At 61.8% G+C, this 57,789-nt stretch overlaps 3 protein-coding genes across 4 annotated transcripts; 1 reads left to right on the top strand and 2 right to left on the bottom strand.

Moving 5' to 3' along the window:
- Positions 1-2,845: 2,845 nt before the first annotated feature.
- POLRMT (RNA polymerase mitochondrial) lies at positions 2,846-15,270 on the top strand. 2 transcript variants are annotated; one of them, XM_056112834.1, is made up of 21 exons: positions 2,849-3,004; positions 3,584-3,685; positions 5,024-5,625; positions 6,635-6,765; positions 6,849-7,038; positions 9,634-9,783; positions 10,137-10,301; positions 10,762-10,932; positions 11,017-11,244; positions 11,359-12,147; positions 12,325-12,447; positions 12,625-12,747; positions 13,079-13,258; positions 13,386-13,472; positions 13,574-13,687; positions 13,790-13,842; positions 13,933-14,031; positions 14,590-14,662; positions 14,767-14,858; positions 14,946-15,019; positions 15,111-15,270. In XM_056112834.1, exons 1-21 carry the CDS (start codon positions 2,917-2,919, stop codon positions 15,158-15,160), a joined length of 3,684 nt encoding a protein of 1,227 aa, XP_055968809.1. In that variant the 5' UTR covers positions 2,849-2,916; the 3' UTR covers positions 15,161-15,270. The 2 variants fall into 2 exon arrangements, with proteins under 2 accessions (XP_055968810.1, XP_055968809.1); XM_056112835.1 differs by lacking the exon at positions 13,933-14,031 and having other exon boundaries at positions 2,846-3,004.
- A 12-nt stretch (positions 15,271-15,282) lies between these two features.
- On the bottom strand, positions 15,283-41,905 carry HCN2 (hyperpolarization activated cyclic nucleotide gated potassium and sodium channel 2). The gene is made up of 8 exons (XM_056112837.1): positions 41,229-41,905; positions 30,406-30,829; positions 29,055-29,216; positions 26,789-27,007; positions 22,407-22,553; positions 18,002-18,242; positions 17,703-17,867; positions 15,283-16,698 (listed from the first exon to the last, which is right to left on the bottom strand). Exons 1-8 carry the CDS (start codon positions 41,903-41,905, stop codon positions 15,986-15,988), a joined length of 2,748 nt encoding a protein of 915 aa, XP_055968812.1. The 3' UTR covers positions 15,283-15,985.
- Positions 41,906-49,875: 7,970 nt separating this feature from the next.
- On the bottom strand, positions 49,876-56,186 carry BSG (basigin (Ok blood group)). Its single transcript, XM_056112874.1, is given in 9 exon segments — positions 49,876-50,402; positions 50,488-50,559; positions 50,643-50,667; positions 50,855-51,137; positions 51,317-51,406; positions 51,408-51,454; positions 51,594-51,676; positions 51,766-51,919; positions 56,076-56,186. Coding segments are annotated over 8 exon segments (810 nt in total). The 5' UTR covers positions 56,137-56,186; the 3' UTR covers positions 49,876-50,402; positions 50,488-50,492.
- Positions 56,187-57,789: the final 1,603 nt, after the last annotated feature.

Below are 57,789 nucleotides of genomic sequence, written 5' to 3'. Positions count from 1 at the left end.
CGCGTGCAAGGCAAATCCCATATCAGCTGTGCTATTGCTCCAGCCCCTGAAAATACTTTTTTTTTGGGAGGGGGGCAGGGGGTTTTGGGTCACAATTGGCAGTACTCAGGGCTGTGTCCTGGCTCTGCACTCAGGAATGACTCCAGGCAGCATTGGAGGCCCCTATGGGGTGCTGTAGATCGAACCCAGGCAAGCCGCTTGTGCAAGCCTCCAAATATAAGTTTTGAACACTTAATCTCCAAATTTACCAGGAACAAACCACCTCCTCCAAGAATTCATTTGTTATTCATGCGAGTCCTTGAATCTCTTCCGGGAATGGCTAAAGCCCTGAGCAAAACTGGATGCAAACCCCTACCAGGGGCCAGGGCTGTTTTGTTTTTTTTTTCTCCCCAGAACAAAGGTCGGCCATCTTCTGAGGTTAAAGAGGAAATCTGTTTTGCCTACAGGGTTGTGGAGAGAGGTTTCATTTTATTATTTTTTATTTTAGCTGCCCTCAGGAATTACTCCTAGTGGTGATCGGGGGACATATGGGATTGAACCCGGGTCGATCGGGTGCAAGGCAAGGCCCTCCCCGCTGCACAACCGATCAGGGTGTGATTATTATTTATTATTATTTTAAGTTCTTTTCTCTTTTTTTACACCTGCCAGTGCTGAGGGTACCTTATGGGATGCTGGGGATCAAACTCCCGTCTGCCGCTGTGTATGCAAGATAAGCACCGTTACTGTTATACTTTGCTTGCAGGAAACTTGGGTTCAGGAGTTGAAGAGATAGTACAGCGGGGAGGGTGCTGGCCTTACACGGGAGGGGGTGGGGGGGAGGTCGAGCCAGGTTCGATTCCGGGCACCCCAGAGGGTCTCCGGAACCCTGCCAGGGAGTGATCCCTGAACTCAAAGCCAGCAATAAAGTCCTAAGCATCACCGAGCGTGACCCCCAAAAGCAAAAGCCAAAACAAACTAGTTAAGCAAAGACACGGGATGCGGGGGACTCATCCGAACAGTTAATTTCCAAGACTTGCGGGATCTATCCTCTAGCTCCGTCAAGATAAAGACCCATTTTTTTGGGGGGGGTGGGGGGTGTCATTTTGCTGCGGGAACCCGCCCCCCTCCCACCCTTCCAGAGAAAGAGATTGTAAGTTCCAAGCTCTCGGACTCGGGTGCAATAAAGAAACTTACCAGGCAGGCTTTCCCCCAGGGGCGCGCCAAAACTAAAGAGGCAGAAGAAGCAGGAAAACCACAGAAAAAACAAGATGGATGGTTTTTAAGGGGCAGAAGTCGGAGCAACGTGGGTGTGTGCGATTGTCGTGTCCAATCCAGTGCGGCCAATTGTCCTGCAGGCGCCTTGGGGCCCCAATCAGCGCGAGTTAGTTGCCCCAGCTTTGGGTAAAGATCCGACGGCGGGTGGGGGTGGGGAAGGGGACACATCCCGCGAGGCTCAGGGGTTACCCCTGGCCCTGCATCCAGGAATCAGTCCTTGAACGAGCGCTCCGGACCCCCGGGGTGGGGCTGGGGTGGGGGTCATTGCCACTGAGTTCCAACTGAGACACTTGGAACAAAGCTTTTTACCTCGGGAGCTGCAGGGGCCCGATTCTAAAAACGATGCAAGTTCTCTTAAAAAAAAAAAAGTGAAAATCGCAAAAGCGACCTTGAAATTGCAGAATGTGGTCAGAGGGTGGGGGGTGGCGGAGCGATAGGACCAACCCGCGCTCGAGCCCCGGACACCCCCCCTCCCCCCCCATAGGGTTCCCTTGAGCCCCACCAGGATGAATTCCTCACTGCAGAGCCTGGAGTCAGCCCTGAGCACTGCGGGTGTGGCCCCAAACAAAAATGAATAAGTGACTTGGCGCTCCACGCTGCCGACTCCGTTTCGAGCCCCAGAGGGTGCCCCGAGCCCCGCCAGGAGTGATCGATCCCTGAGCGCAGAGCTAGGAGGAGTCAGCCCTGTGAACCTCAAACTTGAAAGCAAAACAGAACAAAACAAAATTGCAGAACTGTCCAAAAATTAAATAAATAAAAAGACAAAAATCCGAGTGATCTTGCAAAGCGGAGACTAAAAGGGAGGTTTTCTCTTTTTTTTTTATTTAGAAATTTATTTATTTATTTTTAGCTGATTTCACTAAGTACACTGAACTTCCCCGAAGGTCCTGAAAGTTCGTCACAGATTGTGAACAGCAACAATGGACTGGTGTTTTAAAGCGACTGTTTGCTTCACGGAACCCTGCTGTAACCGCTTTTTCTGGCTTCTCTAACAATGCTTGCTCCGCTGCGTTTGCCTGAATTTGCCGAGCAACAGGATGTGAGCTGGGGGACGGCTCAAACAAATTATGAACATGCCTACGAAAGTGCTCGGGCACCAGAATGTGGTTTTTTTTTTTTTTTGGTAATAAAAGACCTGGGGGTCTGGAGCGATATAGTACAGCGGGCAAGGTGTTTTGCCTTGCACGTGGCCGACCTGGGTTCGATTCCCAGCATCCCATAGGGTCCCCCGAGCACCGCCAGGAGTAATTCCTGAGTGCATGTGACCCCCCCCCAAAAAGACCTGTGCTTCTGTTCTGAGGGGGCTGCTCTTGCCTAGCAGGACATCCCGCCAGTTGGTGTCAATAAAGACTCCTCCAAATTCTACTGTTTTGTCTCTGGTAGTCTTCTGATGGCGAACCGCACGACAATCCCTTCAACAAATTTAGATTTATTTTCCCGCGAGCAGGACCCGTGACTTTATCCCGCCTCTTCACGGGGATGAGCCAATCAGGAGGCTCCCAGGGCGCATGCCCCGAACCAGCCCGCTCCGACCTACCAGGTGTGCAGATTCGCGCTTTGAGGCTTCTTGTCCCTCCGCCGCTGCCGTCGCCCCGGGGAACTACGACTCCCGGCAGGCAGCGCTCGCGCAGGCGCGGCTCGGGCGGCGGGTCCGCGTGTGGCATGTCGGCGCTGCGTTGGGGCTGGGGCGCTGCGGGGCTGGGGCGGGTCCTGCGGCCCCTGGGCCGCCCCGGGCCCCCAGCCCACGAAGGTAAAGCGGGAGCTCCGGGGGGTTCGCGGCGGCGGAGCGCGCCCTAGGTCTCGCGGCCTCGCCGCCACCCCAACCTCCGCCGTGACCTTTGGCTTTTCGGGACCCCCGGGACTCCAGCTCTCCCTGTCCGGACCCTTGCCCAGTGCCCTGTAGGGTTCTGGGGAACCCACAGATTCCGCCTCGTTTTCCCTCGCCCTTCACCCACCCGCTGTCCAAACGGCGCGCTTGGGGCACACTGACCTTTGACTCATGTTTTCTTCCGGAGTCTCCTGACCCCCTAAATTGCTTTTTTTTTTTTTAGGGTTCTTGGCCATCGAACTCTGAAACTTTCCTCCTAGGACCCCCTTTATGCTCACGCCCCAATAGTCTAAGCTGGCGGGGGTTCCCGTTCACCTTTGACCTCTTGGTTTGTTTATTTTTTCCCCCACCGCATTCGGAGCCAGATTGAATCCTGACAGTGTCCGCTGAATTCGGGGCTCCTGTGCCTGTAGGCTCAGCGATTGTGTCCAGAGGACGATCCATCCCCCCAAACCCAGTATGTTGCCGCTCCCCCATTTCTTTCTCCTTCCCTCCGTGCAGGGGCTCTGGATGGAAGCTTCTGGGGCTGCAGGAGACAGTCGACGGCCACCCGCTGTGTGCAGGAGCCCCGCAAAGACTGGGGCCACGCGGAGCTGTTAGAGGGTGAGCGGCACCCCAGGGCTGGCGCCCCAGTTTCCACCCTCAGTTATAGTGTTGGCCCTGGTTCATCTCCTGATTCCTGTAAAGCGTTTACAAGAAGGCTGTCAGGGGGCGTTTACCTTGCTGGCGTCTGTCTCTGAGCCCGGGTTGCATCCCAGAGGGTCCCCTGAACGCAGCCAGAACTGATTCCTGAGTGCAGAGATAGGAGTCAGTCTTGAGCATCGCTAGGTGTGACCCCCCCCCCCCACAAACAAAAACAAAATAATAGGGGGCTGGAGCGATAGCACAGCGGGTAGGGCGTTTGCCCTTGCATGTGGCTGACCTGGGTTCAATTCCCGGCATCCCGTGTGGTTCCCTGAGCACCGCCAGGAGTAATTCCTGAGTGCATGAGCCAAGAGTAACCCCTGTGCATTGCTGGGTGTGACCCAAAAAGAAAACTAATAATAATAAATAGACTTATATAAAAGAAGCAGTAAAATGAGGTAGTTAAGGGCTGGAACAGTAGGTAGTGAGTAGGGCGTTTGCTTTACATGCAGCCAATCTTGGTTCAATCCCTGGCACCCATATGCTTTCCGGAGCACCATGAGGAGTAATCCCAGAGCTAGAAGCCAGAATTAAGACCTCAGTACAGCTGGATGTGGCCCAAAACAAAACCAGCCAACCAAAGTTTCTTTTTTTTTTTTTTTAATTTTTTTTTTTGCTTTTTGGTCACACCTGGCGATGCACAGGGGTTGCTCCTGGCTCTGCACTCAGGAGTTACTCCTGGCAGTGCTCAGGGGACCCTATGGGATGCAGGGAATCGAACCCGGGTCGGCCGCATGCAAGGCAAACCCCCTACCCGCTTTGCTATCTCTCCAGCCCCTAATGTTTGTTTTTTAAGCTTCTGGGTCACACCAGGTGATATTCAGGAACCACTCCTGGCTTTACCTGGCTTTCAGAAACTACTCCTGGTGGTGCTTGGGGGACCATAGGGCATGCTGGGGATCAACCCAGATCGGTGGGTGCAAGGCAAACATCTTACCCACTGTACTATGTGTCGCCCCAATGCTCCTGTTTTTTGTGGCTCAAATCATTATTCAAGGCTCCTCCCACCTGAGGACAGGCCCCGCCTTCGCGCTCTACCTTCTGATATGACAGCTGACAGTCCCTAATTAAGCCTCCGTTCTTAGTTTGAGGGGGGCTCTGTATCCCCTCCCGCTCCCATCTCAGTGCTGAGGTGCAGCTGGTGGTCCCAGGCACATGAAGGCCATCAGCCCCCGCCCCCAATGTATGGATCCGGAGAAGTCAGCAAAGGCCCCCCCCATCCCTGAAAGTTAGTGACCCCTGCTCCCCCCACCCCAGTGCTGGAGGCGCGGGTGCGGCAGCTGCAGGCCGAGAGTGTGTCCACCGTGACGGTGGCCAAGAAGGTGTCGGTGGCCAAGAAGGTGTCGGTGGCCAAGAAGGTGTCGGTGGCCAAGAAGGTGTCAGAGAAGAAGCTGGATGTCGCATGCCCCCCGCCCGAGGAGGAGACCGGGGACCCCTGGACGCAGGAACCCGAGGCAGAGGTGGAGAATCCGAACGTTGTGGTCCGGAAACCCGAGCGGCGCCGCCGCCCGCAGCTGCTCCTGGAGCCCCGGCTGCTGGACAAGGAGCTGCACCAGTGCCTGCGGCGCTGGACCACCGAGTCCCCGAGCAGCCCCTGGGAGGAGCAGCTGGCCGAGCTGCTGCGGGACGCGCCGCGGCGGCTGAGCCAGGAGCTGCAGCAGGTGCCCGCCAGCACCACCGCGCGGGCGCGCCTGGAAGCGCAGCAGCAGCGCCTGCTCTCCTTCCTGCAGAGCTGCCTGCTCTCGGGCCACCTGGCCCTGGCGCACCACGTGCTGGCCAGGCAGCACGCCAAGCTGCGGCCACCAATGCTGCTCACGCTGCCCATGTACAACACCGTGATGCTGGGCTGGGCGCGCCAGGTGAGTGCGCGGGACAGCGGGGCGGGCGCTTGGCTTGCGCCCAGCCGACCCAGGTTCGATCCTCGACGTCCCGTAGGGCCGTCGCAGCATCCCTTGGCGTGATCGCTGAGTGTAGAGCCAGGAGTAGCCCCAGAACATCATCGGGTGTGCACCCCCCAAAACAGTTGCAGGAGCTAGAGCGATAGGATAGCAGGCAGGGTGCTTGGCTTGCACACAGCTGACCCGGGTTCGATCCTCGACATCCCACAGGGTCGTCAGAGCATCCCCTGGCGTGATGAGTGTAGAGCCAGTAGTAACCCCTGAACGTCGTCGGGTGTGGCCCCCAAAACAAAATTGCAGGAGCTAGAGCGATAGGACAGTGGGTAGGCGCTTGCCTTGTACAAAGCTAACCCGGGTTCAATCTCTGGCATCCCATTGGGGTCCCTGGAGCCCGCCAGGAGTGAACCCTGTGCGCAGAGCCAGGAGTAAGTCCTGAGCACTGCCCTGTGTAGCACCAAAGCAAAACAAAAAAATTAAAACTTTCAGGGGCCAGAGTGATCATACAGTGCCTTGCACGCAGCCAACCCAGACTCCATCTCTGGCATCCCTTAGGGTCCCCCGTGCCCTGCCAGGAATGGTCCCTAAGGGCAAAGCCAGTAGTAACCCCTGAGCATCAATGGGTGTGGCCCCCAAACCAAAAAAAAATCGCAGTGGCTGGAGCCATAATACAGCAGGGAAGGTGCTTGCCTTGCATGACCCAACCCAGTTCCATCCCAGACACCCCATAAGGTCTCCTGAGCACTGCCAGGTGTGACGCTGGCAGTCCTTGTGGGTTTTTCTTGGGTGCTTCATTTTGGGGCCACACCTCGTGTTTAGGGCTTCCTCCTCTGGAATGTTGGGGATGAACCTTGGGGGTAGATGCTACGTGGGCGGGACCTCTCTCTGCTACATGGGCGGGACCTCTCTCTGCTACATGGGCGGGGCCTCAGGGGTACCCCGCACGTCACCTGCCCCATCCCTGTCCCCGCAGGGGTCGTTCAAGGAGCTGGTCTATATCTTCTACATGCTGAAGGACGCGGGCCTCGCCCCGGATCTGCTCTCCTACGCGGCCGCCCTGCAGTGCATGGGACGGCTGGACAAAGACGCACGGACGGTGCAAAGGTGTGAGAGCGGGCCCTGGAGGGTGGGCGGGGGTGGGGGTTGTGGGACCCCGCCGCTCATCGTGCCCCCCACCCCGTGTGCAGGTGCCTGGAGCAGATGGCCCGGGACGGGCTGAAGCTGCGGGAGCTGTTTGCGCAGCCGCTGAGCGCCAGCGAGCGCGAGGCCGTGCTGAGAGCCGTGCGCAAGGCCCAGCCCCAGTTCCAGCCGCCCGCCCCGGCCCCAGTCCCGCGCGTGCGCAGCACCTCCCCCCTGCTGGCTGAGGTCTATGCCAAGGTGAGGCCCGGCCGCGGGGGTACCTGGCCCCACTCCCCACTCCCCACACCTACATCCCTGATTTGGTTGGTTGGTTTTGGCTTTTTGGGTCTCACCTGGCATTGCTCAGGGCTTTCTCCTGGCTCTGCACTTAGGGAGACCCTATGGGATGCCGGGAATTGAACGTGGGTTGGCCGCCTGCAAGGCAAGCATCCTCTCCGCTGTCCTGTCCACACCCAGGTCTCTGGTTTCTTTTTTTTTTTTTTGCTTTTTGGGTCACATCCGGCAATGCACAGGGGTCATTCTTGGCTCTGTGCTCAGGAATTACTCCTGGTGGTGCTCGGGGATATGGGATGCTGGGAATCGAACCCGGGTGGACTGCGTGCAAGGCAAACGCCCTACCCGCTGTGCTATCGGTCCAGCCCCAGGTCTCTGGTTTCTAACTCTCATGCCCACAGCGGGCTGGAGGAGCGTCTTTGGCGGTGATCTCCGGTGCCCCCTTGTGGTACTCCCCATCATATGTAGGTGGTACCAGGGATCCAACTCGCTGCCTCTGGCCTGTTGTGAGCCGCTTTCTGCGGGGGAGCAAACCCAGGCCCCGTTATTTTTTTTTGGGGGGGGAGGGGGGGGGGATGCACCCCTGTGTGCTCAGGGCTGACTCTTGGCTCTGAGCTCAGGGATCATCCCTGACGAGGCTTGGGGGACCCTACGGGGTGCTGGGGATCGAACCTGGTCGGCCTGGTACAAGTCCTGTGGACTGTTCTATCATCCCGAAGGCCCTGTAATATGTATGTTTGTATTTACTGGTTTTGGGGGCCACACCCAGTCATTCTCGGGGGTGACTCCTGGCATGGAACTCAGGAATTACTCCCCGTGGTGCTTGGGGGACCAAATAAATGGATTTGGGCCAACCATAAGTGCTCAACCTGCTGTCCAGACTCAGGCCCTGTGTTTTATTTAATTTATTATTATTATTATTGGGCTGGAGCAATAGCACAGCGGTAGGGCGTTTGCCTTGCACGCAGCCAACATGGCCAACCCGAGTTCGATTCCTCCGCCCCTCTCGGAGAGCCCGGCAAGCTACCGAGAGTACTCGATATGCCAGACACAGTAACAACAAAGTCTCCAATGGAGATGTTACTGGGCCCGCTTGAGCAAATCGATGATCAACGGGAGGGCCTTTGCCTTTTATTATTATTATTATTATTATTTTATTATTATTATTTTGCTTTTTGGGTCACACCTGGCGATACACAGGGGTAACTCCTGGCTTTGCACTCAGGAATCACTCCTGGCGGTGCTCAGGGAACCATATGGGATGCTGGGAATCAAACCTGGGCAAATGTCCTACCCGCTGTACTATTGCTCCTTGCTCCAGCCCCAGGCCCTGGTTTTTTTTTGTTTTTGTTTTTGTTTTAGCAGTGAAGTAAATAGATTTTATTTGGAGGATTTTTAGGTATGGAGGGAGAGAGTAACGTACTCAGAGAACACGGGCTTCTCCAAGGGCGGAGAGAGCCCCTACACAGATCCTAGCATTAGACACGAAAGCCTGAAAGTACACATCTCAAGAGGGGAGATGCGGGCGACACATGTGCTCGGGCACTACATGTGCTCGGCCACGTGGGCGCAAGCAGCACATGGACTCGGGCAGCATATGCGTCCCAGGCCCTGTGTTTTAATAAGAGATTTTTTTCCCTTGCTTTGGGACTTCACCTGGAGGTGCTCAGGGAACCAGATCGTATGCTGGGGTGATTCAGTGTTGGTTGGTTAAGCCCAGAAAGCTTTGTTGCTCAGAGGGACCCCTCACCCCTCGGCTGCCAGGCCTCCTCCTCCCTCCAGCGACCACAGGCCCTGCCTACGATTTGTGGGGGCGCGGGCAGTGTGTCTGCTGCACACATGTCCATTTTGGGGCTCCTTCCCTGGGGAGTCTGGTTGAGTCTCTGAGCATCCTGGGCTCCCCAGGTCGTCTTTGTATGTGTGCGTGTGTGTGTTGGCGGGCGTGGGGGGGAGCGCCCCCATCCTCTTCCCAGCTGTGAGGGGGGGTACAGGTGTGTCTGGTCGCTGAGCGGGACCCTCGAGCCGTGCCGGCCTCGTGTCCACTGGACATCTGTGCCTGAGTTTTTCCGGCCGGCCTGTGGTTTTGACTCTGAATGCTAAGGTTTGGGCTGCTGCTATTTTTAATGCATCTATTTCGAGACGGGTCACACATTCACACCATTTCAAGTTTAAGAAGAAAACACATCCAGGGACTGAAAGAGCCTCCTGCCTGGGCTTGCTTCTCACCTCCCGTGGCCAGGAACCCTTTCGTGACCAGCATGATTTATTCATCTTGGTTTGTTTCTTTCGGGGTCACGCCGGCTACGCACAAGGCTCACTCCTGGCAGCCTTGCGGGACCCGTGGGGTGCCGCGCATGGGACCCGGGTTGGCGGTGTGCAGCGCAAGTTGCTCGGCCCGTTGTGGTGACGAGTGCTTGGTCTTAGGTGCAGCCTGGACGGTTGTCAGGGAGGTTTGGAGAAATGGATGTGACTGGCGGCAGGACGGGGCGGGGTCTGCTGTGCCCTTGGTGGGGAGGGGGGGATCAAGGTCAGCAGAGCCCACCCTTACCCGCCCCACAGAACCTGCCCGCGACCTACCCCAAGCTGCACCTGCCGCTGAAGACGCTGCAGGAGCTATTCCAGAAGCAGCTGCGCATGGAGATGGCCACCATCGTGCAGGTGCCGTCGGTGGACAAGGCCCCCCAGGAAACCAAGGAGCTGCTGCGGGCGGTGAGGCTCTCCGGGGGTCCCTTGTCTGTGCTCCAGCCCTGGCCCTGTTCATCTTCTCCCCTCCCCCCCTCGAATGTGGCCATGCGTCCTCAACTCTGAGGGAGGGCAGGCTTCCGACGCTGCCAGAGAGCATTCACAGCGCCCAGCTGACCAGGATTTCATCCCTGCCCCCAGCCTGGCAGGACACCCGGCGTGACCCCAGCGCGCAGTCAGGGATGAACCCTGAGCGCCGCCGGATCTGGCCCCCAAACGCAAACCCAACCCCAGCAGATGGTTCATGAAGCACCACCTCGGGGACAGTGAGCTGGGGCGAGGGCAGGCAGGTGACCCCCGCGTCCGTCCTTCCCCTGCAGCGGAAGACCCTGAAGAGGCTGCGCGCGCAGTGGGAGGAGGAGCTGCTGGATGCCCTGCGCGAGGCCAAGGATAACCATGCCAGACTGGCGCGGCAGGGCCACCCGTCCCTGCTGCCGTACCTGAGCCTCATCAACGAGCGGGACATCGTGCGGCTGCTGTTGCAGGTGGGCTTGGGTGGGGGTGGGGGGTCGGCTAGAATGGGCTGAGCCACGGTAGGTGGAGCTGGGGTGGGCGGGATTTAATTCTGACGAATAGGGTCAGGGTTTGTCGGACTGAGACCAGAGTGGGCGGGGCTGTGTTCTTGAGGGGTGGGGCCTGGGTAGACTGCTGGGCCCTGGTAGGAGACTGAGCCCCCTGGTGGGCGGGGCCAGGGTAGGCGGGACTGAGTCCTGATGAGTGGCGTGGTCCAGGGTTGGTGGGCTGAGCCCTGGTGGGCGGGGCCAGGATTGGGGCTGGGCCCTGGTGGGCGGGGCCAGGATTGAGGTTGAGCCCTGGTGGGCGGGGCCAGGACTGGGGCTGAGCCCCCTGGTGGGCGGGGCCAGGGCTGAGTCCTGAGTAGGGCCAGGGTTGCCCGGAACAAGCCCTTGGTAGGGGGCTGCGTGGACTTACAGTGCCACCTCACAGACCCTGCACGCCATTTCCCCGCATGGAGAGTCCCTGATGTCCATGGCCCAGGACCTGGGCCTGCGGGTGTTCAACCGCTACGCGGTACACAGGAAAGTCCTCAGCAACCAGATGCAGGGGCTGGAGCAGCGCTACCACCAGTACCTGCACCTGCTGGCTTCCGACTCGAAGGTGAGCGAGCCTGCCCAGGGTGAGGAATCGGGAGCCCTGGGGATGGGGATGGATGTCCCCCCTCACCTGACCTGTTGCCTGCAGGTGGCGGCCCCCTGCCTGCCCAGGCAGCACTGGGAGTCGCTGGGGCCGCCTGAACCGCCCCACGAGCAGCCGTGGCCCCTGCCGGTGCTGGTGGAGCTGGGCAAGCAGCTGGCCGAGATGCTGGTGCAGGCTGTCCACATGCCCAGCAGCCTGACCGCTGGTACCCAGGACCCTAAGCGGAGCATTCCAGTGCTGTACCACGCTTACTCCTTCCGGAGCTTCCGCCAGGTGTGCTGCCGCATCGATGATGGGCGGGAGGGAGGCCGTCTCCCCTGGGGGTGCCTGCCTTGAGTGCATCGAGCCCCTGACCCGAACCAGGATGTGCCCGCCGCCCCCTCACAGATCGGGATCCTGAAGCCGCACCCGGCCTTCACCGAGCTGCGGGAGGCGGCCGCCGAGCGCATGCTGACCTTCGAGGCCAACGAGGTGCCCATGCTGTGCCCGCCGCTGCCCTGGACGTCGCCGCACATGGGCGCCTTCCTGCTGAGCCCCACCAAGCTGATGCGCGCCATGGAGGGTGTGTCGCAGCACCTGCACCTGCTGGACAGCTGCCCGCCGCAGGACCTGCACGGCGCCCTGGACACCGTCACCCAGCTGGGCAACTGCGCCTGGCGCGTGCGCGGGCCCGTGCTCGACTTGGTGCTGGAGCTCTTCACCGCCAAGGGCTGCCCGCGCCTCGGCGTGCCCGCGCCCGCCTCCGAGGCGCCGCGCCCACCCTGCACCCGCCTGCCCCCCGGCACCCCGCCCGCCCGCAAGGCCGAGCTGCGGCGCGAGGTGGCGCGCTGCCTGAAGGTGACCCGCGAGATGCACAGCCTGCGGGCCGACGCGCTCTACCGCCTCTCGCTGGCCCAGCACCTGCGCCACCAGACCTTCTGGCTGCCTCACAACATGGACTTCCGCGGCCGCACCTACCCCTGCCCGCCCCACTTCAACCACCTGGGCAGCGACCTGGCCCGCGCCCTGCTGGAGTTCGCCGAGGGCCGCCCGCTCGGCCCCCAGGGCCTCGACTGGCTCAAGATCCACCTGGTCAACCTCACGGGCTTCCAAAAGCGAGCGTCCCTGCAGGGCCGCCGCGAGTTCGCCGACAAGGTCATGGACGACATCCTGGACTCGGCCGACCGGCCCATGACAGTACGGGCTGCCCCGGGCCTCTGCCTCCCGCCCCTTGGCTTCCGCTCCTGGCTGTTCGTTCCCAGGGCTCTGACCTTGCCTGGCCATGATGCCGCGTGAGCTGGGGCACCCCGGATCCTCTGCTGACCCCCCCACACCCCTGCACTCCGCGTTCATTCGGTCCTGCCTCTCCTCCAGGGCCGGAAATGGTGGATGGAAGCCGACGAGCCCTGGCAAGCCCTGGCCTGCTGCATGGAGATCGCCAAGGCCGTGCGCTCCCCTGACCCCGCGGCTTACGTGTCCCACTTTCCCGTGCACCAGGTGAGCCGCGGGGAGCCCAGGTCTGGGGCGCAGAGCCCAAGGGGGTCCCGTTCCTTGGGGGTGGGGGGTCTAAGCAGCTCCCTCCTGTGGGCTGCCGACCCCTCTGTGCCTTGGAGTTCAGGGAGCCCTTACTCACAGCGGGGTCCCACTCTCAGCCCTGCCCTGATGCCCCCGCAGGATGGCTCCTGTAACGGCCTGCAGCATTACGCAGCCCTGGGCCGCGACAGCGTGGGAGCCGCCGCTGTCAATCTGGTGCCATCAGACCTGCCCCAGGATGTGTACAGCGAGGTGGCTGCGCAGGTGGGCGCTGCACTCCCCCAGCCCCTCGCGGGTGCCCCAGAAAGAGTCTACCGGGGATTTCAGCCTTTTGGACACCCCGACACCCCCCCCCCACACACACACCAGGGGGTTTCAGCCTTCTAGACACCCTGCCCCCCACACACGTATACCAGGGGTTTCAGCCTTCCAGACTCCTACACACACACACACACACACTCACACGGGTTTCCAGCCTTCTAGACCCTTCCCCCCGCCCCGCCCCCCCCCACACACACGGGTCCGGGCCACTAAGGACCACGTGAGCTGGAGGTTCCCAGGGCACCGGGTGAAAGTGCGCCCCTGCCCCGCCCAGGTGGAAGTGTTCCGCTCGGAGGACGCCAAGCAGGGCGTGCGGGTGGCCCAGGTGCTGGACGGCTTCATCAGCCGCAAGGTGGTGAAGCAAACGGTCATGACCGTGGTCTACGGCGTCACGCGCTATGGGGGCCGCCTGCAGATCGAGAAGCGCCTCCGCGAGCTCGACGACTTCCCGCAGGTGCTCCCCCCGGCCTCGCCCCCTGCATCTAAGGGGGCGCCACGGTGGGCTTCGGGACCCTCCAGGGCCCCCCAGATCCCCTCCTCCCCGCGCGCCTGACCGCGCTCGCCCCCTGCCCGCCCGCCAGGAGTTCGTGTGGGAAGCGTCTCACTACCTCGTGCGCAAGGTCTTCAGCAGCCTCCAGGAGATGTTCTCGGGCTCCCGGGCCATCCAGGTGTGCACCCTGCCGCGCCCCTCTTCCCTGCCGCATGGGCGCCCCACCCCCAAGCCTCGTCCCTGGCCTGGCACCCCCTGAGCCTGTGCCCGTCCCCGCAGAACTGGCTGACGGAGACCGCGCGCCTCATCGCCAAGTCCGGCTCGGCGGTAGAGTGGGTCACGCCCCTGGGTATCCCCATCATCCAGCCCTACCACGTGGGCTGCAAGGTCCTGGTACGTGCCCGAGTGCGCAGGCGCCGCCTCACCCCCTGCCCGCGCGCGCAGGCGCAGCCCGCACTGCCCTAGGTTGCCCGAGTCTAACACCACTTCCCGCAGATCGGCGGCGGCCTCCAGAGTCTCACCATCAGCAACAGCGGCGACACCAACAGGTGGGCAGTGGGGTCGGGTGGGTCAGATCCGGGCCCGGCCCCCCAGCCCCTCGCCACCCCTCACCCCCGCCCTCCCCCCACCACCCCCAGGAGACCCAACACGCTGAAGCAAAGGAACGGCTTCCCCCCCAACTTCATCCACTCCCTGGACTCCTCGCACATGATGCTCACGGCCCTACACTGCTACAGGTGGGGTTTGCCCCTCCCAGGGACCCTCCGCCAGGGACACCCCCCTTCCCCACTCCTCCTGGGTCCGATGGGCCTGATGTCAGGAGGCACCTATGAGGAGCGGCAGGTGGCCCCAGCCAGGTGCTGTGGTAAGGGGGGGCCGGATGTAAGGAGGCGGGGTCACATCATGAGGTTCCTTTGAGCCCCTCTGGGTGCTGGGGCCCAGGGGACGGCTGGTAGCAGGGGCCACTAACGGGCTGGAGAGGTCGCACAGCGGGTAGAGCGCTTCGCTTGCCTTGCACGCGGCCCACCCGGGTTCCATCCCAGGGACCCAGGGACAGCCGGGAGTGATTTCTGTGTGCAGAGCCAGGGGTGAGATCCGCTCTCCCCTCCCAAAGAAAAGAATGACCACTAACTGGCCGGGAGATGGCTCAGGGGCTCGGGCATGTGATGTGGGGGTCCCTGAGTTTCAGGCCCTGGCACCAGGAGGCATCCCAAGCCCAAAAGCAAGCAGGTGGGCGGGGTGGCGTGGGCTGGTGGGCGTGGCCTTCCTCAGCCCTGCCCCTCCCTCGCCCCCAGGAAGGGTCTGACCTTCGTGTCTGTCCATGACTGTTTCTGGACCCACGCCGCGGACGTCCCCGTCATGAACCAGGTGCCACCTGAGCCCCTCGTTTCCACCCGGGTGTTGTGGGAGGCGCAGAGAGCGTGCCAGACCCCCCCACCTACTTCCCGCTGACACTCCCCCCACAACCCCAGGTGTGCCGGGAGCAGTTCTTCCGCCTGCACAGCCACCCCATCCTGCAGAACCTGTCGTCCTTCATGACCGAGCGCTTCTGCACTGGCCCCAGGTGAGCCTGCGCCCCCACCCCCACCCTACCCCTGCACGCGCCTCCCACAGCCCTGCCTGACCCCTGCACCTCCCCCTGCCCTTGCAGGGCCCAGCGCCAGCCCTCGAAGCTCGGCCAGCTGATCAAATTGCGCAAGACGCTGATGGCGGTGCCCAAGAGAGGTGAGGGGCAGGGCGGGTGCGCGCGGGGCGGTTGGCAGGGTCTCCGGGCCGCACCCCTGGCCTCACTCCAGCCTCTGACCCCTCTCTGCAGGGACTCTGAACCTGGCCAAGGTCAAAGGCTCCACTTACTTCTTCAGCTGATGCGGGCCCGCGTCCCTGGGGCGGTCCCCTTCCCGGATTGTATCATAGTGTAAATAAAGCCGTTGTCACCCCGGGGAGCCCCTGACCTCCGGGGGCCTCGGAGAATCACACGCGGTGCAGGCTGGGCGCCAATGCTGTCGTTTATTGCGCGGAATGGGGGGTGTCGGGGGTTAGTGGGGCCTGGGGGGGTGGCGCGGTGGGGAGGGGGCTGCTGCCTCAGCTCGTCAGTACATTCATCTCGACGGCGGGGACCCCCGGCCTTGCCCCCGCGCCCCTGGCTGTGGGCAGAGGCGCGGGGAGGGGGTAAGAGCCGAGGCGCCCGCTCGGGGGAGGTCACCGCGGACGGACGGACGCGCTGGGGCAGGGGCCGGGCCGGTTATTGCGTGAGCGTGGGGGGCAGCGGAAGCCGGCGGGCCACGTATTGCACTGACCAGGTCCTCCTCGGACGGGACGCGCGGCGGCCACCGCGGCCACCGCCTCTCGGGCCGGCCCGTCCCCCCGGCCGACGTCTGGGGGGAAACTCAGGCACCGAGGTGAAGGGAAGCCCCTCGCACGGGTCCGCGCGCGCACGAGGCCGCCGCCGGGCAGGGGCGATGTGGGTGGGCGCGGGGGCGATGAGGGGGGTCGGCGGGGCGCGGAGGGGGCCGCCCGCCGGGCGCCCGGGCCCGCCCGTCCGGCTACAACTACCTACGTCTCCTCTATGGCTTCTGGGGCGGGCGGCGGGCGGGCGGCCGGGCAGCGCAGTGGCATGGCTTTGGTCTGGGCGGCGCCCCCCGGCCCCCTGCCCGGGTCCCCTCCCCGCAGCCCGGGGCGGCGCGGCGAGGGTCACAAGTTGGACGAGAGGCGCGAGCGCGCGGAGTCCAGCGGGTCGAGGCCGCCGGCGGCGGCAGCAGCACCAGCGCCGGGCGAGGCCGAGTCCCTGCGGTCCGGGCTGGGGGCGGCGGTGCGGGGGGCCGCGGGGGGCGCGGGGCCCAGGCGCGGCGTGGAGCTGCTGGCCGGGCGCGCCGTGGCCGCGGGGCCCGGCCCGGGCGCGCCGTGGGGCAGCGACGGCTGCGAGGCGGACAGCGGGCGCGACGCGCGGCTCAGGCGGCGCGCGGGCAGCGCGGGGCCGGCGCGGGGCCCCGCGGGCGAGCCGGGCCCCCCGCCGCCGCCGTAGGGCGAGGTCCGCGGGGCCCGGGGGCTGACCGGGGCGCCCGGGGGGCTGGCGGCGGGCGGCCCCGGCGAGGCGGCAGTGGCGGCGCCCAGCGGCGGGCGGCGCAGGAGGCGTGGAGAGCCCAGCGCCAGCGGCCCGACGAGGGGCCGCGCCACCTGCGGGCAGAAGCTCATGGCCACGGCCTGCTGCAGCGTGGCGATGGCCGAGGTGACCTGCGGCGGCGGCGGCGGCGGGAAGAGTCCCACGCGCTGGCCCAGCTCGGCCTGCTGGACCATCTCGCGGTCGTACTTGACGATCTCCTGGATGATGGCGTTCTCCTGGTTGTTGAACACGCCCGAGTTGAGGTCGTGCTGGACCTTGTGCAGCAGGATCGAGTTCTTCTTGCCTGCGGACGGGACGGGGGTGCGGGGGTGGGGAAGGGTCCGGCAAGGGGGCGCGAGATCAGGGTATGCCGGCTGGCAAGCCAGCCAGATAATGAAGCAAGGGTGGGCGGCTGGCCCTGCACTCGGCAGTCCCCGGGTCCCGTACCCGGTACCCCAGAAGGGTATCCCCCACCGAGCCCCGCCAGGAGGGATCCCTGAGCTCAGAACCAGAGTACTGCCGGGTGAGGCCCCCCAAAATAAAGACACACCGAGTCCCACCTAGCACTTGGGTGCCCCCACTCTGTCCACGGAGCCAGGATCGAGCACCTACTGTCCACAGCTAGGTGGCACGGAGCCCCTCCGGCACACAGCAGGTGGGCACACTTGTGTGCGAGCCTGCCGAATACGGCACCTGGGGTCCGGAGCGGAACAGCGGAGCACCCACTGTGTGCAGCCAACCACACCCCTCAGTGCCTGCTGGAGGCAGTGTCTAGACTTGGATGGGTGCTGGGGGGGTGCAGTGTGGAGGGCACACCGAGTGTTGCTTGGGGCCTCCTCCGGCTCCATGCCCGGGGATCACCCCCGAGTGCTCTGGGGAAGTGCAGTGTGGGCATCACACCCCAAGGCCAGCTCTCCAGCTCCGGATTCGGTGTCACCGCCTGACATCAAACCCCACAGATCAGAGCACGGCCTTGGTCTACAGACACCTGTGTCAGCCTCTTGGCTGCGCCAGGCCACTGGCCAGCCTCCCCATCCTGCATGCACACAGAGCCCCAAGCCTCCTTCCTTCCCACTGGTAAGAGACCCTCCCAGAATGGGCCACCTTCCTTCTCCCCACCTAGCTTCTGTCACCACCGGACCTCAAGCCAGCCCGGGGTGCACCCTCCCCTGGCTCACTAGAAACCCCGCCATGATGGGTCACAGAGCAGAGGCTCCCCACACCCAACAACAACCCCATCTCCCGGGCAAACGGAGCTGGCAGAAAGGAAGTGTCAAAAGGGTGGCACACACCACCACGCCCACTCACCGATGCGGTCCAGGCGGTCGATGGCCACCGTCTCGAAGGCCCTCCGCATCATGGGGTACTCCTCCAGCACCTCGTTGAAGTTGTCCACGCTCAGTGAGTAGAGGCGGCAGTAGGTGTCGGCCCGCACACTGGCCGTGCGGCGGCCCCGGGTCAGCAGGCAAATCTCTGCAGGGTGGCCCGGGGGGGTCTCAGTTGGGAGCAGGCCACCCCACCCCACCCCACCCTCCACCTCCACCCATAGAGGTCTCTGCTGGAAAGTGCCCGCCCCCCACCCCGGGTGACCAGTCTGCTGGGCTCACCCCCGAAGTAGGAGCCGTCGGACAGTTTCATCTCCTTGCTGCCCTTGGTGAGCACGCTGACCACGCCGTGCTGGATGAAGTACATCTTCTTGCCAATGGTGCCCTCACGGATGATGTAGTCGCCTGGCTGGAACACCTCGAACTTGAGCTTGGTCAGCATGGCCGTGACGAAGTTGGGGTCGGCGTTGGCGAACAGAGGCATGGAGGCCACCAGCTTCCGGCAGTTGAAGTTGACGATCTCCTGGCGGGGGAGAAAAGGCAGGGTTGAGGCTGGGCTGGCATGACACACGTGTGCGCACACGTACACACATGCACACACATGTATGCACACATATACATACACGTGCACATGTATGCACAAAGACACATGCACACAGGCATGCCACACATACACTCGTGCACACGCGTGGACATGCACACACATGCACACGTACACACGTGCATGTACACAGACACACAAACGCGTACCCGCCATCTCCTACACACTCAGCTTGTACATCTAGGAAAGGAGATAAATGAATTTCCTTTTTTTTTTTTTTTTGGTTTCTTTTGGGGGGGCCACACCCAGGGATGCTCAGGGTTGACTCTTGGCTCTGTGGTGGGATCACCCCCTGGAGGGGTTTGGAGGAGCCTACGGGATGTTGAGGATCGAACCCAGGTTGGCTCTGTGCAAGGCAAATGCCCGCCCCCCTCACTGTACTGTCTCCAGCCCCTGACGAATGCATTTTCACCTCTAAGTCAGCCTCAAATTTGATGTCGCCTATCAGGGAAGGCGGTGCCCAGACTGGTGCAGGATGGGCCCGTTCTGCAATGTGACAGTGTGATAAGGCCAGAAAAACACGATGAAAGGGGGCCGGAGTGACAGGGTTCAATTCCCAGCACCACAGAGGGTCCCTTGGGGATGGCCAGGAGTAACCCCTGAGTACTCCTGGGAGAGGCCCAAAAACAAAATCACAGTGAAAAACCAGGACCAGGGAAAGAGCTCAGTGTTCGGGACACACCCTTTGCCAGGGAACACACGCACTGTGTTACTGTTGTATACAGCAGGCCAGGGCCTGCCCTACAGTGATCATGCATTGTGAGGAGGCGGGGGGAGGGGGCTTAGGGATGGGGGGGGACAACCAGCGGCGCTCAGGGCTTACTCATGGCTCTGTGCTCAGGGATCACTCCTGGTGAGTTCGGGACCATATAAGGTGCCGGTAGATATTGAACCCAAGTCTGCCACGTTTCAGGCAAATGCCCTCCCCACGGTCTCATCACTCTGGTCCCAGTGAGTATGCATTATGCACCTGCTATATACAGCAGGCAGGGATAGGAGCCTGCTGTGCAGTGAACATGCATTGTGCACCTATTGTATGCAGCAAGGTTCAGGTCTGCCCTACACTGAGCACATATTATGCACCTGCTGCATACAACAGACAGGGTGGAACCTGCCCAACCGTAAGCACACATTATGCACCTGCTGTATACAGCAGGCAGGGAAGGGATCTGCCCTGCAGTGAGCATGCATTATGTACCTGCTGCATACAGGAAACATGGCACTCCAGAAAATACTGAACACTGCATACCTGCTCTGTGGGGCACCCACGTCCTCAGCACCTACTGAGCACGGCCTGCACTGAGGAAGCCCCCCGCCGTACAAAGCACAGAACACGCCCCCACACCCGCACCCCAGGACAAACGCACACAAGAAACAAAACTGAAAGGCAAAGAGGGGGCCTGGGATTCTGCCTCTGCTTGGAACACCAGGCAGGCGGGCTTGAGGCCGTGAATTCAATCCCCGGCACCACCTCAACGTGCCTTGTCTGAGCCCTGGCGTAACAACCAAGTGAGACTGTGACCCCCAAACAGCACCCCCCAAATGTCTGCACTGCACCACCCCACCCCCACCCCCACCCCTCAAAACAATGACAACAACAGACTTTAACTCCTGAGCCAAGACCAGCTAATAATGAATGAGATCAGAGAGGGTGTGGACGCGGCTCCAAGGGCGCGCTGCGCTTGGCATGCAGGAGGCCTGGGGTTCGATTTCTGGCACCGTCTGCTCCCTCGAGCACCACCAGGAGGGACCCCTTGACCCCAAGCATCCAGCCAGGAGAAGTCCTCAAGCACCGCCAGGTGTGGCTCCCAAAACCAAAACCCGAGAGGAAGAAAGAGAAGCCCCGGAGCCCCAGGGAGAGAGAAGGGCGGCGCGAGCAGCTCGTGGGGAACTGGAGCGGGCCAGCACCCGGCAGGCGACAGCCACCCGCACTCCCAGGGGCCCGTCCCCAGCGAGGCGACACAGCGTTCCACAGCACAGAGCAGGACTCACGGGCATCGCTGCCTGGCCCAGGAGGCCCCGGGAGCCCGGCCCTCTCCCAGGCCTCGTGTGCCAGATCCCAGAGCCTCAAAGCCGAGGGGAGGTGGGGGAGGAAAGCAGCGGGTGGGAGCGGGTCCGCAATGTCTATTTTGGGGCTGGATAGCACAGCGGGTAGAGCGTCTGCCTTGCACACGGCCAACCCGGGCTCGATCCCCAGCATCCCATAGGGTCCCCTGAGCACCACTAGAAGTAATTCCTGAGTGCAGAGCCAGGAGTAACCCCTGTGCATCTAGATGTGACCCAAAAAGCAAAAAAAAAAAAAAAAAGAAAGAAAGAAAGAAAAAAAGAAAAGAAATGTCTATTTTGTTTCTGTTCTTGGGCCACACCCAGTGGTGCTCAGGGCCGACTCCTGGCAGGGCTCAGGGGACCCTATGGGTGCCAGGTATCAAATCCAGGTCGACCGGGGCTGGAGTGATAGTACGGCAGGTAGGGTGCTTGCCTTGCATGAAGCCAATCCCGCCGGGAATAATTCTTGAGTGCAGAGCTAGGAGTAACCCCTGAGCATCCCCAGATCAGCAGCGAAAAACAAACAAAAAACTGGGTCGGCCTCCTACCAGGCGAGCGCCTTCCCCACTGAACTACTCTCTATCTCTTTTGTCACTGGGGACCAGTAACCATGTGAACATTGTCAAATACCAGTGGCCAGGGGTTAGGGGACGGCACCAGGATCCTTTGGAGGGGCTGCGGAGGGCAAGGAGACTGCGGGGCTGGCTGCTCGCAGGGAAGCGGCTGATAATCGCTCCCTTTGCTGCATTTTGTGGTCTGGGAGGTGCATCTCAGGAAAGCAGCTCATGAGAGGAAGGAAGCAATTATCAGACACAACTGAATGTTTCCAGAGGAGTTAACCAGAGTGCTGGTCGCCAGGGAGAGGATGTGCCGTGTGTGCGTCTGAGCCCCACCCCCAGGAAGTCCGAGCAGTCCTGCTACCCGCTCCAGACCTGAGGGCAGGCCTGCCCCCACCCCCAACACGGCCCTTCCCTCCGCAGAGCCCTAGAGCTGGCAGAGTCCCCTGGGACTCCCGCCTGGCTCAGACATTGCCTCCCATACAGACATACACACACACACACCACTGTGGGTTCATCTGGTGGGGGCAGAGCATAGTGAATACCCCTGCAGTGAATGCATGGTGACCCCATGAGCTAACCCCCCCCCACCGTGGATCCCCAAGGTCAAGGACACGTACCAACCGTGACACTGAATATCTCTGGAAGTCTCGTACACACACACACACACACACACACACACACACACAAATCATGGCTTGTCTTTCTGGAGTCCACCCTGTCCCCCCGCCCCCGGCCTCCCAGACCCCACCTACCTCACACATACCTGTCTAGTTCTATGTGCCTCGTCCACCTGGAGACCCCACCCACCACCACAAGACACGCCCACCCTTTCCAGCCCCGCCCCTGGCCTCCCGGGCCCCACGTACCTTCACACACAACTAATTCTCTGTGCCTGGCCCACCTGGAGACCCCGCCCACCACAAGACACGCCCACCCTGTCCGGCCCCGCCCCTGGCCTTCCAGGTCCCGCCCACCTTCCTCAAATCACGCCCACCCAGTCCAGCCCCGCCCCTGGCCTCCCAGGCCCCGCCTACCTCACACATAGCCAGTTCTATGTGCCTTAGTCACATGGAGACCCCGCCCACCACAAGACACGCCCACCCTGTCCAGCCCCGCCCCTGGCCTTCCAGGTCTCGCCCACCTTCACACGAGGTTGTCTAGTTATCTGAGCCTCGCTCACCTGCACACCCCACCCACCTCCCTCAAACCACGCCCACCCAGTCCAGCCCCGCCCCTGGCCTCCCAGGCCCCGCCTACCTCACACACAGCCAGTTCTATGTGCCTTATTCACCTGGAGGCCCCGTCCACCACAAGACACGCCCACCCTGTCCGGCCCCGCCCCTGGCCTTCCAGGTCCCGCCCACCTTCACACGAGGTTGTCTAGTTATCTGAGCCTCGCTCACCTGCACATCCCACCCACCTCCCTTAAACCACGCCCACCCAGTCCAGCCCCGCCCCTGGCCTCCCAGGCCCCGCCTACCTCCCGCAGGGGCCCGTTGAGCTCGCCCAGGATACTGTCCTCGTCGAACATCTTGCCCTGGTAGCGATGCTCGTAGTAGTCGTGGATCTTCTGGCGGAAGTCTGCGGGCAGCTTGTGGAAGGACATGTACTGCTCCACTTGCTTGTACTGTGGCAGGGGGAGAGAGGGTCAGTGACGGCCAGCCCAGGACAGCACTTCCACACATGCAACCCCCCAGTTAAATTTCGTCCTGTGGTGGGGGCTGGGCAAAGACCGATCTTGGGGTAGAACAACGATAGGACAACGGGGAGGCGTTGTCCTTGCACGCGGCCGACCCGGCTTTCATTCCCTGGCATCTCATTAGTGTCCCCCTAGTCCCCCTAGGGGTAATCCCTGAGTGTAGAGCACCCCAGGTGTGGCCCCACAACAAAATCAAAATGAAACAAAACAAAACAAAACAAATAAATACGTAAAGGGCCAGAGCAAAAGAACAGCGGGTAAGGCGCTTGCCTTGCAGGCAGCCGACCCAGGTTGAATCCCCGGCATCCAATTTGGTCCCCTGAGCCCCACTGGGAGTGATCCCTGAGCACAGAGCCAGGAGTCACTGTCACTGTCCTCCCGCTGTTCATCAATTTGCTCGAGTGGGCCCAATAACGTCTCCATCGTGAGACTTATTGTTACTGTGTTTGGCATATTGAATACGTCACGGGTAGCTTGTCAGGCTTTGCCGTGAGGGCGAGAAACTCTCGGTAGCTTGCCGGGCTCTCCGAGAGGGGCGGAGGAATCGAACCTGGCTCAGCCAGGCCAGAGCCAGGAGTAACTACCCCTGAGAATCACCCCCCTCCAAAGAAATAATAATAATAAGGCCCATCTCGGCCCTGGCCCTCCCTGAGTAGGACCGGACTCCAAGTGATTCCAGATATGAGACCCTCCCCTGGTTCCCCCTCACCCCGCCCCCGGGTCTCTGGCTCAGGCCCTTCCGCAGCAGCCGAAGGGGCATGGGGGGGGAGGGCGGGGAGGGTGCCAGGCCCTGCCGTCTCCAGGATGACACCCCCAGGGGTGCCCCGGCCCTCACTTCCACCCCAGCTGCCCTGAGCTCAGCAGAACCCGTGACTGCCAGGCGAGTGGGCGGCGGCACCCGCTCATGTTTGGGTGTGAGGCCGGCGGCTTCCGGACAGCCGGGTGGCCTGGCATGAGGCCCAGCTGACCCGGCTGACCCGCCTGGCACTGCGGGGGCCGTGGGGGGACCTGCAGCTGGCCTGCCGGGCCAGACAGGGGCCGTGGTGGAGGATGCGCTGGAGGAAGTCTGGGGAACTCAGTGTGCACCCATGGCCACAGTCGGGGACACTGAGGCACGGAGCAGGGTCAACCTGCAGAGCTGGCTGGTTTGCAGGGTCCCAGCGGCTCTCCCGGAGCACCCCCAGCTAACCCCGTGGAGGTTCCCCTGCTCGAAGGCCGGTGCTTGTGGTGAGACTGCCCTGCTCCCCCAGAGCTGCCTGCTTGTCCTTGAGTGACCCATGCTCCACCCAGCACTACCCCCCAGTCCAGGGCAGCCCCGAGAGCCCCACTCTTTGAGGGGTCCCCAGAGCCCCTGCTGCTCCCTGATGCTCTGTGGGGGGCCCTGCGCTGTCTAACTCCTGGGCTCCAGCCCCCCTCCTCAGCCTGTGCCCCCCAACCCTTCCTGCCTGGTTACCCACCAGAGTCAGACACCTCTGGAAGCTGGCCCTGCCTCAGGGGTCCCCATGCCTAACATGGCCAACAGACCCCTCAAGAATCCCCAGTCCTGGGGCTGGAGCAATAGCACAGCGGGTAGGGCGTTTGCCTTGCACGCGGCCGACCCGGGTTCGATTCCCAGCATCCCATATGGTCCCCTGAGCACTGCCAGGAGTGATTCCTGAGTGCAGAGCCAGGAGTAACTCCTGAGTGTCGCCGGGTGTGACCCAGAAAGCATAAAAAAAAAAGAACCCCCAATCCTCAGTCCTGGGGACACCCCCAGATGACATCCTAAACACATTACTCAGGCCTTTCTTCGAGACTGTCATGGTGAACTCACCCTGCAGACTCTGGGGTAGCTTACCCTTAGACCCCCAAGCTGGGCCATTCCCCTCAGACTCCAGGCTGCACCTGGAGTGATGTGGACCAGGCTGAGCCTGCCCCATCAGATCCAAAGCTGGGCCTCCCCTCCCAGACTCCAAGTTGGACTTCCCCTGTCAGACTCCAACCCCATCTCCCCCACACCCAAGGCGGGGCTTTCCCCACACGGCCCCATACTGGGCCTTCCCCTCAGATCCCAGGATGAGCCTCCCCACTCAGACCCCAGACTGGGCACCCGTCATCAAATCCGATGGGCTTCCACTTCAGACTCCATGATGGACTTCCCGCCTCAGACTCCAGGTTGGGCCTCCCCCCTCTGACCCCAGATTAAGCCTCCCCCATCAGATCCCAGGCTGGGCCTCCCCCATCTGATCCCAGACTGGGTCTCCCTCATCAGATCCCAGGTTGGGCCTCCCCCCTCTGACCCCAGATTAAGCCTCCCACATCAGATCCCAGACTAGGCCTCCTCCATCAGATCCAAGCCTAGGCCTTCCCCATCAGATCCCAGACTAGGCCTCACCCATCAATCAGATCCCAAACTGGGCCTCCCCCATCTGATCCCAGACTGGGCCTCCCCCATCTGATCCCAGACTGGGTCTCCCCCATCAGATCCCAGGTTGGGCCTCCCCCCTCTGACCCCAGATTAAGCCTCCCCCATCAGATCCCAGGCTGGCCTTCCCCATCTGATCCCACCCAGACTAGGCCTCCCCCATCTGACCCCAGACTGGGCTTCTCCCATCTGATCCTAGACTAGGCCTCTCCCATCAGATCCCAGGCTGGGCCTCCCCCATCTGATCCCAGACTGGGTCTCCCCCATCAGATCCCAGGTTGGGCCTCCCCTCTCTGACCCCAGATTAAGCCTCCCCCATCAGATCCCAGGCTGGGCCTTCCCCATCTGATCCCACCCAGACTAGGCCTCCCCCATCTGATCCCAGACTGGGCTTCTCCCATCAGATCCCAGACTAGGCCTCCCCCATCAGATCCCAGGCTGGGCCTCCCCCATCTGATCCCAAGCTGGGCCTCCTCCATCAGATCCCAGACTGGGTCTCACCCATCAGATCCCAAGTTGGGCCTCCCCCCTCTGACCCCAGATTAAGCCTCCCCCATCAGATCCCAGGCTGGGCCTCCCCCATCTGATCCCAGACTGGGTCTCCCTCATCAGATCCCAGGTTGGGCCTCCCCCCTCTGACCCCAGATTAAGCCTCCCACATCAGATCCCAGACTAGGCCTCCTCCATCAGATCCAAGCCTAGGCCTTCCCCATCAGATCCCAGACTAGGCCTCACCCATCAATCAGATCCCAAACTGGGCCTCCCCCATCTGATCCCAGACTGGGTCTCCCCCATCAGATCCCAGGTTGGGCCTCCCCCCTCTGACCCCAGATTAAGCCTCCCCCATCAGATCCCAGGCTGGGCCTTCCCCATCTGATCCCACCCAGACTAGGCCTCCCCCATCTGATCCCAGACTGGGCTTCTCCAATCTGATCCCAGACTAGGCCTCCCCCATCAGATCCCAGGCTGGGCCTCCCCGATCTGATCCCAGGCTGGGCCTTCCCCATCAGATCCCAGACTGGGCCTCCCCCATCAGATCCCAGACTGGGCTTCTCCCATCTGATCCCAGACTAGGCCTCCCCCATCAGATCCCAGGCGGGGCCTCCCCGATCTGATCCCAGGCTGGGCCTTCCCCATCTGATCCCACCCAGACTAGGCCTCCCCCATCTGATCCCAGACTGGGCTTCTCCCATCTGATCCCAGACTAGGCCTCCCCCATCAGATCCCAGGCTGGGCCTCCCCCATCAGATCCCAGGCTGGGCCTCCCCGATCTGATCCCAGGCTGGGCCTCCCCCATCAGATCCCAGGCTGGGCTTCTCCCATCTGATCCCAGACTAGGCCTCCCCCATCAGATCCCAGGCTGGGCCTCCCCGATCTGATCCCAGACTGGGCCTCCCCGATCTGATCCCAGGCTGGGCCTCCTCCATCAGATCCCAGACTGGGTCTCACCCATCAGATCCCAGGTTGGGCCTCCCCCATCTGACGCCAGATTAAGCCTCCCCCATCAGATCCCAGGCTGGGCCTCCCCGATCTGATCCCAGGCTGGGCCTCTCCCATCTGATCCCAGACTAGGCCTCCCCCATCAGATCCCAGGCTGGGCCTCCCCCATCAGATCCCAGGCTGGGCCTCCCCCATCAGATCCCAGGCTGGGCCTCCCCCATCAGATCCCAGGCTGGGCCTCCCCCATCAGATCCCAGACTGGGCCTCCCCGATCTGATCCCAGGCTGTACCTCCCCCCTCAGACCTCAGGCTTGCCCACCTTCTCCTGGTACTGGCGCCGGGAGGAGTCGAGGGACTGGATGAGTGCAGTGGCATGGCCGATGAACATGGCGTAGCAGGTGGCGCCCACAATCATGCTTAGCATGGTGAGCCAGATGTCCGTCATGCTCTCGGGCGCCTGCCGCCCGTAGCCGATGCACAGCATGTGGCTCATGGCCTTGAAGAGCGCAAAGGAGTAGAGCTCACCCCAGGAGTGGTTCTGCACAGGGAAGGGGGGGTACAGTCAGTCCCAGGACCTTCCCTGTCTGCCCACCCCAAAGCCCCAGGGGTGAGCTCCCCGCCTGCAGAGGTAATCAAAGAGAAAGTGACATTCTGGGGGAAACGGAGGCTCAGAGGGAGACCAGAGGATGCAGTGACTTCTGAGCAGAGTCTGGGATGCTCTGGAAAGTTCAGGAAGGCAGAGAGAGTGAGCTGAGGACACCGGAAGCCAATGCAGACCAGCCTCAGGCAGGAGGCAGGGCACCGCTCACCCTCAGCTGACCCAGCTGGGGGAGGGGACAGTGCTGTCCAGGAAACAGGACCGGAGGCCTGATGGCCAGTGACAATGAGTGGCCTCAGCCCAGCAGCTGTACCAGGCGCTGGGCCGGCCGCTGCCTCCAGCTCCGCCAGCCTGACCATTCTGTACCCGCTGTGTGGCTGTGCCCCTCACCCCCCCGCACCCTGGATAAGGTCCTGGCCCGTGCCCATTGCTGGCACTGCACACCCCCCCCGCACCCCACTGCCCGGCCACTCTTGGAACCCTGACTGGGGAGCCAGGGCTCTGGGATCCCAACACCCCTTCTCTGTTGGAGGGGTACCGCAGGAAATCGCTTTCCCATGCATATGAGAGAGCACAACTAAAGCAGGGTGCAGACCTGTACACACCACAGTACACACCACAGCCAGGCTTGTGTGCAACCCCGTGTTTGCACCATCAGCAAAGGAAAGGAAAGCAGCGGACAGAGAAACCACCTGGTGCTGCTCGGGACTGATTCCTGGCTCTGTGCTCAGGGATCACTCCCGGCCAGGCTTAGGGGACCCTATAGGGTGCGGGGATAGAACTCAGGTTGGCTGTGTGCAAGGCAAAAGGCTAGAGAGAAACAGCCTTTGAGCGGCTGGAGCGATAGCACAGCAGGTAAGGCGTTTGCCTTGCACACAGCCGACCCGGGTTTGATTCCCAGCATCCCATATGGTCCCCTGAGCGCCACCAGGAGTAATTCCTGAGTGCATGAACCAGGAGTAACTCCTGTGCATCGCCGGGTGTGACCCAAAAAGCAAAAAAAAAAAAAAAAAAAAGAAAGAAAGAAACAGTCTCTGAGACCCATTTCCGAGGGCCGAGCGCACTGCGGCTGTTCCTGCTGGACACCGGGTCCCATCTCCCACGTCCCAGGGTCACTGAGAGAGCACAGAAGGGTGAAGAGTCCAAGAGCACCCTGAGTCTGGCCCCAAAACACACAAAGTGTTTAAGAGAAAAGGGGGGGGTGACAGTACAGTGGGGAGGGTGGCCGCCTTGCACACCGTTTACTCGGGGTCCCCATTCCCAGCACCCCATAGGGTTTCCAGAGCCCTGCCAGGAGTGATCCCTGAGCACAGAACCAGGAAAGCAGGAAAGCCCTGAGCACCGCCAGGTGTGGCACAAAAAACAGAGAGCGAGAGAGAGAGAGAGAGAGAGAGAGAGAGAGAGAGAGAGAGACACCACAAATCCCCATACACACATACACAAAACACTACTCAGTTTTCTCTGGGTGACAAACTTTCCCCCGCACTCTGGTGACCCGGGGCTGCACACTGTGCTCCAACCCAACTGTTGTCCAGGGGGAAGCAGCTCAGGTACTGCACTCTACTGGGAGCTGAACTTTGTCTCTTGGATCCTCTCTGGGCCTCAGTTCCCCTTCTGCACAGTTAGTGCATCTGGGTCCTTAGTCTCTCCTACAGTGGCCAGGCCTTGGTTTCCCCTCTGCACAGAGGCTGAGGTCCGGAGAGTTCAGGTGCCCCTGCCACAGAGAGGGGGGGTCTTGAAGAGGGCGGGGCTTATACTCACAGAGGGCGGGGCTTAGTATCAGAGGGCGGGGCTTGTCGTTAGAGGGGCGGGGCCTAGAAGCTTGGAGAGTGTGTGGCTTAGTAGCTTGGAGAGGGCTCTCCCCTTCACATTATGTTGTCACGTTCCCCATATTAGCACCTTGGCGCGAGCTCCCTTGCCCAGTGGCTCCCCCGGAACCCCAGAGCTCAGTGCCACCCCCCAACCACCACCGCGCACGCGCACTCACCACCATGCCGTTGATGGACACCCAGCAGTTACGCGGGAAGTCCTGCAGCATGGGCACCAGGAACTGCAGGCAGCCGTCCCAGTGGCACAGGAGCAGCATCATGCTTATGAGGTTGCAAATGCGCATGACAGCGCTTGCCAGGTCGTAGGTCATGTGAAAGATCTGGGGGGCAGGGAGAGGGGTGAGGCACGTGAGTCCCCGCCCACCGAAGGAACACCCCTGCCTCCAGCCCCAAAGGGCGTCTTGCCTCTCTGCGCCCTCGCAGGCCCTTGGCATTCACAAAATGACCCACCCAGCCTGCCGCTCCCCAGTCTCCCGGATGCACAAACCCATCCGCCAGGTGCTGGCCACTCACACTTCTGTCCCAGGATCCCCTGCAGCTTCCCCTCTCAGAGCCTTGGAAGCTTGGGCGACCACGGGTGTGACAGCACAGAGCTGCATGTAGGAAGACGGGCCTGACTGGGCTTCTCGGAGCCTCAGTTTCCCCATGGTCGATGGGGCTGTGGATTCCTCCGCTGGCTTGGCATAGCGAAGCGAAGGGGCACTGCATCATCCGTGACCCGCCAAGGCACTCAGCTACGTGCACCCTGCCTTACCCACGATCCGCAGCGCCTCTCGCGCCCAGGCACTCACTGCCTCACCCTGCTCAGGTTCTGCCCTTAGGGCTCCCTGGCCACAACCATGGTTCTCCTTGCTGTGCCCCCATTAGCACCAGCTGTCTCCCCAACCCTGCAAGCCCGCCCAGAGCACCCGCCGCACCCCTGAACTCATGCAGCTCCGCCCACACTCCCCTACCTCAGGACCACGCCCACAGCACACCTCAGGGCTCCGCCCCTGCACCAGCAGCCCTGCCCATACCTCACGGCCCCGCCCCCTGAGAGTAACCCCGCCCACAACATCATTATGGCCTGCTCCCTGTTGGTGGCCCCGCCCCTAGACTCTTTAGGACCACGGCCCCGCCCCAGTGCTAGCCTGGCCATAGAATACTTCATGGCCCCGCCCACAATTCATGGCCCCGCCCCAGTGTCGGGAGCCCCGCCCCAGCACTGTCAGGGCCCCGCCTCATATTGCGAGTTCGCCCAGACTACTCCGTGGCCCCGCCCCATGCCAGTAAGCCCCGCCCACCGGCTAGTTTATAGCCCCGCCCACCGGCTAGTTTATAGCCCCGCCCCTGCGCTAGCGGCCCCGCCTACAGCATGCCTTACGGCCCCGCCCCTGCATTCATTCAAGCCTCTCGGGAGCCCCGTAGCATTCAGTCCCTTCCCAGCGGCTCATCTCCCCCTCTCACGAGCATCCTGGTCACGAGCCCAGCCCCGCGGGCGCCCTGGCCCCCTGCTCGCCCCCTGCGCACCTCCTCCCACTGGTGGATGTAGCGGATGAGCCGGGACAGCCGCAGCAGCCGCAGCAGGCTGAGGATCTTGGTGAAGCGCACGATGCGCAGCGCGCGCGCCGTCTTGTACACCTCCGAGTCGATGCCCTTCTCCACGATGAGGAAGATGTAGTCCACCGGGATGGAGGACACGAAGTCCACCACGAACCACGTGCGCAGGTACTTCTTCTTGATCTTCTCCGGGTCCAGGATGATCTCTGTGTTGTCCTCGATGACGATGCCCGTGCGGAAGTTGAGCACCAGGTCCATGAGGAAGAACGTGTCCGAGACCACGTTGAACACGATCCACGGGGCCGTGGTCTCATCCTTGAAGAAGGTGATGCCCACCGGGATGATGATGAGGTTCCCCACCATGAACAGCAGCATGGTGAAATCCCAGTAAAACCTGGGGGAGGCGGCTGGTCACGCACCTGCCAGGACCCCCCAGCGCACTCCTCCAGCCCAGCGGAGGCTCTGGCCCTGGGGAATGGAGAGCGGAAGTGCCCAGCGCCTCCAGGAAGCCCTCCCAGCCCCCCACCGAGCAGCCCCTCCCTCCTCTCCCTGGCCGGGCTCTGACCCGCTCTCCTTGAACAATCAGGAGACCTTTGCCGAAGCCCAAGAAGTCGCTCAAAAATAGATTAAATGTTTCCCATGACCAAAAAGGTCCAAAAAACATCAGGGACAGAGCAAGGAGAGTCCAGTGGCTTAACACGCTGGGAGAGAGACACAGAGGCCCAGGGAGAGGTGGGAGGGAGATGGAGAAAGGGTCAGGGCTGTGTCCCCGTTTCTGGGGGCTCCCTGGAGTGGGAGACGGGGAGGAGCCAGGGCCAGGCACCGGTGGCATGTGGAGGAATCTGAACAAGGATGGACTTGTCCCGGGCGCGGAGCCTCTGATGTGAAAAATATACCCCCCCCTCCAGTACTGATGGATGATGCCTTCCATGCCTAAAAACACCCACACCAGACCGGAGAGATAGAGCCAGAGAGATAGGACAGCAGGGAGGACGCTCGCCTTGTACGCAGCCGATCCGGGTTTGATCCTCAGCATCCCATAGGGTCCCCTGACACCCCCTCCCCCACCTCAGGAATGGCCTCTGAGCACAGAGTCACGAGCCAGTCCTGGGCATTGCTGGATGGGACTCCAAAACAAAAACAAAGGAACAACAAAAAACACAGACCAGACAGATGGCCCAGTGGGTTGGGTGCGGGCTTTGCAAGCGGACTGCCTGGGTTCGATTCCCGGCACCGCATGGTCCCCTGAGCACGGATGGGAGTGCTCTCCTGAGCAGAGCAGACCCTGAGCATCACCAGAGATGCCACCTCCACTCAAGGGAAGGAAAACACAAGCACAGGAACCGGTACCCAAGGTCAGTTCTCAAATTCCACCTGGGGGTGGGGAGGTGCGTGGGCTGGCGATGGCCTGTCAGCCTAGAGCCCACGTGGACTTGCACATGAGAGCCCCAGGTTCGATTCCTGGCATCGCAGGATCGCCCAAGCGCGGGGTGTGGCCCCCAAACTGAAACAAACGAGAACCAACCCCCCCCCCACTGGGCAGCACAGCGGGAGAAGGGCCTGTCCACTGCGGCCCAGCTTCATGTTCCCAATCAAGCGTCTCCCCCGCCTCCCCCCACAAGGCAGGAGCGACTGAGCCACATGGACGCATGCCCGGCTCCAAAGCACTCGAGAAAATGGGATTCTCCGAGGGAAAACTGGCACCTCCTCAGAACATTCCACAGCATCTGCTGCCAGCCCCCGACACTTGGTTCCTCCCTTGCACCCCAGACGCCCCAGGGCTCTGCCTCCCGCAGCGGTATCCCTCACACTCCCAGCCCCACCGGCTGGGGCCAAGAGGTGAGCAAACCCGGACCCCACGGCCACGCAGGGATCCGTAGCTCCGACCCCCTGCCCCACAGGGACAGCCCTGGAACCCAGGATGCTCAGGGAGAGACCGAACCCACCCTCCCAGGACATCCCGGAGCACTGCCAGATGTGTCCATCACACACACACACAAAAAAAAAACCTACAAAACCTTACCAAAATATAAAACCCATAGGTGATTGTGGATATGTAATTAAATGAAGCACATTTGCATATTTAACGTGATGCAAATCGTGGGGGTGAACCCAAGGTCACCCCACCCACACCAGGGTGGGACCCAGAGAAGGAAATGTTTAGAAGAGACCCCTCCGCAGACAGGAAGTGGGTTCAGAGGTTCGGGGCTGTGGGAGAAGGGCGAGCGGGTCCCTGGCGATGGGGGTGGGACTTCCTCTGGGGGACACGGAATGTTCTGGAAACGGGTGATGGTTGCTCAATACTGTGAATGGCCTTAACTCAATATACACTTTGTAACACTGTCTTCCTTTCACGGCCACTGAACTATGGCTAGATGCCAAATGATATGGGGCCGGAGAGATAGAACTGTGGGGAGGGTGCTGTCCTTGCACGTGGCTGACCCAGGTTCAATCCTTGACACCCCACAGGGTCCCCCAAACCTGCCGGCAGTGGTTCCTGAGCGCAGGACTGGAAATAACCCCTGAGCAGAGTCAGGTGTGACCCCCAAACAACAAAAATATATTACATTTTAAAAATGTTCAGGTCGCTCTGGGCACCCCATGCCAGGCTCTATTCTATCCCCTGCACTGCCTGGTCCCCTCAGCAGGGTGAGAAGTGACCCCCAAGTATTATGTGGGCCCTGCATGTGCCCCTCCAAAGGACCCCTGAGGTCTCTGTCACTAACGGTCCCGCTCAGAGTCAGGCAAAACAGCAGTTTGGAAAGGTCTTTACTACGTTTCTCTCTCTCTCTCTCTCTCTCTCTCTCTCTCTCTCTCTCTCTCTCTCTCTCTCGGCGGGTGTTACTCCTATCTCGGGGATCAGGAGTGCGTGGGGGACTCGGTGCCGGGGATCCAACCCAGACCTCCGGCATGCAAAGCCCGTGCTCGGCCTGTTCAAGCACCATCTCTCTGCCCTTCGGCTTTTGACGTTTTTTTATTTACGGAGGATGGGGCGGGGGGAGCCACGCTCAGTGATGCTCAGGGCTTACGCCTGGCTCTGAGCTCAGGGCTCACTCTTAGTGGGATCAGGGGACCCTCTGGGGTGCCGGGGATCGAACCCAGGTCAGCGTGTGCGGCCATCAGCCCTTCCTTCCCGCTTTTCATTTCCCCCAGCCCAGCCCAGGTCCCGGTCCTGCGCGCCAGGTGCCAGGCCCCCCTGCCCCCCACCCCCGAGTCCAGAGCACTCGCCCAAATTAGCAGCAGTAAATAATGCGCGCGGCTCCTTGGCCACAGAGAGCATCTATTTCGGGAGCACCGACAAAGGTCCCAGCGCCACACCGCACCCGGCGGGAGGGCCAGCCTGCTCCTCCACTTCGGGGAATTGATCCCCAGGAAATTGGCCAAAAGGAAGAGGGAAAAAAAAACCCAGAAAACTCCAAAGTGATCTGGACCGAGACGAGGGTGACGGAGCCAAGAGCTCTGGAAGATGCCCAGAGGCTGAAGGCTCCATCCACTGGGCTCTCCTGCCCGTGACCTTGGCAGAGCCCTGCCAGCATACACACGTCCCTCAGTCCTGAGGAGCCTTCTGACATGGGGGAGCAGGCCATGACTGAGGGGCTGGCCAGCAGGGCAGTGATTCGGGGTGCAGAGGAGGGCCAATGGGCCCCAGCTGGGGCCAGAGAGATGGGACTGCAGGGACAGCGCTGGCCTTGCACACGGCCGACCCGGGTTCAATCCCCAGTATCACATAGGGACCCCGAGCACCTCCAGGAGTAATTCCCGAGCGTAGAGCCAGGAGCCAGCTCTGAGCATCACCAGGTGTGATCCCCACACCCCCTCAAAAAAAAAAGTGATAGAGACCGGTTCTGACATGTGGGAAGTGTGGAGTTACCCAATCTTAAAGGCTCTTCCTCTAAGTGCTCTTTCTCGGTGGGTAAAATGTCCCTGCAGTATACACTTCTGAGCTAGTCCAGAGGGTCAGGGGAAGCCTAGAAACCACAGATCTGAGGGTTCCCAAAACAGGGTGTAGTAGAAACCACCACGGAAATCTAGAAAACAGGGGTGGGGAGTTTTGAAACCAAAAGGGAGGCCTGGGGCAGAGTTTGAGGGGCTGGACTGGCTCTGCGGGTCAGGGTCCCGGCTTCATTCCCCGTCACCATGTGGCCCCCGAGCACTGCCAGGACTGACCCCCACAACAACAAACATATCCCCTGCATTGGAACCGGAGCGATAGTACAGCGGGGAGGCTGTATGCCTCGTAGTGGGCTGACCCAGGTTCGATCCCCAGCATCCCATAGGGTCCCCCAAGCAGCGTCAGGAGTAATTCCTGAGTGTGGAGTCAGGAGTAACCTCTGAGTACCGTTGGGTGTGACCCAAAAAGAAAAAAAATCCATATCTACAGGAGTTTTATTTATTTACTTTTTGAAATTTTGTTTGGGGGCCACAAACGGTGATGCTCAGGACTGCCTCCTGGCTCTGTGCTCAAGGATCCCTCCTGGCAGTGCTGGGACCCTTATGGGATGCTGAGAATCAAACCTGGGTCAGCTGAGGGCAAGACCAGCACCCCCCCCGCCCCCCATCCCTCGCTGTACTATCGCTCTGGCCCCTTGGGGACTGAACACTTTAGTTTCTAAGCCTCTTCCTCCTCCCAAACCCCACATTCCTGCTGGGGTGGGGGAGTCCCAGCCCCTGGGTGGCATCAGGCCAAGCAGGGGCCAGGTGAGGTCAGCTCATCCTGTGGACCAAGCTCTGACCAGGGACCCACACTTGGCTGGACACAATGACCAACCTTACAGACAAAGACCCGGAGGGGAGGAGACGGCACCGATGAAGGTGCCAGCCATGCCCCATCGCAGTCTCTGCAACCACAGGATGCTCCGAATACCTCCCCATGCTCCTGGAGCACCTCTTCATGCCTTTGGAGCACTCTCTCATATTCCTGGAGCACCTCCCCATGTTCCTGGAGCACCTTCTCATGCTTTTAGAGCACTCCCTCATGTTCCTGGAGCACCTCCCCATGCTCCTGGAGCACCTCCCCATGTTCTTGGAGCACCTCCCCATGTTCCTGGAGCACCTTCTCATGCTTTTGGAGCACGCCCTCATGTTCCTGGAGCACCTCCCCATGCTCCTGGAGCATCTCCCCATGCTCCTGGAGCACCTCCCTATGTTCCTGGAGCACCTTTCCATGCTTTTAGAGCACTCCCTCATATTCCTGGAGCACCTTCCCATGCTTTTGGAGCACTCCCTCATGTTCCCGGAGCACCTCCTCATGTTCCCGGAGCACCTCCCCATGCTCCTGGAGCACCTTCCCATGCTTTTGGAGCACTTCCTCCGTGTTCCTGGAGCACCTCCCCATGCTCTGGAGCAGCGCCAGAGCATACCAGGTGTGGCCCCTGAACCCAAACACCCATCCCTTCCCCGCCAAGAAAACCCAAAGGTTTTAATCTCTCCCTTATCTCACAGGGAGGCTCCGAGGGTCCCTCCCCGCAATGCTCAGGACTTTCCTGCCGCTCCACAGACCAGGCAACTGGAGAGAGAAGCCGAGGCCCGCAGATCTGGCAATCATGTGGGGTGCCCCAGGCCTCAGCTCCTGGCACCTTTTGGCACTTTTCAGCCCTATACTGACTTTCATGGGTTCCCCCCGCCCACACGTCTCTGCTCACACAAGGGGGTCACCCTCCTGCCTCCAACCCACGATGCACCCCACTTCCAATTTCCACTGTGAGCCCTGCGATCTCTGGGTATCCCCAGCTTCAGGGAGCGCTGGGCAGCCAGCCCCCCATAGGGTCACAGAGCTGAGGGGTGGGTATCCAGGAGCTGGCGGAGAGGCGGTGCTGGAGGCAGGCGGGGGGGGGTGGGGGGGGGGTGGGGGGGGGGTGGGGGGGGGGAGACACGGCGGGGGCGGGGGAGAAATCCGAGGGCTTAGCGGGGCTCCAGAGGCCGGTGATTACTGGGGAGCTGGGGAGAGCGGATTAGGGGCTGAGCCCTGGGATCTGGATTCACAGATCCAAGCGGGGCTCAGATTAGGACACGGAGCCTGGGGGAGGGGGACAGAGAGGAGCCCGCATCCAGCCCGGGAATTAAAGGCAGCTCAAAGCCTCGGGGCGCAAGCTTGGCCAGCAGGACCCCTGGCTGGGATCTGGCCCCGTCGTCCCCTCGTGGTGCCCTGAGCACCACCAGGCACGCCCCCCAAGCTGTGAGCTGCACCCCAGCACCGCCTGGTGCGGCCCCAACACAAAAGGAAGAAAAGCAAACCCTTGTGGAGGGAAGAAGGTCCGAGCGGTTCTGTCCTCCCAGCTGGCTGGGCCGCTGCCCGCGGCCCCCATCCCACACGCCCTCGGGCTGGGCCGGGGCCAGGGCCCCACTCGGGATAATTTGGGGCTGATGCCCAGAACTTACACAGAGCTTGGCAGCGCCCCTCGGCCACATCCTGATCGCCCGCTGATCTGGGGGGCTGTAGGGGGAGGACCCGGTGCCCCCATAGCTCCCGGGTGCGTCGGTCCTCCCCCCAGTGCCCAGCAGGACCTCAGAGGCTGTGACCCAGATTTCTGGGCTCCGTCACGGTCCTCTGAAGACCTCTGGGGGAACGGAAGAGAGCAGTGGGACCCCGGAGGGATCCCGGGAGGTGTGGGGGAGGGGAGCGGCAGCGGGGAGGGCGCAGTAGACATGAAGTAGGGATATGGGGAGCAGCTCCCCCAAATCTCTGGGTGGTCACCCCTCACCGCAGGCCAGCACTCCAGGAAGAGAGCCCAGCTGTGCCCAGGCCCCCACCCACCACGACTGTCCCTTCACTAGGGACGGCCATGTGAGGGGCCAGTGAGGGGGGGGGGAGCGACACCCCAGTTGGGAGATGGGTGCTCTGGCCCCCACCCCCTCCCCTCAGAGAGCTCTTTTTTTGGGGTATCCAAGGCAAATGCCCTGGGTTTCTGCGCTGTGCCTTGAGTCCCGACCCTGCCCGAGGCCCCTAGAATGGATTGCTCTAAGTGCTTCTCTGCCAGGAGCACCTCCCCAGGGCTTCCTGGAGCACCTCCCCAGGGCTTCCTGGAGCACCTCTCCATGGCTTCCTGGAGCACCTCCCCAGGGCTTCCTGGAGCACCTCTCCATGGCTTCCTGGAGCACCTCCCCAGGGCTTTCTGGAGCCCCTCTCCCAAGTTCCTGGAGAATCACCCCCATGTTCCTGGAGCACCTTCCTCACGTTCCTGGAGCACCTCTCCCATGTTCCTCTCCTAATGCTGACGGAGCACTTCCACAATGCCCCTGGAGCACCTTTCCCCACTCTTCCCCAGGATGATTCTGGACTGCCACCCCCTCCTCCCTCTGGCTCCTGGGATGTGCCCTTTAGTGTTCTGGAGTGACGCTCAGGGAGCACCCCCCAATGCTCCTGGAGCACCTCCGGGAGAGGACGTGTCCATGGGACGACATGCCACTTCCTCCCTGGATGCCTGCTGACAATATGACCAGGACCTCATGGGACGGTGACTCCTGGACGACAGGGGCTGGGCCGGGGAGCATCATGGGAGGCAAATGTTGGTGCCACCAGAACAGAGGAGGCTGGGCCAGATGGAGAGGCCGCACGGGCAGGGGCTGCCCCCCAAAGGGCCGCCAATTCCCAGGAGGGAGGCACAGTGGAGATAGTGAAGGCCCCTCCTTTCCCTCACACCACACCTGTCTCACCCGTGGGGTACCCAGAGAGACTCAGGGCTGGTCAGAGGCAGCGCAGGGGCGAGGCCCAATGTGCCAGCCTGGCCCAGAGCTCCTGCCACAGGAGGAACCCCCACCGTGGGGGCCCGCTGGCCCCAAGCAAGCCACACTCCTATCTTCCTGATGCTCGGAGGATGCCCGCGCCAGTGGCAGGACAGAGTTGGGGGCTCCCGCATGCGAAATCTCTGCTCCTGGCCAAGGAGACCCCCAGGCTAATCTTTTTGTTTTGTTGTTAATTTTTGGTTATTTGTTTGTTTGGGGAGCCACACCCAGCAGTGCTCAGGGCTTACACCTGATTCTGTGCTCAGGGAGCATTCCTGGCCGGGCTCAGGGGACCTTATATGGTGCATGGGATCAAACCTATGTCTGCGATGTGCAAGGCAAGGCCCCTCCCCACTGTCCTACTCCTCCAGTGCCCGGGTCTCAACTCGTCTTGTCACTGTCACTGTCACTGTCACTGTCCTCCCATTGTTCATCGATTTGCTTGAACGGGCTCAGTAACGTCTCCATTGTGAGACTTGTTGGTACTGTGTTTGGCATATCGAATACGTCACGGGGAGCTTGCCAGGCTTTGCCATGCGGGCGAGATACTCTCAGTAGCTTGCCGGGCTCTTTAAGTTTGAAAAAACTTGATTGTGACTTTACTCCCCCAGTCTCAGCCACAAGCCACACCCTGCTGCCTTGGTTTACCCCTTCCTCACAACAGGACCACATGGCATGCCTGACTCCCATAGCCCTCACCCCACAGTGCCCACTGCCCTTCATTGGGGGAGGTCCACCCAGTGATACTAAGGCCCTGTTCCTGGCTCTGCACCCAGGAATTACTCCTAGTGTTGTTCGGGGTGTGTCGGGGGGGATTGAACCCGGGTTGACTGAGTGCAAGGCAAGTAAGTACCCGTCCCCTTGTCCTACCAGTCCTGCCCCCGACTTCTCTTTCTGTATGAGAAAGCAAACAAAGAGACTCCAGGGGAGAAGCAAATCAGACCCTTCCATATCAGCCTGTGCCCCGTACTTTCTATCACTCACAGCTGTGCCAGAGCAACTGAAGATGGGATGGGGAACCAGCCCAGGGTCGCCGGCTACACCAGCCTCTCTCTCTCTCTCTCTCTCTCTCTCTCTCTCTCTCTCTCTCTCTCTCTCTCATGTGTAGGAGGGATGTTAGGGCTACATCAGCAGTGTTCAGTGTTCAGGGACAGCTCGCAGCTCAGTGCTCAGGGGTCACTGCTCCCAGGGATTCTTAGAGGGCTCTGCGGTGTCAGGGATCCGTCCTGGGGCTCCCTAATCCTTTTGGGTCATCTTCTAGGCCAGCCTGTCATTCTCAGTGGAGTGGGGTGGACGAGGCAAAGACCAGGGACATTTGAAAACCAAATTCATGCCCGCTGCCAGACCAAAAGGAAAAACTGACACACTAGCTGGCCCAGCCTGGGCACTGAGCTCCTGCGCTGATCAGGGCAGATCCAGACGCACCCCCTCTGCACCCTTCTCAGTGCCAGCTGCGCCCCAAACTCAGGAACCTGCCAGTAAACTCAGTCTGTATCACATCCGAGGAAGGCCTTCGAGTGGGAGGGCTAAAATCCTAGATTTTTTCGGGCTGGCGCATAGTCCAGTGGGGAGGACTCTGGCCTTGCATGCATCAGACCTGGGTTCAAACCCCGGTATCCCACAGGCCCTCCCCACACCCCCACCCCCGCCACGAGTTCCACCAGAGTAATTCCTGGGTGCAGAGCCAGGAGTCAGCCCTGAGTACAGCCGGCTGCCAGCTCCAAAACAAAAACAAACAAAAATCCTGGACTCTCGGTGCTTGGAAGAAGTGAGCGGCCCTGAGCCTCAGTTTCTCCAGCTGTCAATCCTGGGGTTTTCCAAGGAAAAGAGGTATCCCAAAGTCTTCCCTTTCCTCGCTGGGTGAATCCAGGAGAAATTCCCACCCTAAAAGAGGTCAGACTTGGGGTTCCCGGTCCCAGAGGCGCCCAGGCTTCTGTCCATGGTGCTGAAGGCTCTACCGCCCGGCGAGCCAGCGCTCAGGGTATCAGCTTGTGGGGGGCGGGAGGCCAGGGGGGGTTGGCACACGGGGTCCGGGACACCCAAACTCACACACGCCCCCTCGCAGCCACATCGCCTCGTCCCCTCGCACGCGACTCACCCCCGCGGCCCACCCAAGCGGACCCGACCCCACGACGGACAACAGCCCCCCGGGGCGGTGGGAGAATGCGTCAGGCACGCCTTCTGCGGCCACGCCTCCGGCGCTGCCCCCCGCCGCCGCCCCGGGGACCCCCACCCCCGCAGTCACATGCTCGTGATTACACACGCCCGCCGCGGCAGGCAGCGGGGCGTCCGCGCGCGGTGCCCATTGGCAGGCCAGAGGACGCGCCGAGCCGCCCGGCCCCGCCGCCGCCGCCGCCGCCGCCGGGGCCGTGCGCGCGGAGCCCGGCCACGCACGATCCGGTTCCGTCCACGGCGGCGGCGACACACACGCCCCCTCCCCGACACATGGGCCCGCGGCTCGGCTCCAGCCGGGAGGAGACCCCGCAGGCACGGAGCCCCCCGCCTCCCGCCCCGACGGGATGGGGGGCCTCGGGCCGCCGCGCCTCCCGGTAGCGGGACACAGGTGGACCCGTGGGGAGCCCGCGCCGGCCGCTTAACCCGTTCCGCGCCGGCCGCCACCCCCCCCCCCCGGCCCCCGCCACCCCCGGGCGCGTCCTTCCTTTCCTTCCCCGCCGCCTTCTTCCTTCCTTCCTTCCTTCCTTCCGCTCCGCCGCCTCCCGGCGCCCACGTTCCCCTCTATTCGTCCTCTTCGCCCCTCGCCGTTCACCCCCGGGTGACGCGCGCCCCGCCGGGCGGGGGAGGTCAGGGTGCGTGGGAGGGGGCGCGCCGGGGTCTCGCCCGCCCCCCGCCGCCGCAGACCCGCGCCCCTTCCCGGGGCGGCGCTCGGGGGCTCCCGGCACGCGCGCCCCGAGGTCACCGAGGGACCCCGAGGTCACCCGCGGGGCGCGCGGCCCCGCCCTCCCCGAGGCGCTCCAAGGACGGGTCCCCCCCTCCGGCTCCGCGCCGCGCGCGCGTGCATGCCACCTCCGCCACCTCCTCCTCCTCCTCCTCCTCCTCGCGGGGCGCCCCACCTGAAGTCGCTGTACGGGTGGATGATCCAGGCCCCCGCCGACTTGACGCGCTCCTGCTCGCGCTCCACGGCCTTCTGGCTGCCGAACATCCGCAGCGAGAACTTGTTGACGCCGGGCTGCAGGAGCGCCCCGAACTGGCGCTGCATGAAGCTGGCCTGGCTGCCGCGCGGCTCCCCCGCCGGGCCCGCCTCCTCGCTGGCCGCCTCGTCCGCCGGCCCCGGCCCCGCGCCCGGGCTCGGCGTGGGCCCCGCGGCCGCCCCGCGGCACGAGAACGACACCTTGGGGCCCCGCGCCGGGCCCTCGGGCCCCGCGGGGCTGCACTGCGGCTCGCCGCGCCCGCATTCGCCGTTCGGGCTGCCCTTGGCCGTGCTGGCCGCGCCCGGGGTGCCCGGGCGACCGCTGCACGAGCTGTCGCGGCTGCGGAGCCGGGCGCGCGGGCCGCCCTCGTCCGCCGCCTCCGGGCCCGCCTCGGGCCGCGCCGGCGGCGGCTGCTGGAGGGGCGCGGGCCCGGGGCCCGGAGGGGGCGCGGGGGGCGGCGGCGGCGGCGGCTGCTGCTGCTGCTGGGGGGGCGCGGGCGGCGGCGGCGGCGGCGGCGGCGGCGGCGGCGGCGGCGGCCCCGGCGCGGGGGTCGCGCCCGGGCTCTCCCCGGGCCGCCCGCCGCCCCCGCGCGCGTCCATGGCGAGGCGGCGCCGGGCAGTGCGGAGCGGAGCCGCCGCCGCCGCCGCCGGCCGGAGCCCGAGGGAGGGGGAGGCGGGGCGGGGCCGGGGGCGGAGCGTCGGGGCGGGGCCGGGGGCGCGGGGCGGGGCCGCGCGGAGCCCCGCCCCCGGCGCCCCCTCCCCTCCTCCGCTCGTCGCCTCCCCGCCCCCGCGGCGGGGAAACTGAGGCCGCGCCAAGGTCACGCGCGACGCGGGGGGCCCGCCCACGCGCGCTCCCAGGAGGGGAAACTGAGGCCCCTGGCTTCCCCTCCCCCCCCACCCCGCCCCTTCCCCGGGCGCCGCGCGCCCGGGACACTGAGGCCGAGAGGGGTTGCGTTGGGGACGCGCCAAGGTCACGCGCGATCCGCGGCCGCCCTTGGGGCCGGCGCACGCCCGTTCTCCAAAGGGGAAACTGAGGCCGCGCGCGCCGCGCAAGGGCAAGTCCAAGGTCACGGAACCTAGATGGGCGAGGGAGTCCGGAAGGCACGGCGGGGCGTGGCGGCTGCCCCGGGCTCCCGGGCGCGGGGCGTGCGACCCCCAGCCCCACCGTGTCCCGGCCCCTTTCCTTTCCATACGTTTGAGTGTTTCCATAATAAAAGGGTGTTTGAGAGGCCGCCAGATCCCGGGGATCCCCCCTGGAGGGCGCTGGATCGAGTCCTTGGCTCTGGGGCTGCGCGGGGCGCGCGATCGCCGGGCAGTGTCCAAGTCTCATGCCAAGGGGTGGGGGAAGCCCCCGCCGCGCCGTCCCCACTCCCGGCCCTGCTGATGAGAAAACAGGCCTGAGAGGCATTAGAAAACCCTCGGCGGGTACTGCTGCCCCCCCACCTCCCGTGGAAGCCCTCATGTGCAGTGGGGGTGTCTCCTGGGACGTGGCAGAACGCCTAGGTCACAGGCTAGCCACTCTTTGCCTCCTGCCCTGGGGATGCCCCCCCCATTCTCTATTTCCGCATTTTAAACATCCTCCTTCCCCCCACCGAACCGACCTCCAGGACCTGCAGCTACTTTGGTGGTGTTTTTTTTTTTTTTTTTATCTGTGGTGCTCAGGGCTTACTCCTGCCTCTGCGCTCAGGGACCACTCCTGGAGCCGTATGGGGAGGCGAGGATCGAACCAGGTCAGCTGCTGCCAGGCAGGGGCCCTCCCTGCTGTATTCCGGTCCCGCCCCCAATGGGGTGGGTGATTCTTTTTTTGTTTTTCCTGGGCTTATTGGGTCACACTTAGAGATGCTCTGGGTTCTACACTCAGGAATTACCCCTGTTGGGGCTCAGGGAGCCGCAGAGATTGACCCCAGGTCGGCTGGGAGCAAGGCAAGTGCCCTTCCTGCTGTTCTGTCGCTCTGGCCCTGTGTGACTCTTCATATTAAGTAATTTGGGGTGTGAACCCTCACCCCAGCTCCCAGCCCTATCTCAACCAAAGGGTAGGCAGAGCAGGGATGTGGGGAGGGGTTTGGGGCATGGTGAGGAGGAGGAGCAGACAGAGGAAGAATAAGACACCCAGAGGGGCTGGAACCTTAGGGCTCTTGCCTTGCAGGAGGCTGACCCTGGTTTGATCCCCAGCATCCCATATGGTCCCTCTGAACCCACCAGGAGTGATCTCTGAGCGCCAAGCTAGGTTTGAGCATCACTTGGTGTGACAAACCCCCGACACCAAAAAAGTGGCCCAGGGACTGAGGTGATAGTCAGGCTCTTGTCTTGCACTTAGCAGACCTGGGTTCGATCCCCAGCACCCTGCCAAGAGTGATCCCTAACCACAAGGCTCTGAACACCACTAGGTGAAATTATCCCCCCCAACACACACACACACACACACACACACACACACACACACACACACACACACCGAAACAGGAAACCCAGGTCACTAGTACAGGGTCCTGCAAGTTCAAGTTGCCATCTTCCCCAACTTTATTTTTTTCTTGCTTTCGGCGTCGCACCCAGCGATGCACAGGGGTTACTCCTGGCTCTGCTGGGAATCGAACCCGGGTCCACTGCGTGCAAGGCAAACGCCCTCCCCATTGTGCTATCGCTCCAGCCACTATGTATTTGTTTTTGGCTTTTGGGGTTACTCCTGGCTCTGCGCTCAGGAATTACCCCTGGCGGTGCTCAGGGGACTATATGGGATGCTGGGAATCGAACCCGGGTCCGCCATGTGCAAGGCAAACGCCCTACCCCCTGTGCTATTTCTCCAGCCCCATTCCCGAACTTTCTTTATCTGCTCCCTTCTTCCTCAGGGATAGGGGTTTCCCCGCCCACAATGGGGGGCTCAGTGGAGGGATTGGTGCCAATTTAAACCACAGGGTCGGCCCTGGGTGGGGGCTCCGGCATCCCCCATTTCCCCCCATCCCATTGCCTGTGCCCGGGGTCAGCCCAGGCGGCTTCCGCTCCTGGGGCGAAGCATCCGCTGAGCCTTCGGCCAGACTGGCAGCCAGATGGGCGGGTGGCAGAGTTGGCAGTACCAGGCTGCGGCCCGCCCGGGGCAGATGTGTGTTCTAGCTAAAGGGGCATCTTTTATGCTCACCCCGGGAAGATGTCAGCGTGGGCAGCCGGCCAGAGCCCTGGGGTTTGCGGGCGGGCGGGCGGTTGAGCTGCGGGAGGAGGCGGGGCACGGCCCCACCCAGGGCCCCCCTGCCCTAGGCAGAGCACAAAGGCCCTCTGAGGCCTGCCTGACCAGGGGGCCCACCCCCCATGACTAGAAACCTTGTCCCCAGATCCTGATTGCATCCTTTCCCTGCTTTTGTAGTCACTTGTTCATTCAGCCCCGAATTGGTCCACAAGTTCCTTCATTCATTCACTCCTTTAAGATTCCACTCATTCATTCATTCCCATGTTCATTCATTGGCCCATTAGCTCACTCATTCCATCCCTTCGTGTCATTCATTCCTTCGTTTTCTCGTTTATTTACACATTTCCAACCATGAAATCTGGGGGGGGAGGCTGGAGTGATAGCACAGTTGGCAGGGGGTACTTGCCTTGGATGTGGCCAATCCAGGTTCGAGCCCCAGCACCCCTTAGGGTCCCCCGAGCCTCAGCAGGAGTGCTACCTGAGCCGAAAGCCAGGAGCCCTGAGAAACACCAGGCTCAAACAAAAGCAAAAAAAATCAAGAATTGATGGGGGCTGGAGAGATAGCACAGCGGGTAGGGCATTTGCCTTGCACGTGGCCAACCTGAGTTCGATTCCCAGCATCCCATATGGTCCCCTGAGCACTGCCAGGAGGAGTAATTTCTGAGTGCAGAGCCAGGAATAACCCCTGTGCATTGCCAGGTGTGACTCAAAAGCAAAAAAAAAAAAAAATCGAGAATTGAATCTGGAGTTGAGACTTAGAAGGGAGCTTTGCGGGTCCCCCCTATACTGTGGGGTGTTTAGGAGAAATTATTTCATTATTGCCAAACACACAGGGCCAGGATGGAGGTGAGGATGGCAGTTGGCCTGTCAGAGGAGGAGATGGAAGCAAGGCTTGATATGCCTTGCATATGATTGGCCTGAGTTTGATCCCTGGTACCCCATAGGGCCTCCCTCCTTACCCCTGGCCTCCCACCCGCCCCCCGCACCCGGCCAGAAGTGATCCCTGAGCTCAGAGCTAGGACTAAGCCTTGAGCAATGCTGGGTGCGGTCCAACTGTCCCTCCACCAAAGCAAAAAAAAAAAAAATCCTGGGCTGGAGTTATAATACAGCAGGTAGGGTGTCTTGCATATGGCTGACCCAGGTTCAATCCCTGGCATCCCACAGGATGTCAGGATTACTGCCAGGAGTAATTCCTGAGCCAGGGTGTGGCCACCAAATAAAAAATAAACAAAACAGGGGCTGGAGCGATAGCACAGCGAGCACAGCGGGTAGGGCATTTGCCTTGCACGCGGCTGACCCGGGTTCAATTCCCAGCATCCCATATGGTCCCCCGAGCACCGCCAGAAGTAATTCCTGAGTGCATGAGCCAAGAGTAACAGTTACTCCTGTACACAAGATGCACACACTTGTACATCGTCGGGTGTGATCCAAAAAGCCCCCCAAAAATAAATAAATAATAAAATAAAACAATAAATCAAAGAAATAGAAGAGCTGGCGTGATAGTACAGCCAATAGGGCACTTGCCTGGCATGCAGTCAACCCAGGTTTGAACCCGGCATTCCACAACGCTTCCAGGAATAAGCCCTGAGCACTGCCGGGTATGACCAAAAAAGTGAGAAAGGAAAAATGAATATGAATGTGAAATCAGCCTTATGTGTGGGGTGCTATCTTAGAGAAGTGGGTGCTATCTATGCCCTGGGTCTCACAGCTGTACAGGCAGATGCCCTCATGCCTGGCAAGGCCCTGGGTGACCAGTGACCGGAAACAGGACACCCCTGCCCCAGATCCACACAGCACCCCACCTTGCCAATTCCACTGAACGTCCTTCCATAGCTCAGTGCTCTCACCTGGGGTTCTCTGAAGTGAGAAGAGCATTAAAACCTGCCCTCTGCTACCCCATGGGGCTTCCAACCACTATGAGACATTAGGGACCCCCACTGAAATTTGGGGTGCTCTATTTTTTTTGCTTTTTGGGTCACACCCGGCAATGCACAGGGGTTACTCCTGGCTCTTCACTCAGGAAAAACTCCTGGTGGTGCTCGGGGGACCATATGGGATGCTGGGAATCGAACCCGAGTCGGCCGCGTGCAAGGCAAACACCCTACCTGCTGTGCTATCACTCCAGCCCCTTGGGGTGCTCTTTGAATCATGACATCTCAGGTGGGAGATGAGGCTTTATTTATTTATTTTTTTGTTGTTGCTGCTGTTGCTTGGTTTGGTTTGGTTTTAGTTTGGGGGCCACTCCTGGCGATGCTCAGGGCTTACTTCTGGCTCTGCACTCGGGAATTACTCCTGGAAGTGCTCAGGGAACCATACGGGGTACTGAGGCTCAAACTCCAGTTGGTCAAGTGCAAGAAGGGAAGGGAAGCACTCTGGCCCTGAGACTGGGATTTGGGTTAGGTGTGTGTTTCTTGGGCTCCCGTTTGGGGGCTGGGGGTCAGAGTGCTTAGGAAGGGGACATGTCCTAAAGAGAAGAAGTGAAGAGAGAAGGGGCTGAGAGATAGTATGGTGGGAGTTGCATCCTTGCCTTGCATGTGGCAGACCCAGGTTTGATTCCTGGCACCTCATAAAGTCCCCAGAGTGCAGAACCAGGAGTAAGCCCTGAGCACTGCTGGGGGTGCCCTTACCTCAAAATAAATAAATAAATAAATAAATAAAGTGAGGGGCAGAGAAAGAAAGATGTGTTCAAGAAAGCACAGCCTGGAGAGACAGCACAGCGGGTAGGGCGTTTGCCTTGCACGCAGCTGACCCAGGTTCGAGTCCCAGCATCCCATATGGTCCCCTGAGCACTGCCAGGAGTAACTCCTGAGTGCAGAGCCAGGAGTAACCCCTGTGCATCGCTGGGTGTGACCGAAAAAGAAAAAAAAAAAGTACATCCTTCTCCAGAATGGAAAGCAAGCAAAGAAATAGGAGACAGGGGCTGGAGCGATAGCACAGCGGGTAGGGCGTTTGTCTTGCACGCAGCCAACATGGCCGACCCAGGTTCGATTCCCAGCATCCCATCTGGTCCCCCAAGCACCGCCAGGAGTAATTCCTGAGTGCATGAGCCAGGAGTAACCCCTGAGCATCGCCGGGTGTGACCCAAAAAGAAAAAAAAAAAGGAGACAAGCAAGCAAAATTTGTATTCAAGGAAAAATGCAGGCTTGAAGAGTATTCTTTCTTTCTTTTTGGGGGGGTGAGGTGGTGTGGGGCACACCAACGGTCCAACGGTGCTTAGGGGTTCCTCCTGGCTCTGCATTCAGGAATCACTCCTGGCAGGGCTTGGCTTATGGGATGCCGGGAATCGAACCTGGGTCAGCCACATGAAAGACAAATGCCCTCCCCGCCGTGCTAATGCTACAGCACTCAGAGGCTGTTCTTGACTCTGTTCAGGAGTGACCCCGGGAGATGCTCAGGGGGCCCTAATCGGAGCTGGGGATGGAATTGGTGACAGCTGCATGCAAGGCCAGCTCTCTCCTGCTCTCTCTCTCTCTCTCTCTCTCTCTCTGAACAACCACATCTTTGGCTGGGGCCCAAGTCTGCCTGTAAAGGCAGGTACGTCCCGGGGGTGCTGGGGGTCCCTCCTATTCACCCCAAGTGTCCCCTCTTGTGTGCTTCTGGGATCCCCTCGCTGGGTGCCCCCAAGAAAGGGGCAGTGGGCTGAGCCCTAAATCTTCTGTCTACTCTAGGTTCTGGGTTGCTGATGCTCTCTGGCCTGTCCTGCCGGTCGGTCCCCAACTCAGGTCGGCTCAAAATCACAATCACCCATCTACAGACGTAAGAGAACGGGGATAGTGCTTCGAGACCCCAGGGTTCCAGGTGAGCGGTGGGGACCCCTCCCTGCTCTGCAGATGACAGATGAGGCGCTGCTTCCGGCCCGTGGTGTGTGCACAGCACCCCCTGGTGGTGACTGGCAGAAGGGACGGACCTTGACTGCCCCAATTGATTCCAGGGCAAGAAGCAGTGTTGTCTCTGGGCGCTCGGGGGTCTGCGTGCAGGTGCGTGTTCGTCCGCGTGTGTGGGTGATCCCGGATTCTCCCAGCTGCGGGGCGAAGCCTGCGTTCTCCTGCCCTTTGACCTTATACATGTGGGGGTGGTTACTGGCTGGTCAGCCTCACCCCAAGCATTGGTCACTCCATCTCACGCTAAATGTTGGGGGTGTGCCTTCTTGTGGCAATATTAATTTTTTTTTGCTTTGGGGGCCAATGTGGTCCTGCGGTGCTTGAGGATATATACGAAGCTGGGGCTCTAACCTGAACGCCCTCTTTATTTTGTTTTGGGCCACACCTGGCGGTATGCAGGAGTTACTCCTGGCTCCGCATTCAAGAATGACTCCTGGGGGGCTGCAGTGATAGCACAGCTGATAGGGCATTTGCCATGCATGCGGCCGACCCGGTTTGATTCCCAGCATCCCATATGGTCCCCCGAGCACCGCCAGGAGTAATTTCTGAGTGCATGAGACAGAAGTAACCTCTGGGCGTTGCTGGGAGTGACCCAAAGAGCAAAACCAAAAAACTCTGGGCGGTGTTTGAGGAACTGCATGGAATGCTGGAGATTGAACCCAGCTCGGCTCCATGCACTTAGACACCCTCCCTGCAGTACTATGGCTCTGGCACCGTTAACTGTTTTGTGTGGACATAGAAAGCCACAGATTTCACATACCAGCCCCAATTTTGGGCTGCTGCAGTGATGGGCAGACCCTGGACTCCCCATGACCCAGCCCCAGCAGGTCCGCGTGTGGAGAAGAGGCAGGACTCGGCTGTCCAGCTCTGTGGGGCAGGAGAGGCAGGACTGGGTGGTCAGCAAGTTGGCCATCAGCGTCCTCCCTTGACTGCTGCTGGGCTGCTGGCTTGGCTGAGGGTTCTTCTGGGGTCCGAGGGGCCACCTCCTCCACGAAGCCCTGCCAGACTTCAGGGACTCCCAGACAGCAAGCAGCCTGCAGGATCCTGACTTTGGAGTCACACAGGGTGGCAGTGGGGTGGGTGGAGATCAACTTGTGCCCTGCCGGGCTGTCTCTGGGGCCTGGAAGGCGCCTCCTATGAGGGGGACCTGGCCACACCCGGCAGTGTGGGGGGTGTTATTCCAGGCTCTGTGCTCAGGAGCGCCTCCTGGTGGGCTGCATGCAAGGCCAACATCTTTCTGGCAGGACTCCTCTCAGAGGCCCCTAAAACCGGAAGGCAGCGCCACCCCTGATGTGGGTTCTGCGGGTATGATCTGGCTTCTTTGGGATACCTAACCGCTTCCCCCAAGTCCTGGCCCTCAGCCCCACCGTCACTACCTGCCTCTCTCCCTCACGGCGGTGGCTCAGAACAAGGTCCTGGCACCTCAAGTCCCCCAGACCCCTGCCAAACCACGGACGCTGGCTGCCCCTGCCACACGCACCCCCCCCCCCAAAGGAAAGAGCACGCCCGGGCAGAGAGGAGTAGAGGACAAGACGTCCGAGTTTATTGGTTGTGAAGGAAGAGGCTGGAGAGGAGCTCTAGGCAGCTCCCCAGACCTGCAGCCACAGGGGGGTGGGGAGTGGGGGGGCTGCTCGGGGCCAGCTGTCCCACCACCCGGCAGCCAGGGTGACCCTCTCGGCCGCGGCCACCCGAGCACTCACAACAGGACACACGCATGTCCACTCAGGCAGTGATGGGGCGCCCGCCACACCTCCGTGGGCACAGGACCGAAAGGGCAGGGGGAGGGGGTGGGGCGGACAAGGGGCAGCTGAGGTGCTCCCGAGGTCTCGGTGGAGTGGGGGCTCGTGAAATGTGGCAGACAGTACCCGAAGGGGTGGAATTCCTCATAGAAAACCCTAGTTTAGTCGTGGGTGGAGGGGGACGGGGCGGGGGGGGGGGGGGGGGCGGAACCCCCAGGTGTCATTCATCTGGTGGGAGGGCTTCTTGGATGTGGAGCTGGGCACGCAGGTCCCCCAGCCCCTGAGGCTTTTCCACTGGCCTGCAGAAGGATGGGGAAAAGATCAGAGGTAGGCCCCAACTCCCACCCCCCCAACCCCTGGGTCCCCACCCCCCACCTGCCTTGCCTGGCTCAGGTGGCATTCCTCTGGCGAACGCCAAGCTCTTTGCCCTGGTCGTTCATGTGCGGCGTGCTTTTCCTGGGGGGCAGAGGGGGCTGTCAGCACTTGGGGGTACCGAAGCAGAGCACAGATCCCCCCTCCCCCAGCACACCGGGACTCACAGTGGCTGGGAGCCCGTGTCTTCATCTGTCCGAGGCGCAGCCACATGCAAGAGAGGGGACAGGTCACCGCCGGCGGCCACCCGAGCTTCCAAGGCTTCGCCTTAAGTGTGCCCCCTCCTCCCCCCCAGAAGCGGGGAAGGTGGGGGAGGCGCCCCCTGACCCCAGCCCCAGCCTCCAGGCCCCCAGGTGAGCGCGCCCAGGTCGAGTCTCACCGTCCAGGTTCTCGCCCTTCTTCTGGCGCTTCTCGTAGATGAAGATGATGGTGACCAGCACGAGCACCTCGGCCACGATGCCCAGGAAGGGCCAGAGGGCGGCCAGGTGCTTGCGCACGCGTAGCACGATCACCTCCGAGTCCCGGCCGAGGTCGTTCTGGGCTTCGCAGGAGTACTTGCCCGGGTCCTCCTCCACGTGCAGGTTCTGCACGTGCAGCTTGGAATACGACTCCCCGGACACCACGAAGTACTTGTCGGCGTGCGTGTGGTTGTCGATAAGTTGCTGTCGGGGGTGGGGAAGGACCGGGGGTGGGGTACACGGAGCCAGGGTTATGCGGGAGGATGGCCAGAAGGGCTGCCTGGTTAATAGAGCACCACCAGGGGCGTGGCCTGGAGTGGGCGTGGTCAGGAGGGAATGGGCGTGGTCACATGGGGCGGGGCGATCGCTGGGCGTGGCCTCACCTGCTCCCCAGACTCATTCACGCGGAACCACCTCCAGGCCACCACAGGGGGGTCGGACTCGGCCGTGCAGCTCAGCACCACGCTCTCCCCCCTCATCCCCGTTCTCCATCTTCTTCGTGGCCTTCACCTTGGGGTTTCCTTCAGGGCAACCGAGCGAGAAGGCAGGCGCCTGGAACCCCAAGTCCGATCCGGGCCGGGTCCCCAGATCCCTGCGTCCAGCCCTCCCCCATGGGGATGTGCGTGAGGGGCGGGGCGGGGCGGTCCCCCCCTTGCTCACCCGACACCTTGATTTCACCCCGGCCCGCGGTCTCCGGGAGAAAGATGCAGGAATAGGTGCCAGAGTGATCATCGGGGCTCATGCTGCGAGATATGGGAGGGGTGGGGTCTGCTCAGAGCAGGGCGGGCCGGGTGGCTGGGAGGCGCCCCATGGGACCCCCCACCCCACTCACTAGTAATCCATCTTCAGCCCCGGCTGGCTGTCCTCCAGCAGCACCTTGTTGCCTCGCATCCAGCGGTGGCCTGTGATCTCCACGTTGCTGTCGTTCAGCCGGCAGGTGAGGTGGACGCGGGAGTCCACCTCCTGCTTGGAGGTCCACACGGACCCTGCGCGGCCACGGCACACGGCCGTCAGGGACCCTCGCCAACGCACTCCCCTCACCCCAAACCAAAGCCCCCCACCAACCCCACCCGGCCACAGTACCCCTCTCCCAATGATTCCAGCTGCCCCATAGCAAAGCCGGGAGGGGCAGGGTGGGCTGACGGAGGTCCCCTAAGTGGCTGGGCCAGCCAGCAGGCCTCCCGCCAAGAGAGGTAGTGGCCAGGTCTCAGACAGACAGAGACAGAGACAGAGAGACAGAGAGACAGACACACAGACACACACCTCCCAAGGGGAACAGGGGCCGCTTTTATTTATTTTTGCTTTTTGGGTCACACCAGGCGATGCACTCAGGAATTACTCCTAGCGGTGCTCGGGGGACCATATGGGATGCTGGGAATCGAACCTGGGTCTGCCGCGTGCAAGGCAAACGCCCTTCCCGCTGTGCTATTGCTCCAGTCCCTCTCTAGAACATTCTAGATGCTCTAGTTGTGGCTGGCAGTGCCGCCTACGATGCCGGGACCCCTTGGACACAGCCCCAACCATGCACCGACCTTTGGCTCATCCCAACTTTGGGTTTGTCACTTTCTGTCCCTCCTGAGGGGGCTGGAGGCACCCTATGGGGTGCAGGGGACGGAACCCAGATGGTCTGCACGCATGGCCAGCACCCCTCAAGGTTGCCGCCAACCCTTGGTTCACCCCAACTTTGTTTTTCTTTTCTTTGTTCTTTTTTTATTTTGCTTTTTGGGTCACCCGGCGATGCTCAGGGGACCATATGGGATGCCAGGGATCAAACCCGGGTCGGCCTCGTGCAAGAAAAACACCCCCCTCCCCGCCCATAACTCCGGCCTTCTTTGGGTCGTTACTGCTGAGGGCAGGGTGTGGACCCTCTAAAGAGCAGAAGAAAAGCGGAAAGGGGCCACACCCGGTTTGAGAAGTGGGTCGGTCACCCCACGCCCCCCTTGGGCTGCCCAGCTCTGGTGTGCCCAGAAACCCAGCACACTGCCAGCGCCGCCTCGGATGCCGGAACCCCTTGGACACCGTGGGCCCATTTTCTAGAATGACCTGCAGGTGGTGACCCAGACGTAGGTCTCCCAGGCATCACCCCCTTCCCCTCAAGGCCCCTTTGGGGTTCCACCACGTGCGCGCAGGTGCCTTCATGCTCTGCACTAGCTCTCTGGCTCTATTTTTCATTTGGGGGTCACTCCTGGGGCCACCCGGGGATGGAACTCGGGCCAGTCACCCCCTGAAGCCATCAGCCTGGCCACATCTCAGGGCTGGAGAGCAGAGGACAGGGAGGGCGCTGGCTGTGCACGAAGTCAAAACAGGCTGTTCTCTGGCGACCCGCGGGGTCCCCAGAATCCCGACTAGAGGTGCTGGGAGTCAAATCCGAACACTGCCAGGTGTGGCCCCAAGACCAAACGAATAAATAAAGGCGGGACAGCCTGTAGCCTGGTCTGTGGGACCAGGCCAGAGGCAACTCCCAGGCCCGGGGCCAGGCGGGCCCTGGCGCGTCCTCACCCTGCCCCTACTCACCCCCATTTCTCAGGAGCCCAGTGTTCTTCCCCATTGCACAACGACTTGGAACGGGACGCCGAGAAGGGGGGTGGTGGATAAGGTACCCCGTATCTGGGACCGACTTCAGGGCCCCGGGGGAGGGGGGGGGTGTGCCTCAGACATTAACAGACAACCCCCCAACCTCCTAGGAAACAAGAGAAAGGCCAGTCCCTCCGAGGATGTGACAGCGGTGATATGGAAATGTCACAGGGGTGCAAGCGGCCAACCCGGGTTCAATCCCTGGCACCGCATCGGGTCGCCCAGCACAACCCAGAGCCAGAAGCCCTGACAGGTGAGGCTACTCCCACCCCTCAAAAAAGAGACACACGGAAGGGCTGAAGTGGCAGCACAGCGGGTAGGGCGTTTGCCTTGCACGCAGCCCACCTGGGTTCGATTCCCAGCATCCCATAGGGGCCCCCCGAGCAGAGCCAGGAGTAATTCTTGAGTGCATGAGCCAGGAGGAACCCCTGTGCATCACCGGGTGTGACCAAAAAAAAGACACAGGGAGAGAAGAGATGACCAAGGCAGGGTGGGGGGTGTTTCCAGACTCCAGGCTCCCTCTCCCCCCTACCAAGAAATCTCCCAGGGCAGAGAGAGGGTGCAGAGGCTAAAGGGCCTTGCAATCAGCCATCTGGGTTCGTTCCCTGAGTCCTGCCAGAAGGAATCCCTGAGCACAGAGCCAAGTCAGCCCTGAGCAGCACCAGAGGTGCCGCCAAAAACGGAGTGGGGGGGGCTCTAAGGGCGCAACCGCCACGGAAGTGGGTTGGAAAAAGCCCGGATTCAGGGCGGGTGCGCCCCAGAAATGACAGGGTGCCATATTCTTGGAGTCCCGGGAAGTCGGGCCAGACGGGGTGGATGGGTGGGAATGCTTGCAGGACGTGAGAGTCCTAAAAATGAGTGCTGCCAACCCAAGGCAAAGGCGGGCCAGTAAAAAGTCACCTTCATCCACAAACCTGCACCCTGGGGGCGGGGTGGGGCTCAGGCCTGGGGCTCACGCCCAGCCCTGCGGCTCAGATAGGCTCAGACAGGGAAAGCGAAGCCCTCAGGACAGAGGGGAGGGCGCCTGCCTAGCAAGCAGCTGACCCCAACCCCAGCACCCCAGAGTCCCCGGAACCGGGCCAGGACTGTTCCCTGAGCCGAGCCAGGAATAAGCCCTAAGCAAGTAGAGCCAGGAGTGCCCCCAAAATACACAAACCCAAAAGCAACCTGAGTAAGGCTCCTTCTTGCTCTGCCCCAGACCCCAGGGGGCAGACCAGACCCCTCCCAGGTCACTAATACCAAGGAAAGGGCACTGGGGGTGGGGTGCAGAGAGTAGGGGGACCAGCCTGGGTCAGCCCCCCCAACAAGGCATTTCCTACGGGCGTGGCTTCCGGCCGCTAAACTGGAATCAAAGACCCTCCCCCAGGGGGCATCTGATTACAGGGTGGGGCCCCTGGAAAGGGCAAAGCCCCCAGGATGCACTCAGCTGCCGGCCTGCCGGTCACTAACAATCTTTAACCCAGAAACTTCTCCCGCGGAGGCCAAGCTGTCTCTTCCTGGCAAATCACCAGCGGCCGGTTCCCCCCTCCCCTCCCCGCCCAAGCACGACCCAGGGTCCGGCTCGCAGCTCCCAGCAAGCCACCCTCCTCCCGAGCTGAAAAACCAAGAGTCCACCCGGTCCACCCGGCCCCCGGCGCCCCACTGGGCACCGCGACCTCCCAGTGACCTTGGAAACCTACCCCTCCGTCCAGGCCTCAGCTCCTGGCCCCGGGCAGGGTGTGGTGGTGGGCACCGGTGAGCGAGAACACACACCGAAGTCCAGGTGGCCCCGCGGCAGGGGCCTGGCCACACCACAAGGCTCTCCCCCGGGAAGAAGCCCGCGCCGCCTGCGACCCCCCACCCCGAGCCCCGAGCCCAAGGCTCCAGCACCCAAATCCCTAAATCCCGGGGAGAATGACAATCCACGCCAGGTCCACGCTCTGGGCTAGAGGGTCCCCTTGCCCCCCCCCCCCCCGCCGCATGCTCCTGGGCCTGGGGGTCCCGTAAAGGGGGGGGATCCCCCGCTGGACCCCTCCACCTAACGCACCCCACCCAGTCGGAGGGAAAACCCAGGTCGGCTTGGACGCTCCGACGGGGTCACTCAAGGGCCACAGGGAAAAGGGGGACCCTGTCCCCAGGAGTGGGAAGGCGTGGGGGGGCTGGTGGGGGAGGTGCTGGCAGGACCACCCTCCCCTACACCCCCCCGCCACAGCCTGCACGGCACATCTGGGCTTCAGCACGGGAGCCCGGCCGAACCCCCCATCGCAGTCCCCCGAAATCGGGCCATCGCGCCCAAGATCCGTCTAGATGGACGCCCCCCCCAGACCCCCCGGCCCCCGCCCAGGCCGGGTCTCACACCCGGGGCCCCACCCACACACTCTGCTTCCGCGGGGTCGCCCCCGATCCCCCCTCCAAACCTCATGTCGTCCCGGACCCCGGGTGTCCACTGCCCCCTCCCAGACGCGGCGCTGACCGCCGAGCCCCTCCGGGCGCCCCGCCCGGGACCGGCCTTCGCACCCGCTCCCCCACCCCGCCTCATTCGAAGGTCCCCCCCACGGCCGCCCCCCCCGGGGACCCCAAAATCCTCACCGGCACCCCAGGCCCGCGCGCACAGCAGCGCAGATAAGACGAGCAGCAGCGCGGCCGCCATGGCTCCCACGAGCCGCCAGCCGCGGACTCCGCTATAAGAACCGGGGCGGGCGCGCGCACGTACGCACGGCGGCGGCACGGGGGCGCGCACGCACGACACGCCGGCCGCCTCCGGGGCGCCGGCCCGGGCGCACGTGCGCACGCGTGAGTCACCGCCCCGCCCACATAGGTTTGCACTACGGAAGCCGGGAAAGGAGGCTCCCCGCCCTTGTGACCGGTGGGGGCGTGGCTACGGGCAAGGGGGCGGTGCCTAACCCATGAGGGGGCGGGGCCAAACTGCCACAGAAGGCGAGCGGAAGGGCCACTGCGGGGGGAGAATGCTTGCCTTTCACGCGGCGGACACGGGTTCGATCCTCTACATCCCATAGGGTCCCCTGAGCACCGCCAGGAGTAATTCCTGGGTGCAGAACCAAGAGTATAACCTCTGGGCATTGCCAGGTGTGGCCCAAAAACAACAAAAAGAGGTCGGGTCACGGGGAGGCTGAAATAACCCCTTAAGCATTGCCAGTGTGCCCTTCGGTGGAGGAACTTGCCTTCCACGGGGCAACCCCAGTTTGATATCCGGCACCCAGTAGCCCTGCCAGGAGTGATCCTTGAGTGCAGAACCGGGAGCAAGCCCTGAGCACTGACGACCCAAGAAACAAAAGACCAGCTGCCAGAGTCCAGCCCCAGCCCCCTTCCGAGCTGCAGGAGGCCTCCTGGAGGGGCAGAGGTACTGTGTCTGCCTGCAAAATGAAGAGGAAGCAGCTCCACGGGACTTCAAGCCCCAGGACAATGGAATTCCGTCCCACTGACCTTGTGGGGAGCAAAGGAGCTTCAGGAATCTTTTGTCTCTTTCTTTGCAGGAGAAGCCAACAAGCATCACTGACTTCCGTAGAACCCTGTTTGCTGCCCGCCCCCCCCCCCCCCCCCCCACACACACACACACAGCCTTGGTCAGTCCTTTATTTGTGGTTGGGTTGACTCCACACCCGGCAGTGCAAGTCCTGGCTCTGTTTCAGCGATCATTCCTGGTTGGGCTCAGGGGACCCTGTGCAGTGCTGCGCATTGAAGTTGGGTCAACTGTTTATAAGGCAAGCACCTGTCCCCTGGTATTACCTCTCCAGTCCTTTCCTGCAGAGTTTTTCCTTGTTTCAGTTTGTTTTCGTTTTTGGATTTTGGGCCACACCCAGCAATACTCAGGACTCACTCCTCGTGGTGCTCAGGGGACTTTATGGGATGTGGGGACTCTTAACCTTGGTCCACAAACGCCCTCACTGCAGTCACTGTAGTCCTATCCTTTTGGCCCGTCCTGTTTTGTTTTTTGTCTTTAATTTTGGGGTCACTCTCAGTCATGCTCTGGAGGTCCTCCCAGCTCTGTGCTTGGGGTGTGCTCCCAACGGTTCTGGGGATCCAACTTGGGGCTCTCTCGCATGCAAAGCGCGACCTCCAGCCGGAGCTCTCTCCCTGGAAATGCCTAACATCCTTTTCTATTCTTGTGTTTGTTTAGGGGCCACACCTGGCAGTGCTCAGGGCTGACCCCTACCTCTATGCTGAGGGATCAACTCCTGGCGGGGCTCAAGGTACCCTATGGGGGGCTGGGGATCCAAGCCAGGTCAGTGACCAGCACGGTGTACAAGGCCTACCTGCTATTCTCTCTAGCCCCATCCTTCTA

Source organism: Sorex fumeus, unplaced genomic scaffold (assembly GCF_029834395.1).
Source record: "Sorex fumeus unplaced genomic scaffold, SorFum_2.1 ptg000019l, whole genome shotgun sequence".
In the NCBI taxonomy this organism is placed as follows: Eukaryota; Metazoa; Chordata; class Mammalia; order Eulipotyphla; family Soricidae; genus Sorex; species Sorex fumeus.
Note: the sequence above shows the minus strand (reverse complement) of the source record. Positions and strands in the feature narration are given on the sequence as shown.

Bases quoted from the DNA above. Each gene is read 5' to 3' on its own strand.
- POLRMT (XM_056112834.1), top strand. From the start codon at position 2,917: ATGTCGGCGCTGCGTTGGGGCTGGGGCGCTGCGGGGCTGGGGCGGGTC. The intron at 3,005-3,583 runs GTAAAGCGGGAG...CCCTCCGTGCAG, and splicing joins CGGGCCCCCAGCCCACGAAG to GGGCTCTGGATGGAAGCTTC. The intron at 9,784-10,136 runs GTGAGGCTCTCC...CTTCCCCTGCAG, and splicing joins CCAAGGAGCTGCTGCGGGCG to CGGAAGACCCTGAAGAGGCT.
- HCN2 (XM_056112837.1), bottom strand. From the start codon at position 41,905: ATGGACGCGCGCGGGGGCGGCGGGCGGCCCGGGGAGAGCCCGGGCGCG. The intron at 18,243-22,406 runs GTAGGCGGGGCC...CTCCCCCGCCAG, and splicing joins TCAACGGGCCCCTGCGGGAG to GAGATCGTCAACTTCAACTG. The intron at 16,699-17,702 runs GTGAGTGGGCGT...TCCCGTCCGCAG, and splicing joins CGACCGCCTGGACCGCATCG to GCAAGAAGAACTCGATCCTG.